The sequence below is a fragment of the Physeter macrocephalus genome, chromosome 7, assembly GCF_002837175.3.
Source record: "Physeter macrocephalus isolate SW-GA chromosome 7, ASM283717v5, whole genome shotgun sequence".
In the NCBI taxonomy this organism is placed as follows: Eukaryota; Metazoa; Chordata; class Mammalia; order Artiodactyla; family Physeteridae; genus Physeter; species Physeter macrocephalus.
The window spans coordinates 77,117,504-77,189,592 of NC_041220.1; the positions used below are offsets into that span (position 1 = coordinate 77,117,504).

General features: G+C 42.7%; 1 protein-coding gene across 1 annotated transcript; it reads left to right on the plus strand.

Moving 5' to 3' along the window:
• Positions 1 to 27,028: 27,028 nt before the first annotated feature.
• Positions 27,029 to 54,437, plus strand: BEND4 (BEN domain containing 4). Its single transcript, XM_007125178.1, has 5 exons — positions 27,029 to 27,512; positions 34,899 to 35,465; positions 45,768 to 45,859; positions 50,358 to 50,598; positions 54,220 to 54,437. The coding sequence occupies exons 1-5, from the start codon at positions 27,029 to 27,031 to the stop codon at positions 54,435 to 54,437; spliced, it is 1,602 nt and encodes a 533-aa protein (XP_007125240.1).
• The last annotated feature ends 17,652 nt before the right edge of the window (positions 54,438 to 72,089 follow it).

Below are 72,089 nucleotides of genomic sequence, written 5' to 3' on the forward strand. Positions count from 1 at the left end.
CATGGGTTCGAGCCCTGGTCCGGAAAGATCCCACATGCCGCGGACCAAGTAAGCCCGTGCGCCACAACTACTGATCCTGTGCTCTAGAGCCCACGTGCCACAACTACTGAAGCCCGCGCACCTAGAGCCCGTGCTCTGCAACAAGGGAAGCCAGCACAATGAGAAGCCCGTGCACCACAACGAAGAGTAGCCCCCGCTCGCCGCAACTAGAGAAAGCTGCGCGCAGCAGTGAAGACCCAATGCAGCCAAAAATTAAAAAAAATAAAGCAAAATAAATTTAAAAAAGCAAAGGCTACTGCTGAATGTTTCTTCTTGGCATCCACCAAGGTTGTGGTCCATGATTCATGAAAAACCCACCAGGTCCAAAGGCTCCACACAAAGTGGGATCTCTGGCTTCTTGCTTCTACGTCACCCTCTTCCAAAAAGGCCATGTCAGTTCCCAGAAACAGTTTATACCCGTGTACAGAGCATTAAATGTGCTTATCATCAAGCTGCATCACCATGGTCTGATATCCAAGGTCTCCATACTGAAATTCTTGCTGCATCTTCCTTATGCAACATCTTTTTTTTCTTCATTTGTGTGTCAGATCCAGAGATTCCCTTATATGTACATTTAGGGACTTTCCATGGGCTGATCCAGCCAACCAAAGCACAAAGCTGATGACCACTTTAAGAAACATACCACAAAATTCCATGGCTTAAGCAAAGGACTAGATTCTGGAAATGATTTTCTCTGGGGGGGTTGGGGAATGCGTGCAGCACAGCTTGTGGGATTTTAGTTCCCCGACCAGGGATTGAACTCGGGCCCTCGGCAGTGAGAGTCCTAACCACTGGACTGCCAGGGAATTCCCTGGAAATGATTTAAATAAACAAAACTAGACCAAAAAATTGCTCAACCAAAGAGTCCTGGAAATCTCATTAATATTTACTCAACACAGGTTTTGCCAGAGCAGGAAGCAGGTGCAAAGAAAATGTGTCCCGAGTCACTGGGAATAAGATGGGTTATTTTGGACATTACTACAACCCATGTTTAAATTGAAGTTAATATGCTGCAGTCAGCCACTTTGCTAGTGATGATTTAATGTTTTACATATTTTATAGATTCCTGAAAACTTGATCTTAAGAAATTTTTTGTTTGTTGTTTTTGTTTTTTTTTTTCTCAGCCTGGAAAATTGTTCTCCTCTTTACTCCTATGTAACTCTGACCCATGTTTCAGGTCTCGGATTCCCTCTCTGTCAGTCCTCGGGGGGCTGTCCCAGAACCCCTTTCCCACAACCCAGGAGGCTGTCCCACTAACCCCTCCCCATACAATCTCAGTTAACCTGGGCTTTTCCTTTAATGGTCTTAACTCATCTGCAATCAATGTGCACTGACCTGTGTACTATCGATCTGCCTCCCTTACTGGACCACAGGTGAGCCCCAGGTGGGCAGGAGCCATGTTTGTATCACTCACTGTTGTCTCCCCAACATCTAGCATGGAGTAAATGCTCAGTGGATCTGGTGAATAAAGGAATGAATGGAACACAATGTGAACTATGTGCTGACACTACCATGGATATTTGCAACAGTCAGCTTCATTGGGGTAACATGTTCTCCTACACAAGAAAAAAGTAGCAATCCTTAGAGCAAGATGGGCATCATTTTCTCAAGGCTCTCATTCCCAAAACCTCCCCAGTGGGATAATTCAAATCCTTGCAAGCACCTACAGCATCAAGAAGCTCGTGGAATCTTGGGCTTGAGTTCTGATTAAAAGTTGACCTTAAGATTTTTGAAACATTGGTAGGAATGGTAGAAGTCAAGTCAACCATCACTCCAAAGCTTCAAGCAGACAATAAACAAACAGCAACCTGGGCTTCCCTGGTGGTGCAGTGGTTGAGAATCTGCCTGCCAATGCAGGGGACACGGGTTCGAGCCCTGGTCTGAGAAGATCCCACATGCCGCGGAGCAACTAGGCCCGTGAGCCACAACTACTGAGCCTGCGCGTCCGGAGCCTGTGCTCCGCAACAAGAGAGGCCGCGAGAGTGAGAGGCCCGCGCACCGCGATGAAGAGTGGCCCCCCCTCGCCGCAACTGGAGAAAGCCCTCGCACAGAAACGAAGACCCAACACAGCCAATAAATTAATTAATAAACTCTTACCCCCAACATCTAAAAAAAAACAAAAAACAAAAAACAGCAACCAAAAAGAAAAACCCAAGCAGTGCTTTACAATGCCCAGAGGACCAAATGCAGCAATACCCTTGGCACCGGGTCATTCCTCCACTTCTCAGCGGTGAGAACTCTAGAGGATTGGGAGCATCAGGAAGCAGCAGCCCCCAGTGGACACCACCTGCACTGATGATGATGCTGAGAGTCCTCCAAGAGATGTCTTTGGCATTGCGTATCAACTAAGAAGAGCCAAAGCAAGAGAAAAAGGATATGGTGGACACCAAATGGTGTCTATAGCTGACATTCAAGTTGTGGGGCTCACCTTTGAGGACTCCAAGAAATATCGGTTAGGTGAGGTGGTCTCTGCAGTGCAAATGAAGGTAAGCACAGGGAATCTAAACGGATGCTATTGTTCATTTGTAACTGTAAGATGGTATGCTTGATAACCTTGGACAATACCGTTATACATTAGGCTTTAGGAGAAGGAAACAAAAGGAAAGCTCAGAACATTGCATGACATGGAGTGAGGAGAGCCTAGCATTAAAAAAAGAAAACCCTCCTTGGAGAGAGAGAGGCAGCATTAATTAGAATTGCCACTATGGGCTGCAAGTGGAAGGAACGGATTGGTGAATGCCAAGGCAGCAAGTAAACACGGCATGACAATGATACCCAGAATGTCATAGGCTTGGAAGCTTTCCTAATCCTTGTTTAATCTCCAGGGAGATTTTTTTTTTCATAGAAATGCATCTTTAATTTCATAACGAAAATCAAGAGGCAAACAGATTTGATTTTATAGCCAACTTACAAAAAGATATCTATTCCATTAATGAGTGGACATCTGTATTTATTTTTTAAAGTGGGGGAAGGGTTTCTAGGTGATGATCATTTAGCCTCTGAGGAAACTGCCTTCAATTCATTCATTCAAACAAATATTTATCGAGCCAGGCAGTGTTCTAGGTGCTGGAGATAGCTCAATGAACAACACTCTCTGCCTCCATAGAGTTTCCTTTCTAGTGAGGGCAGGTACACCACAAACGAAGGTAGCTAGCAGAAAAAAGTAGTTATAAAGTCTGCAGAGGAAGCAGGCAGAAGGTCAGTGAGTGTGCAGACAGGCTGGGGATGGTCTCTGTGAGAAGTGAGGTTTTGCTCTCACTCAGGGCCCGCTTACTCACATGGAGAATTTGTTCAAAGACTTTAAAAAGCTGAAGAAGCAAGCCGTGTGGATGTGAGGGGAAGGGAATTCTAGCAGAGGGAACAGGCAGCACTGCATTGGGGCAGCTCCTCAAGTGCCCCAGAAACAGCAAGGCTGGTGTGGATGGAGTGCGGTGAGCACAGGAGGGTGGGGACAGAGAGGGGGAACAAGAGGGGCAGATAATAAGGGTCTTGGCAGGCATGGTGTGGGCTTTGGCCTGAGTGAGAGGAGAAACCGCTCTGGATCTGAGCAGAGTGGTGACATGACCCGACTTCCCTTTAAAAAACATTCCTCCAGGGCTTCCCTGGTGGCGCAGTGGTTGAGAATCCGCCTGCCGATGCAGGGGACACAGGTTCGTGACCCGGTCCGGGAAGATCCCACATGCTGCGGAGCGGCTGGGCCCGTGAGCCATGGCCACTGAGCCTGCGCGTCCGGAGCCTGTGCTCCACAACGGGAGAGGCCACAACAGTGAGAGGCCCGCGTAACACAAAAAAAAAAAAAAAAAAAAAAATTCCTCTGGCGGCAGCAGTACAGGCACTGGGTATATTTGACCTGAAGTTCCCAAAAAAGATGAAGATAAACTTCCAGAGTTCCGACCTGTCCACCAATTCAACTTCAATATTCCCACTGAGATGTTCGAAACTGGGTTGAGAGGTCATTTTGCAAAGATGCAGAAAACAGCCATTCTGTCTTTTTAAACATACTACAGAGAAGCACAGGGTAGAACGGGGAGGAGTATGGAGCTGCCTCTCCACAGGAAGTCAAGGTTCCACATGTGTCTGAGTCTACAGCCTCTGGCCCATACTCAGAACTCAGTTTTGGTCCAGGCAAGTGTTTGGGGGTACAGTGACCAAGGGGAACCTGAGGGGAGAAGAAAGGAAAAAACAAAAAGACTGCACCTGACCCAAATCCTAAACTTCAGTCTTGATGAAAGAACCAGGGATTACTGAAGTATGCCCTATCTACCAGGACCTAAGCACTTACTCTGATGTTTCAGCGTAAGTTACCTTTGGTTCTAGAAATTCCAGGACAGTCATGGTTCCACATATTGTATCCCACTGGCTCCACAAATCATTAAAATGTTCCTGAAGAGCTTCCCACAAAGCTGCAAGCAGAAAGCATCAAGGGTCTCTGTCACAGAGAGAAGAAAGAGAAGGGAAGGCTGGAGGAAGAGAGCTTCTTCCAAGGGGAACTAACTCTTAGGAGTGATGAGGAAGGGGAGAGAGGGAGGTCCAGGGCACAGTGGTTGAGCCCTGGGCTGGGACCACTATTCATTCCTATGTTCCTGGGTTAACAGTCCTGATTAAATGAGATAATGTGCATATACCCAGGCTTACAAAAACCAATCCTCTTCCCTCCTCTCCTGAGCCATCCTCTCACCTTTTAGCAAAGCAGGAGGAGAAAGGCAGGCTTTAGACAAGTTGTCCGACATGATTCCATTTTTGCTAAACATACACACAAACACAATGCACATACTAACAAAGACCATCCGGAAGAATGTAAGTCAAGTGTTTACAGTCGCTCTCTGGATAGCGGTATTACAGGTGATATTTCTGTTGTTCATCTGTATTTTTTCCTCTTTCACAATGAATACAGATTGCTCGTATTTTTCTAAGAGGCAGAGAGAAGTATGTTTTATGTTGTAGAAAGGTTCCAATACAAATGGTTCACATGAAAAAGAAAGTACCTGAAAAGCTAATGTTTTGTCATCTAAATCTTGAATCACAGGCCAGGAAACGCGGTTTGGGTTTTGGAATATAGGACCGGCCCATCACCCAACCCATAAACAGACCGGTTTCAGGATGGCATATGGATGTTGGGGATCAGAGTATGTTTTCGGCATCTCCCTAAGCTAATGTACCATGCCCATCCTATTGTTTGACTATAAGCTTGCCAGTAAAACCACTTCAATTCAAGTGACTGGATCTTTGGAGAGGCTTCGCTGCTAGGGAAAGGACTGCTTGCTATCCTTGTCAATCTAGCAGGATATGGAAAAAGGCTAAGGACCAGTGATTGCTGCATTTTGCTTTCCATTTTCCCCTTTTTTCTAACCAGGAGTTTTAACTGCATTTATCTTCTTTTACCTCCATTGTTATCTGCTAGATATTTGGAGACGGTTAGTCACAGGCTGCCAGACCATAAAGAGCCACGCTTGAACTTGACCTAGAGGAAAAGGCATTGCCCAGAAATGCTACCCTTGGAGGTAGATGTAATCACTGGATGTGACAATAGATTGTTTCTCTCAGGGGAGTCTGTGAGTGTGCTTTGGTTGAACATGGGTACAGTTATGATAAATGAATACATTCTCGTGACTGTAAGATATGCACGTCAGACAGCCAAGGGATGGACTGTCCTGGACTCCAACAACAACTACTGCATCTCTCTTCTCCTGGGAACTCACTCTCTGCCCTGGCTACAATAGTATGCGTCAGACCCGGGTCAACCAATCATAATAACCATCCACAGAGATTGGCTGGTCTAGGGGTGGGCCTATGTCCCAAAGTAGACGGAATCTGCTTCCTTGCCTGGGATTTACATACAAGCACTGGATGAAAGGACCTCCCTTTGCCTGGGTACTAAGCTGAGGCTGAGGGTGGCTGTGTGCTCTGATATGTGGACAGGATAGATCTTCAATAGGAGAGAGTAAGGGCGACTCACAAAAAAGCCAAGACAAGCAGGGGTGAGGAGTGGATGAGGAGGGAGGAGTTCTGCCAGCACCGACACTCTGGTGCCAGTGACTACAGCCTTGACTGCTGCATTGAATCTGTTACCCCCGTAACCTTACCAGCTATGTCAGTTGATACAGCCCTTCGCTCCTTCAGCTGGCCTGAGTTGAATTTACTGATGACACTTCAACCCAAGGACTCAGCTACAGTAACTATTATCAAAGAGGCACTGGATCCAAACCCACGTTTCTTTGTCATGAAAGAAACCTAACTAGTTTATTTTTCATTCAAATCCATGCTGGTGTTCCATAGTTTCCTGTTCTTAGGCTACCTTCAATTGGTATTAAAAGGCCTCAGGATTACAATGAGATATCAAATAAAGAACATACACATTTTGTCTTCCAGACACCCATTTCAACATTTCTCACAGCAACAATGTGGTTAAGATAGACTTATGTTTCCTCTTTGGAATTCCCTGGCAACTGAGCATAAATAAAGAAATCAGCCACGGGAAGGGGGCCCTGGATCACGGGGTAACCAGGGTGGGGAAGGATAGAATTCAAGGCTCAGATAAGAACAGTGTTTCCTGCACTACCTCAAAGACCCATCACCTTGCAGCAGTGCAACCTTGACAAACATACAGAGAGTAGTCTCTCACCATAGGAATTACCAAAGAAGCTAAAAACAGAAACATGCACTGCATAATCTCTAACCTCAGGGTACAACAAAAACAGAGAATTGCCGTGTCAATCTCATTTCCTTGTTAGGCATATTATCATAAGTGTGGGCCTTTCGTTCTGAACGCCACACTTCACTAACATTTACCCGGCTCCGGCTTCTGAAATATTGAATTCCATAGTAATTTTATTTTTTGCTTTTGATCTTTACTGTTTTGCTCATTTATCCATAAACATGAGCTACTGAACTGAGTTGAAATTAAATAGCTGAGGTTAAAACCTGAGGCCATCCAGATAGGACCAAACGAGTAGCCCAAGAAGGACCTCACCGTTGAAGTGAATAATGATAATAAATTTAAAGTGTCTATCTTTGGATACCTCCACTGAGATTACTTGATGATGATCCATGTCTTGATTTCTCGTGATGCTCTGGTTAGGGAAGGGAAGAGATTTCTACGACACGAAGTTTCCCGGGTGTGGATGGTAAGAGGCGTGCTCATAAAGTGAATTTTGTAAATCCTCGCCTTTTGTCAAAACACTCTCTTATCGGATGGTTCTGTGAAGGGAAATTGCTAGAACCACTCTGCAAAGCAATACTTCGTATCACTTGACTAATTTTAAAAGTAGCTAATTCAACCAGTTTTGGCAACTGAACTATTTTCTGAAATCCGGAATAGCAAAATCTTGAGAGCAAGACAGAGACAAAACGGGAGACTGTTAAAAACAAGTCACAGTGCATTGTAGGTGCCTTCCGTTTCCTGAAACATTACCAGTGGGGAGAAGAGGAGAGAACGGAGTGCATCTGAGCCGCTGGCCACTCACCACTGCTGACCTCAGGCCTGGGGCAGCTGGCAAACACCATGTCCCTGACCTGTCCACCCAGCAGAGCAGTGAGTGTAGTGTGACCATCCTGGTTTCACCACCCAGGACAATGGGACTCACAGGCATGCCAAATCTGCCTGCAGTCACACAACTTGCCCATGTCTCAGAGCCAGTAAGTGATGGAGCCTAAATTTGGGTTCGGGGCTGCTGGTTCCAAGGTCTGTGCTCTTCACGGGGCTTGGGGAGAGGCCAGCAGAGGAGCGTAAGCTTCACAGCTCCCTCTCCGGGGCAGTTGTCCCTTTGGGATTAAGATACACCCAAAAGACTTCACTTGACTATATCCAGTGATGATACAGACAATAAGAGCTAATCTTTACCGAATGTTTTCTGTGTGCCAAGCTCTGTTTATGTGCCACGCATTAATTCCTTTCATCCTCAGAACAATGCTGCCAAGCGGGCACTATTATTATCCCCATTTTATAGATGGACAAACCAAGGCACTGAGGGTTAAGTAACTGGTGCAAGAACTCACAGCTGGTAAGTGGAAGAACCAAGATAAAACCCAAGGCACTGGCTCCAGAGCTCATCATACCCCTAACTTCTATTCTATGCTCTCTACTTCTCAGACACACAGATAATAGATGGTTAGCACAGCCCACAACTTTGAAATTCTGCATTGTACCACCCAGACTTTTACTCAGAACAACACTCATGCTACCCTTCGACTAGCAAAAATGAGACACCTGGGGCATGGAGAGGCATACAGGTTTCTAGAAAAAAAATAGCATCTTTTTCAATTTTACTCCATAGAAAAACAAATCTATATACTTGAAACCATATCGGTGTTCTTGGAAATCTGAAACACCTATGATAGTTTCAACAGGCTGAAAACACATGCCCCCCAGGTTCAAGATGGAGGTGGAGGTCACACCCATGGGTCTGTTTCTTATCTTCCAAATTCATGGATGACCTTTCTTGGGAAGCCTGGAGTCCCACTGGGAGAGAAAAGCAAAACAAAACCACTAGGCTCTTTCTTTAAAGAGAAAGTAACCTAAGTAACAGCTGTTGTCATGCATGTTACAGAAAAGCATTACCTGCTTTACAGAGCAGAGTGTGCCGACAGCAAGTCAAGTCATTGTTTGCACAGGTGTATCTGTCCGTGAACAAACAAGTCCAGATCAATCCTCCTAAATTTCACTAACTAGAAAAGAGAAACAGCTAGGCATAAAACCATTTGACTCTCACTTTTGACATTGATGATTGTCTTCCCTTGTCATTTCATTTTTTTCCTTGAATTTCCAAAGAAGGCTTTTTCCTTGATTTAGGGAGCATTCTTATCCCACAGAAATGGCTTTTATGAAAGGTTGAAAGAGGAGCTATTGATTCACTCTCAAAGATGCAGTACAGAGCAGTTGCTTTTGTCTACCTGCATCCCTTCCTCAGGGAACCACTTCCCCATGTGCAGTACCCAGGCCTAGGCCATACTGGAACCCTCTCTCCCAATGAAGACTGGTCCAAGGATGGCATGTGCCAGCTGTCTTTCTGTTGTGGATTTTAAGCTGAGAAGATGCCATTTTGTGTCTGCTGGAGGCCACCTATCATGCAACATGGAGAGATAAGAGTTAGATGGAGAGAGAGAAAATTCGAGAATCAGTGAGCCCCTTTTTCTGATCTCAAAGACTCTAATTCCTGCAGTCCTTTCACCTTTCCTGTAAGATATTTTAGCGTGCTTCTGAGTTGAATGAGCCAGCAAACTTCCCTTTGTGCTTAATCTGGTTTGAGTTGGATTTCTGTCTCTTGCAACCAAAAGAGTCATAATATAAAAGACTAAAAGTTTAAATCGCTGCCTTGACCTCTCACGGAAGGTGCCTGTCTGAGCTGAATGTATTTTCCCCTCTTACAAAGGACTGAGTTTCTTTCATACCCAATAAACCTGTTGTCTTGCTAGTCTCAATCCTCTTCTGCATTCAATCCATTTCTTCCCTTTTTTTTTTTTTATAATTTATTTTATTTACTTTTGGCTGCATTGGGTCCCCGCCGATGCGTGGGCCCTCTCCAGTTGCAGCGAGCGGGGGCCACCCTTCGCCGCAGTGCGCAGGCCTCTCACCGCGGTGGCCTCCCCCGCTGCGGAGCACGGGCTCCAGGCGCGCAGGCCCCAGCAGCTGTGGCACATGGGCTCGGCAGTTGTGGCTCGCGGGCTCTAGAGCGCAGGCTCAGTGGTTGTGGCACACGGGCTCAGCCGCTTGGCGGCACGTGGGATCCTCCCAGACCAGGGCTCAAACCCGTGTCCCCTGCACTGGCAGGCGGACTCCCAACCACCAAGCCACCAGGGAAGCCCTCTTCCCTTTTTTAATCCCTGCTTAGCCCGAACTCCAGGCCAATGTGATTGCTCTCTAACTGTAGCCAATTATCTATGCTGGGAGAGACAGGGAGATACCCCGTTTTCTCATTAACAGCAAAATGCTCAAGCCTCCCAATGTATACTGGTCTTCCATATGGCTACTTTGATACAATGATGTGTTTATTCTCGGGACACTCCATTTCTTCAGTCAGTGGGTCTCAAGATAGCCGTATATTCAAATCATCCAAAGAGATTCTTAAACCACCAAGGCCAAGGTCCCACACCAGAGATTCTGTTTTATTTGGTCTGGGGAAGGATCTGGGCAACAGTATCTCTGAAAATTCTCCCAGCAAAGTTAAGACAGCCAACATTAACACTGGCTGACTAAAAATATATTTATACATGCTTTTAATAATTTTTATGTTTAATTAAACTTGTTTTCTGACCATGCTTTTGGGGGTTGGGTTGGAGAGGGCATGGAGGCATTAGCCCTGTGTAACTCTCCTTCAGCATTTCCGGGGATGTGCTTGAATTCATTAAATTCAAAGAGCATGATAGGAATGATCAAAGGTCCCTGCTCTTAACGTCACTTACACATTGGCCCTGTGATCTGTAACCTCATGGGAAGCCACTGTTTGTGCCCAAGTGTGCATATCTATTGTGTGCAAATAAGTCTTCTACCAATGTATATTAAATCATACAAGTTCTGGTAGACTTGTTTTAAAAAAATCAAACATTTAACCTTTCTGCCATAATTCATTTTTGTTACTAGAGACTATCATATAATCTACCTATATGGTATATGTATTAGTTTGCTAGGGCTGAGGTAAGAAAGTACCACAAACAGAAATTTGAACACAGAGACAGGCATACAGGGAGAATGCCATGGGAAGATGAAGGCAGAGATGGAGGTGATGTTTCTACAAGCCAAGGAACACCAGAGATTGCCAGCAAGCCAACCACCAGAAGTTAGGTGAGAGTATGGACCAGATTCTTCCTCACTGCCCTCAGAAGGAAACCAATCTGGCTTGATCTCAGACTTCCAACCTCCAAAATTGTGAGACAATGAATTTCTGTGGTTAAAGCCACTTAATTTGTGCTACTTTGTTACGAAAGCCCTAGGAAACTAATATAGTCCCTTCCAGAAAAGCAAAGTCTATGATTCTATAATCATTCACCTTTGAAGCTGTTGGGGAGAGGGGGGACCTAGAAGTCTGACTAACCTGAAAACAATAAGTTAAAGGGTTATTGCTGATCTTCATACAACACATAATGTTTATTACCAGCTGCTTTTTGAAGACAAAAGAAGAGGGGGGGAAAAATAAAACTTTTTTGTTTCCTAGCCTAGAAAACAGATACAAAAAGCCCAGGTGCCTGCACATTACAGAAGTCAGCTAGAAAATTATCACAATTTCTGCAGCAAAAACATATTTCTACTGGTTTTCAAAAATGAGTGCTTAAATAAGCATTGCTAAGGGCTTAATTTCCAAAATATACAAACAGCTCATACAACTCAATAAGAGAAAAAAACAAACAACTCAATCAAAAAATGGGCAGAAGACCTAAGTACGCATTTCTCCAAAGAAGACATACAGATGACAAATAGGCACATGAAAAGATGCTCAACATTGCTAATTATTAGAGAAATGCAAATCAAAACTACAATGAGGTACCACCTCACAATGGTCAGATGGCCATCATCAAAAAGTCTACAAATAACAAATGCTGGAGAGGGTGTGGAGAAAAGGGAACCTTCCTACACTGTTGGTAGGAATGTGAATTGGTGCAGCCACTATGAAAAACAGTATGGAGGTTCCTCAGAAAAACTAAAAATAGAATTACCATGTGATCCAGCAGTCCCACTCCTGGGCATATATCCACACAAAACTCTAATTTAAAAAAGATACATGCACCCCTATGTTCATAGCAGCACTATTTACAATAGCCAAGACATGGAAGTAACCTAAATTGTCCGTCAACACATGAATGGATAAAGAAGATGTGGTACATATATACAATGGAGTACTACTCAGCCATAAAAAAGAATGAAATAATGCCACTTGCAGCAACATGGATGGACCTAGAGATTATCATATTAAGTGAAGTAAGTCAGAAAGAGAAAGACAAATACCCTATGATATCACTTATGTGTGGAATCTAAAATATGATGCAAATGAACTTATCGACAAAACAGAAACAGACTCACAGACATAGAGAACAGACCTGTGGTTGCCAAGGGGGAGGAGGGTGAGGGAGGGATGGATTAGGAGTTTGGGATTAGCAAATGCAAACTCTTATATATACGTACGACCGAATCATTTTGCTGTACACCAGAAACTAACACAACTTTGTACATCAGCTGTACTTCAATAAAATTTTAAAAATAAATAAAGAAGCTCTGTTAGCAAACCATGAAATACTCCAAGCAACCAGGACAACAGACAAATCCAGTCACTCTCTTGGTTGGGGACATATGGTATGGATTAATTTGTAAAAATTCCAGTAAAGCATATAATGTGTGATGTTACAAAACCTCAACATTTAACTGACAGTTCTTAAGATTGTATTTCACTGGCTCATTTCAGAACCTTCTCCGTGGAAGTTGGTCCTCCTGTGGTACTATGGAATAAAATTCTGGTTTAAATACTAATTAACATTAGGAACTGATTGTGTCCTGTTGCAATACAATACTTATATAAAGAAATTAAGAGAGGGTAGAAAGGAAATTGATGTTGCTGGTGGAGACTGCAAACTCTTTTTAGAGACTGAATCACCCACAGTTCAACTTGCTGTTACTACATCTCCTCAACTTTCTCTTAATGACTTGCTCCTCCTTTTTCCCTCCCAGCTTTAATATCCAGCTTGATTCTCCTATATTTCTCAAGCTCATACTTCTGTTCAGGGTGATTTTAGCTCTTTGGGAGGAATGTTCTTTCAGAAATTGGAGGGAAGTGAGGAATAGAGAATAAAAGATTAAATTTACTAAGCTTGACAAGTTATATGCGCTACTTTGATTAAACAGAAGAATCTTGACTTAAGTTAAATTCTTCAGTGACTTGCTTTGTGACTTTGGGGAGATTCCTTCAATTCCTTGTTCTCTAGTTCTCTTCACCTTAAGAGAAATAGCCTCAACATCACAATATTGGAAGGGTCAACAAACAAACAAACTAATCCATTATCAAGGCACAATTAGACAATGATAGTTAATTCTGGTATTTTCCTGGTGCTGATGGGAAAGAGGTGGTCTCTTTTCACACAAGTGACAACTGCTGGTGGCCAGATGAACACCACAAAGGAAGAACCTGCCAGAAAATGGATTAACAGAAGGAAAACTGCTGGTGAGAAATGGAGGGAGGTAGATTCCTAATAATACCATATGAGCATCCATGCCTGCTCTACACTAGCCCTACCTCTAGTCTTCAGGGATATGTCAGCTATAAGCTCTTTATGCTTAATCCATTTGTGTTGGGTTTCTGTCACTCACTACTGAAAGAGTCCTAATGAACACAGAATCTTATTAGTGAGGAAAACAGTAATTAGCGCAAAGAGGACTGTCCTATTCTGCTGTTTAAAAGGATGGAGCCATTTCAAAAAGGTCCTAGAAACCGTCATAGGAAGGAAAGAAAAAATGTTGTAGATTTCACTCTAAAGCCAGGTTAAGGAGAGGATTAACGTCTTCCAAATAGCCCCAAGGGCCAACAGTTGGAAGAAGCAAATTTGGGCTTGACATAAGGATAAACTTTCTGCTGTTCAAAGCTGTATAAAATGGAGCAGACTGCCTCTTGAATTTGCCTCTCTGCATTTATCTATTTTCTTCCATTGGAACTACCACTGCACTGGTCCAAGCAGTCTTAGCTCTGATTTAGACTACTGCCAGAGCCTCCTAAAGTCACCCATTCATCCACCAAATGTTTCCTGAGCCTCTACTCTGTGCTAGGTGCTATTCTAGAAGCTGCAGACTCAAGGAACAGAACAGACAAAAAAATCCCTGCCCTCAAGGAGTTTGCATTCTACTCCCCAGAAGCAAACAGTAAATAAGTGAGTCATTTCTCAGTATTGGTTCCAGGACGCCCTGCAGAGACCAAGCTCCTCAGATGCTCAAGTCCCTTATGTAAAATGGTTGCTCAAGTCCCTACATAAAATGGCTGCTCAAGTCCCTATATAAAATGGCTGCTCAAGTCCCTACACAAAATGGCTGCTCAAGTCCTCACATAAAATGGCTGCTAAAGACCCTATGTAAAATGGCTGCTCAAGTCCCTACACAAAATGGCTGCTCAAGTCCCCTACACAAAATGGCTTCTCAAGACCCTATATAAAATGGCTGCTCAGGTCCCTACACAAAATGGCTGCTCAAGTCCCCTACACAAAATGGCTTCTCAAGACCCTATATAAAATGGCTGCTCAGGTCCCTACACAAAATGGCTGCTCAAGTCCCCTACACAAAATGGCTTCTCAAGACCCTATATAAAATGGCTGCTCAGGTCCCTACACAAAATGGCTGCTCAAGTCCCCTACACAAAATGGCTTCTCAAGACCCTATATAAAATGGCTGCTCAGGTCCCTACACAAAATGGCTGCTCAAGTCCCCTACACAAAATGGCTTCTCAAGACCCTATATAAAATGGCTGCTCAGGTCCCTACACAAAATGGCTGCTCAAGTCCCCTACACAAAATGGCTTCTCAAGACCCTATATAAAATGGCTGCTCAGGTCCCTACACAAAATGGCTGCTCAAGTCCCCTACACAAAATGGCTTCTCAAGACCCTATATAAAATGGCTGCTCAGGTCCCTACACAAAATGGCTGCTCAAGTCCCCTACACAAAATGGCTTCTCAAGACCCTATATAAAATGGCTGCTCAGGTCCCTACACAAAATGGCTGCTCAAGTCCCCTACACAAAATGGCTTCTCAAGACCCTATATAAAATGGCTGCTCAGGTCCCTACACAAAATGGCTGCTCAAGTCCCCTACACAAAATGGCTTCTCAAGACCCTATATAAAATGGCTGCTCAGGTCCCTACACAAAATGGCTGCTCAAGTCCCCTACACAAAATGGCTTCTCAAGACCCTATATAAAATGGCTGCTCAGGTCCCTACACAAAATGGCTGCTCAAGTCCCCTACACAAAATGGCTTCTCAAGACCCTATATAAAATGGCTGCTCAGGTCCCTACACAAAATGGCTGCTCAAGTCCCCTACACAAAATGGCTTCTCAAGACCCTATATAAAATGGCTGCTCAGGTCCCTACACAAAATGGCTGCTCAAGTCCCCTACACAAAATGGCTTCTCAAGACCCTATATAAAATGGCTGCTCAGGTCCCTACACAAAATGGCTGCTCAAGTCCCCTACACAAAATGGCTTCTCAAGACCCTATATAAAATGGCTGCTCAGGTCCCTACACAAAATGGCTGCTCAAGTCCCCTACACAAAATGGCTTCTCAAGACCCTATATAAAATGGCTGCTCAGGTCCCTACACAAAATGGCTGCTCAAGTCCCCTACACAAAATGGCTTCTCAAGACCCTATATAAAATGGCTGCTCAGGTCCCTACACAAAATGGCTGCTCAAGTCCCCTACACAAAATGGCTTCTCAAGACCCTATATAAAATGGCTGCTCAGGTCCCTACACAAAATGGCTGCTCAAGTCCCCTACACAAAATGGCTTCTCAAGACCCTATATAAAATGGCTGCTCAGGTCCCTACACAAAATGGCTGCTCAAGTCCCCTACACAAAATGGCTTCTCAAGACCCTATATAAAATGGCTGCTCAGGTCCCTACACAAAATGGCTGCTCAAGTCCCCTACACAAAATGGCTTCTCAAGACCCTATATAAAATGGCTGCTCAGGTCCCTACACAAAATGGCTGCTCAAGTCCCCTACACAAAATGGCTTCTCAAGACCCTATATAAAATGGCTGCTCAGGTCCCTACACAAAATGGCTGCTCAAGTCCCCTACACAAAATGGCTTCTCAAGACCCTATATAAAATGGCTGCTCAGGTCCCTACACAAAATGGCTGCTCAAGTCCCCTACACAAAATGGCTTCTCAAGACCCTATATAAAATGGCTGCTCAGGTCCCTACACAAAATGGCTGCTCAAGTCCCCTACACAAAATGGCTTCTCAAGACCCTATATAAAATGGCTGCTCAGGTCCCTACACAAAATGGCTGCTCAAGTCCCCTACACAAAATGGCTTCTCAAGACCCTATATAAAATGGCTGCTCAGGTCCCTACACAAAATGGCTGCTCAAGTCCCCTACACAAAATGGCTTCTCAAGACCCTATATAAAATGGCTGCTCAGGTCCCTACACAAAATGGCTGCTCAAGTCCCCTACACAAAATGGCTTCTCAAGACCCTATATAAAATGGCTGCTCAGGTCCCTACACAAAATGGCTGCTCAAGTCCCCTACACAAAATGGCTTCTCAAGACCCTATATAAAATGGCTGCTCAGGTCCCTACACAAAATGGCTGCTCAAGTCCCCTACACAAAATGGCTTCTCAAGACCCTATATAAAATGGCTGCTCAGGTCCCTACACAAAATGGCTGCTCAAGTCCCCTACACAAAATGGCTTCTCAAGACCCTATATAAAATGGCTGCTCAGGTCCCTACACAAAATGGCTGCTCAGCCCGTGCTCCGCAGCGGGGGAGGCCTCTCACCGCTGTGGCCTCCCCCGCTGCGGAGCACGGGCTCCAGGCGCGCAGGCCCCAGCAGCTGTGGCACATGGGCTCGGCAGTTGTGGCTCGCGGGCTCTAGAGCGCAGGCTCAGTGGTTGTGGCACACGGGCTCAGCCGCTTGGCGGCACGTGGGATCCTCCCAGACCAGGGCTCAAACCCGTGTCCCCTGCACTGGCAGGCGGACTCCCAACCACCAAGCCACCAGGGAAGCCCTCTTCCCTTTTTTAATCCCTGCTTAGCCCGAACTCCAGGCCAATGTGATTGCTCTCTAACTGTAGCCAATTATCTATGCTGGGAGAGACAGGGAGATACCCCGTTTTCTCATTAACAGCAAAATGCTCAAGCCTCCCAATGTATACTGGTCTTCCATATGGCTACTTTGATACAATGATGTGTTTATTCTCGGGACACTCCATTTCTTCAGTCAGTGGGTCTCAAGATAGCCGTATATTCAAATCATCCAAAGAGATTCTTAAACCACCAAGGCCAAGGTCCCACACCAGAGATTCTGTTTTATTTGGTCTGGGGAAGGATCTGGGCAACAGTATCTCTGAAAATTCTCCCAGCAAAGTTAAGACAGCCAACATTAACACTGGCTGACTAAAAATATATTTATACATGCTTTTAATAATTTTTATGTTTAATTAAACTTGTTTTCTGACCATGCTTTTGGGGGTTGGGTTGGAGAGGGCATGGAGGCATTAGCCCTGTGTAACTCTCCTTCAGCATTTCCGGGGATGTGCTTGAATTCATTAAATTCAAAGAGCATGATAGGAATGATCAAAGGTCCCTGCTCTTAACGTCACTTACACATTGGCCCTGTGATCTGTAACCTCATGGGAAGCCACTGTTTGTGCCCAAGTGTGCATATCTATTGTGTGCAAATAAGTCTTCTACCAATGTATATTAAATCATACAAGTTCTGGTAGACTTGTTTTAAAAAAATCAAACATTTAACCTTTCTGCCATAATTCATTTTTGTTACTAGAGACTATCATATAATCTACCTATATGGTATATGTATTAGTTTGCTAGGGCTGAGGTAAGAAAGTACCACAAACAGAAATTTGAACACAGAGACAGGCATACAGGGAGAATGCCATGGGAAGATGAAGGCAGAGATGGAGGTGATGTTTCTACAAGCCAAGGAACACCAGAGATTGCCAGCAAGCCAACCACCAGAAGTTAGGTGAGAGTATGGACCAGATTCTTCCTCACTGCCCTCAGAAGGAAACCAATCTGGCTTGATCTCAGACTTCCAACCTCCAAAATTGTGAGACAATGAATTTCTGTGGTTAAAGCCACTTAATTTGTGCTACTTTGTTACGAAAGCCCTAGGAAACTAATATAGTCCCTTCCAGAAAAGCAAAGTCTATGATTCTATAATCATTCACCTTTGAAGCTGTTGGGGAGAGGGGGGACCTAGAAGTCTGACTAACCTGAAAACAATAAGTTAAAGGGTTATTGCTGATCTTCATACAACACATAATGTTTATTACCAGCTGCTTTTTGAAGACAAAAGAAGAGGGGGGGAAAAATAAAACTTTTTTGTTTCCTAGCCTAGAAAACAGATACAAAAAGCCCAGGTGCCTGCACATTACAGAAGTCAGCTAGAAAATTATCACAATTTCTGCAGCAAAAACATATTTCTACTGGTTTTCAAAAATGAGTGCTTAAATAAGCATTGCTAAGGGCTTAATTTCCAAAATATACAAACAGCTCATACAACTCAATAAGAGAAAAAAACAAACAACTCAATCAAAAAATGGGCAGAAGACCTAAGTACGCATTTCTCCAAAGAAGACATACAGATGACAAATAGGCACATGAAAAGATGCTCAACATTGCTAATTATTAGAGAAATGCAAATCAAAACTACAATGAGGTACCACCTCACAATGGTCAGATGGCCATCATCAAAAAGTCTACAAATAACAAATGCTGGAGAGGGTGTGGAGAAAAGGGAACCTTCCTACACTGTTGGTAGGAATGTGAATTGGTGCAGCCACTATGAAAAACAGTATGGAGGTTCCTCAGAAAAACTAAAAATAGAATTACCATGTGATCCAGCAGTCCCACTCCTGGGCATATATCCACACAAAACTCTAATTTAAAAAAGATACATGCACCCCTATGTTCATAGCAGCACTATTTACAATAGCCAAGACATGGAAGTAACCTAAATTGTCCGTCAACACATGAATGGATAAAGAAGATGTGGTACATATATACAATGGAGTACTACTCAGCCATAAAAAAGAATGAAATAATGCCACTTGCAGCAACATGGATGGACCTAGAGATTATCATATTAAGTGAAGTAAGTCAGAAAGAGAAAGACAAATACCCTATGATATCACTTATGTGTGGAATCTAAAATATGATGCAAATGAACTTATCGACAAAACAGAAACAGACTCACAGACATAGAGAACAGACCTGTGGTTGCCAAGGGGGAGGAGGGTGAGGGAGGGATGGATTAGGAGTTTGGGATTAGCAAATGCAAACTCTTATATATACGTACGACCGAATCATTTTGCTGTACACCAGAAACTAACACAACTTTGTACATCAGCTGTACTTCAATAAAATTTTAAAAATAAATAAAGAAGCTCTGTTAGCAAACCATGAAATACTCCAAGCAACCAGGACAACAGACAAATCCAGTCACTCTCTTGGTTGGGGACATATGGTATGGATTAATTTGTAAAAATTCCAGTAAAGCATATAATGTGTGATGTTACAAAACCTCAACATTTAACTGACAGTTCTTAAGATTGTATTTCACTGGCTCATTTCAGAACCTTCTCCGTGGAAGTTGGTCCTCCTGTGGTACTATGGAATAAAATTCTGGTTTAAATACTAATTAACATTAGGAACTGATTGTGTCCTGTTGCAATACAATACTTATATAAAGAAATTAAGAGAGGGTAGAAAGGAAATTGATGTTGCTGGTGGAGACTGCAAACTCTTTTTAGAGACTGAATCACCCACAGTTCAACTTGCTGTTACTACATCTCCTCAACTTTCTCTTAATGACTTGCTCCTCCTTTTTCCCTCCCAGCTTTAATATCCAGCTTGATTCTCCTATATTTCTCAAGCTCATACTTCTGTTCAGGGTGATTTTAGCTCTTTGGGAGGAATGTTCTTTCAGAAATTGGAGGGAAGTGAGGAATAGAGAATAAAAGATTAAATTTACTAAGCTTGACAAGTTATATGCGCTACTTTGATTAAACAGAAGAATCTTGACTTAAGTTAAATTCTTCAGTGACTTGCTTTGTGACTTTGGGGAGATTCCTTCAATTCCTTGTTCTCTAGTTCTCTTCACCTTAAGAGAAATAGCCTCAACATCACAATATTGGAAGGGTCAACAAACAAACAAACTAATCCATTATCAAGGCACAATTAGACAATGATAGTTAATTCTGGTATTTTCCTGGTGCTAATGGGAAAGAGGTGGTCTCTTTTCACACAAGTGACAACTGCTGGTGGCCAGATGAACACCACAAAGGAAGAACCTGCCAGAAAATGGATTAACAGAAGGAAAACTGCTGGTGAGAAATGGAGGGAGGTAGATTCCTAATAATACCATATGAGCATCCATGCCTGCTCTACACTAGCCCTACCTCTAGTCTTCAGGGATATGTCAGCTATAAGCTCTTTATGCTTAATCCATTTGTGTTGGGTTTCTGTCACTCACTACTGAAAGAGTCCTAATGAACACAGAATCTTATTAGTGAGGAAAACAGTAATTAGCGCAAAGAGGACTGTCCTATTCTGCTGTTTAAAAGGATGGAGCCATTTCAAAAAGGTCCTAGAAACCGTCATAGGAAGGAAAGAAAAAATGTTGTAGATTTCACTCTAAAGCCAGGTTAAGGAGAGGATTAACGTCTTCCAAATAGCCCCAAGGGCCAACAGTTGGAAGAAGCAAATTTGGGCTTGACATAAGGATAAACTTTCTGCTGTTCAAAGCTGTATAAAATGGAGCAGACTGCCTCTTGAATTTGCCTCTCTGCATTTATCTATTTTCTTCCATTGGAACTACCACTGCACTGGTCCAAGCAGTCTTAGCTCTGATTTAGACTACTGCCAGAGCCTCCTAAAGTCACCCATTCATCCACCAAATGTTTCCTGAGCCTCTACTCTGTGCTAGGTGCTATTCTAGAAGCTGCAGACTCAAGGAACAGAACAGACAAAAAAATCCCTGCCCTCAAGGAGTTTGCATTCTACTCCCCAGAAGCAAACAGTAAATAAGTGAGTCATTTCTCAGTATTGGTTCCAGGACGCCCTGCAGAGACCAAGCTCCTCAGATGCTCAAGTCCCTTATGTAAAATGGTTGCTCAAGTCCCTACATAAAATGGCTGCTCAAGTCCCTATATAAAATGGCTGCTCAAGTCCCTACACAAAATGGCTGCTCAAGTCCCCTACACAAAATGGCTTCTCAAGACCCTATATAAAATGGCTGCTCAGGTCCCTACACAAAATGGCTGCTCAAGTCCCTACACAAAATGGCTGCTCAAGTCCTCACATAAAATGGCTGCTAAAGACCCTATGTAAAATGGCTGCTCAAGTCCCTACACAAAATGGCTGCTCAAGTCCCCTACATAAAATGGCAGTGGTACAGTCAGCCCTAGGTATCAGCAGATCGAATTTTGAAATTCAATCCATGGTTGGTTGAAACCACAGATGCACAACCCAAGGATATGCAGGGCTGACTGTACAATGTACATGACATTGTATAGCATGTAGTCTGTATAGCATGACAGACGGTGATAGGTGCTGGATAGGGAGATGGGGAGTATGGGGGAGGGGAAGCTGGGTTGCAATTGTGAATACAGTGATTAGTGAAGGGCTCACTGAGAAAGACACTAGAGCAAAGACTGGAAGGAGATAAGGTAGGAAGTTACGCAGACATCTGGGGAAAGAACATTTTAAGCAGAAGGAACATTAAGAGTAGGAATCCTGACACAGGACATTTGGAGCCTGTTCAAGACCTTCGAGGCTAGAATGGAGTGAGTGAGGGAGGCGACTGAAGGAATGGGGCCGGAGAGGCAAGGGATAGTTGTAGATCCTGAGGGGCCTTAAGTAGGCAATTGGATGTCTTTGGATTTTACTCTACAGAGGAGGAAGATAATGGAGGGCGGTGGACAAACATGATTATATTTTGAAAAGTTTACTCAGTCACTGTTTAGAAAATAAATAGTTACCCGGCTGCCAGTCTGATCCTCTACAGTCCATTGTCCACAAAGCAGAATGAACCTTTTAAAATATTGTAGAAAGACCAGCAATCCACTCCTGGACATTTACTCCCAGAGAAATAAAACTTACATCCACACAAAAACCTGTACCTGACTACTCAGAGCAGCTTTATTTGCAATAGTCCCAAACTGAAAGCAACCAAAATATCCTACAACAGGTGAATGGTTAAACAAAGTGTGGGATATCCACTGTAGAATACCACTCAGCAATGAAAAGGATCAAGCTATTGATAAAACGTGGATGGATCTCAAGGGCACTAAAGTAGGTGGAAACTCTCAAAAGATCGTGCATTGCATGATTCCACTTACATAACTAAAGGTACATAAAATGTACCCATTGAGGAAATGGATGAAGGGTACCTGGTACCTCTCTGCACTATCTTTGCAACTTCCTGTGAGTCTGTAATTATTTCAAAATAATAAGTTTAGAATCTGTAATTATGTCAAAATTAAAAGGTTTTATTTTTTAAAGCTCTGTAGTAAAGAAATTGTGTTTCAGTTGTAACAGTTGTAACAGAATCAGTTACCTGATTCTACTCTTTCACTGTCTTTGAACTATTTTTACAACTTTGAAAGTTCAGATAACTGAGAGATGTGCAAACCGTCCTGCCTGGTAGAGGTTCCCTTGCAGCCCTCACCCACATTCCTCACGGGAAAACCAGCTTACACACGAAAAACCCATTTACACATTCAATTCAACCTTCCTTTATTCCACATCAAATTGTCCTTTGAATACTATGAGGGCATTGAGCAAGTTAAATAAAATCTTTAACATCTGTTCATGTTTAAGTATAGGAGTCATGATTTTACCTTTTCTGAAAAGTATCTCTCAAGAACATAAATCTGGTCACGTCACTCCCCAGCTTAACTGCTTCCTAGCTTCCCACTGCTTTTAAAATGAATCCCAAACGTGTCCCCAGATGGACAAGGCCCTGCCCAGCCAGGACCCAGCCTGCCTCTCAGGCCTCATCTCCACACTCTGCCCCTTGCCAGGACACTCCGACTACTGGCCCTTCTTTCAGCTCCCTGAGAACATCAAGTCTGTTCCCACCTTATGGCTCGTACACCCGTTGTCCCTCGGCCTGGACTGCTCTTCTCATGGATGGCTCTTTTTAAGAGTAAACTGTCAGCTCAGTTGTTCCACCCTCAGAGAGATCTTCTCAAGCACTCTCTCAAAAGTAACATCCCCATCCTATTTTTTTTATCATAATTATTTCTATCTGATATAATAATAACACTGTTATTATGTATTATATATTATTTAACATATTTTAAATATTATAACATATATAAGCATAATATATTTATTATATATTTATAATTTTTTTATTTTTAATGTTCATGGGAGTATAGTTCATTTACAATGTTGTGTTAGTTTCAGGTGTACAGTAAAGTGAACAGTTATACCTATACATATATCCACTCTTTTTTTAGATTCTTTTCCCATATAGGCCATTACAGAGTATTGAGTAGAATTCCCTGTGCTATACAGTAGGTCCTTATTAGTTACCTATTTTATACATAGTAGTGTGTATATGTCAATCCCAATCTCCCAATATATTTATTATATAAATATATTAATACTGTTCAGTTAGCTACCAGTTTATTTATCTGCCCACCCCAATTCTATAATAGTAGGATCTTGAAATTTGGCTCTGCTATATCCTCAGTGCTTAGAAAGGTCCCTAGCAAACACAGTAGGCACTCAATATATATTTGTTGAAGAAATCCCTGGGTGAATGATGCTCGCAGAAGTAGTGAAGTTCCCACCACTGGCGGTATTTAAGCATGGTTTGTACAACCACTTGACAGGGTCATAGAAAAGCCATGGGCATGTGCTCATTCACAAGAATAAAAGACCATTTTGGTCCTTTCTAGGACTATTAGCTTATGATTCCGTGGCCACCATGCCCTTTCTGCTATGCACATGGAAAAAGCAAAGGAGCATTCCTCAGTCATTTTCCACCGAATGATAGTATGCACACCCCTGTTCCTGCTGCAATATCATCTCAGCATTAAAATGTTGAAGCTAATCAGACATTTAATTTCAAAGTGGAAGGTCATTATCTTGTCACAAAATTTTATTCCAATTACTTTTTTTTTTCTATTATACGAAATGAATTAAAAGTAGCACAAAACATTGGGAGATCAAACAGTCAATCAGAAGCTCATTAAATATCATTGAAATTGGCGCAATAAAAAGCATTTCCCATGGCTGACTTATTATTTAAAAGCTATATTCTGGATGGCTTCAAGGAATTGACATGCTGCCAATCAAAAAATCACCCTGTCCATAAATAGCCACTTGGCTTTTAAAAGTTCACTATCTTTTCTTTTTTTTTTTGAAATAAGAGTAAGTACCTAAAAAGATTTAAAGCATGGGTGTAATTACGATTCTGTCAGCCCCTATGAGACCCTAAAGAGGAGATATCATCTGATAATTTGGAGTATAATTTACGCAAGATGCTTACAAAGTGCTGCCAATGATTTTATAAACACTTCAATACATTACATTTATGTACAATACTCAACTAAGTACAACCCCAGCCAGGGTATAGTGGTCAGTTACAATTTAAAAATTGAGTTCAATTCCACACTTGGAGTAAATGCCCATTTTATTTTCTAAAGAGTGAATATTAAGCACTTCATTTTGCTATGGACCCAGACATAGGTGACTGCTAGCATGAGGATCTAAAAGCTTGTCATTTTAAAAATTCTAATATTTTTCCTCTAGGACCTCTTTTTATTTTTTTAGCCAAATCACTAATTTTACCATTCTGTTTTATAGAAACATCCATTTTTGACATATAGTATGGCCAGGTCCTTTTCATTGGTAAAATATAACAACAGAAGTACTGTTCCCAGTCTCTTAAGGTGCTTAAGTGGTGAGGATGATACAAATTAAAAATACATAAGCAGAAGAGAAAGCTCCCAGGTATAGGAAATTACTTCTTCAGTAGAAGGACTGAAGAATTTCTCCCCTCTAACCCCTTGCCTCTCACCACACACACACTGCCACCACCCAAATTCTCTTCAAAAGCCAGGACTTATTGACAAATTATCTGGGAGTAAAGTGGGAGGGAAACATTTCAATGCAAAATTCAGAACTGCTTTATAGAAAGAAAAGTGTGGGGAGGTTTGTTATCATTTATTTCCTCCAGTATATCATTCAATTTCAGCTGTCTCACGTCTCAGAAGAAGCTTCCCCATTTCTCACTCATGTGCCTAAGAAACATCTCCCTGGCATCTCATTCTCTCTCCCTGTCTCTCACCAGCATTTCATTATTTCTTAACTGTCCCTCTCATGCTTGTCTCCCTTTTTCTTAGTGATCCACGTGTCCTCATTTAGCAGTTTTCAGAAGCCAGGGAGATAATGTTGCAAATAATGTTAAATATGATTAATATCTTGAATTCCTTGAAATATGACATGCATGAGTTACAATGAAACCTCTTTTATTTCCCTATGAAATGTTTTTGCATAATGAGAAAGAAAATGTCCTCTATGCCCTAATCAGCCCTGACAGTTCCTGGACTCCCAAATACTTTTATTTATGGCATTATTTATTTCATCTCTAATAAATGGAGGCGGGGGAAACCACAGCATGGTCTGAGGAGGCTGCAGAGAGGGAGACTATCCAGGGTGGAGAAACACAGAAGCTGATCCTGCAAAGAGAGAGAAGGCTTCCAAAGGAAGGGAGATCTGGCAAATGAGAGGCCAAGGTCCTGAACCCTCAGAAGAAGAAAATAGGTCACCTTCCCAAGTCTAAAAGGAAAGCTCTGAAAAGGAACCTAACTTCAGAGTGGAGAGATGACGGTCACACATCCAGGAGGAGAAGTACCCAGAATTCTAACCTGGAGAGTGAAGATTGAAGGCTGAAAAGCAAACCAGGGAAGGGAGTATGCTGGTATTGGAGCTGACCTAGGGGAGGGGTGATTTGCTCCCAAAAGCGCCTGGGAGAAGACACGACAGTCCTCTAGATCTGAAGACATCTCTAGCTCAGGGGATCGTCCTCCAAACCACAGAGGCTATTCCCTCATTCAAACAACTGCTGAAATTGTGTGTCCCCCCAAAACCCTGGCCGTGTGACCCCAGGTGCAGTGAGGAGCTGCCTGGGCAACGCAGGGAGCAAGAGCTTTCGGCCCATCTTGGTGCTACAAGCACTTGCAAATATATATATACCAAATGACATTGTTGAGAGTACCTAATCACCGTCCCAAAAGGAGGTAACAGGTAATATTTTTTTCCCTCAATTGCAGAGTCTACGTGCTACGAGAAGCGTGAATTTGAGTATCTGAGTACATCTGTGCAACTCAGCCACACTCTCTTGAGTGTCTGACTTTGGGTAATTTCCTCCAAGAGCCTCTGTTTTCTCATCTGTGGAATGGGGACACCGATTCTGTTACGCCCTCTCAGGGGCCCTGTAGGGAACTAACTGAAATAACGTGAAAGCCCGATGCTTTGTGTGCTCTTAGGACAGCATAAGCTCGAAGGCCAGGAGCTGGGTATAGGCAGAAACCCCCGGGCGCGCAAACAACTCGCAGCGACCTAGGTCAAGACCTTCTGAAGATGTTCCTTTCAGAAGGTTGGGGGAGCAATTCCCCATCGGCAGAAGAACGGGTTGTAATATCTTCCCAAGGCGCGCACGCACTCTAGCTACCGCCCCGCCCCTACTACCACCAGCCCCTCAGGGCAATCCCGAGAGTTCGGGGTCAAGCAGGCGGCGCCAAGAGCTCTTTCCTAAAACTGAATCCCGCCCACAGCAGCAGGAGCCTCAAGTGCAAGTCTGGGGCTCCGAAGTCTCGTCCCGGCCGGAACCTCGCGCTGTTACCAGGGGACCCTGCGGGTCCCGGCTCATTCCTCCCCTTCCCCCGTCGGAGGCGCACACCCGGCTGGGCGACCACGCGGGCGGCAGCGGCAGCGCCAGGCCCCGCCCCCGCCCCCATTATCATTAGCAGATATAACCCTAAACACTTGCTCTTTACCTCCTTTCTCCCTCCAGGCATTGGTGAGGCAGCCTGTCAATCAGCGCTCGGGCGGCAGCCCCCCGCGCAGGGGCTCGGCGATGCCAGCCTTCGCGACAGGCGGCAGTGGCGGCGGCGGCGACGGCGGTCACGGCACAGACAGCCACCCTTCCACACGCGCGCACTCGGGCAGAGCCGGCGGGCGGGCGGCAGAGGCACCCTCGGAGCCCGGCGCCGGGCGCGGAGGGGGTGTGCGAGCCGGGACCTGCCCAGAGGCGCAGAATGGAGGAGGAGATGCAGCCGGCGGAAGAGGGGCCCAGCGTCCCCAAAATCTACAAGCAGCGCGGGCCCTACAGCGTCCTCAAGACATTCCCCAGCAAGAGACCGGCGCTGGCCAAGCGCTACGAGCGACCCACCCTGGTAGAGCTGCCGCACGTGCGGCCGCCCCCGCCGGCCTTCGCGCCGCAAGCCGCGGTCTCCATCAGCAGCAGCGAGCCGCCGCCGCCACCGCAGCAGTTCCAGGCGCAGAGCTCTTACCCACCCGGGCCCGGCCGGGCCGCCGCCGCCGCCTCGTCGTCGTCTCCGTCCTGCACGCCCGCCGTGTCCCAGGGCCACCTGAGGACCCCAGCGCCGCCGCTCGCGGCCCCCGCCGCGTCGTCGTCCTCATCTTTCGCCGCCGTCGTCAGGTACGGCTCGGGCCCGGCGGCAGCCGCCGCGGGCAGCAGCAGCGCGGGCGGCAACGGCGCCAGCCTGGAGCTCAGCGCAGGTACCAACTCTCGGGAGCAACTTTCCGTCCCGCCACGGGCGGGGGGGAGGGGTGGGACCCGGGAAGGAGAAACCGGGGACCGAAGACAGCCTCCCGCGCGCCGAGCCCGGCGGGGGCGGGGTGGGTGGGAGGGGAGAGCGGGAGGCGCCCAGAGCCGGCTGAGGGAGCATCGGGGCGTCCGAGCGCACCCCGAGGCCTCTACGCGCCGGCAGCAACTTCTGGAGGTTCACCGCCGCCGCGTCCGGGGCTTCCGATGGCGTGCGCGCCTCTTAACAGGTGGCTCCGCCGCTCGCGTCCCGCTCGGCGCCCGGGGAGCGCGGCACGGGCGTTCGGCGGGGCGGGGGCGGCGTGGGGGCGGGACACCGTGGGGTGACAGCGGCGGCGGCGCGGGGAGAAGCGGGCGCTACTCTGGCGGTTCTCGGGGACGCCCTCCCTTTCCCCTCCGCTGCTTCACTTTCTCCTTCTGCTTCTTCCCTTTATCTGCTTCTCTCCTCCATTTGTTCTTCCTTCTCTTTTTCTCTTCTCATTTGCCCTCTGGTCCTCTTTTTCTCGCTCACTCTGTCGCGGTCACGCGGCTGGCCGTAGGGCTGCTTTCCTGCTTTTTCCGGGCGAGCGCGCGCTGTCTCTGCCTCTCCCTGCCCCCCTTTCCCCGGCCACCCCAGAGTCCCCGCCGGTGTGTGCAGGACGCGGGGCTCCTCTGCAGCAGCCACGCGGGTGGAACTGGCGCTCGCCCCGGCGGCCGCGACTTCAGGAACGGAGACCTCCCGCCCCTCCCCCCAGCCCCGGGAACCCCGGGCGCTCTGGGCCCCGCCGGGTGGGCGCTGCTGCACCGCGGGATCCCGGGCCCCGCAGAAATGACTGCCTTTCGGGGAGCACCCACCCCAGGGTACGCGACTCCTGAGAAAAGCCGGCTTTCCAGCCCGGCGGCGGGGAGGGCGACGGGCTGGTGGAGAGGGCACAGCCTGGGGCCTGCGCCCAAGTGTGCTCTCTGCTATCCGAGGACGCGCAGCCCCGTGTATCCCGCCGCTCAGAAAGAAAAGTTCCTGCTCAGGCCTTTTACGGCACTTTGGAGCCCCCCAAATCCTGCATATCAGTGAATCCACGGCTTTCTTTTTTCCTAATGAAAATAGGAGCATTGTCTTGAAATGCGTTATAGATGCCTAAGCTCATGTTCTGTTGTTTGTCAATATTTTGACACAAGAAGGATTGGTTTTGAGAAAGAAAATCTGATTACAGGTTATAGTGAAGACTTGCTCTGTCACATCCCTCACTGGCTGGGAGATGTTGGCGAGGTTTTTTTGGGATGTCCTTATTGTTCGTGAGGTGTGTTTTTTTTTCCTGTATTTTAATTCCGCTGTGCTTTTAGGTTCATTGTGAGGCTAGCCTACTTTCACTTTCCTCATTTTTCTTGTGTTTTCCCCCCTTCTTAGTGAGGTTTGTGTGCTTTCTGGGCTTGGGGTCTGGTTTTCTTATATACTACTTCTTGTTCACTCCTTGTTTATTTCCCGGCTCTGCTTTATCTTCCTTTATCTTTACATTGTTCAGAAGTTTGGGTCCTTTTTCCACATTCTATATTTTGCTTACTTCTTTGCACAGCCTCAGTGCCACCATGTTCATTGGGGTTTTCCCCCTCTATCTGCCCAGTTCAGTCTTTAATCTCATCCTGCTTTCTCCTTTCAGTCTTTGCTGTCTTTCTTTCTGTCTTTTACTTTTTAAAATACAGTATAAATCTGCCCCCTTTCATTTCCATTTTCATCCATAGTTTTAACCTTGCTTTTTCCTGCTATTTTTCCTGTATTTCTTTTTTCTGCACCAGTCACTTGCTATCCTTTCCATGGTGCCTTCTACTCTGGCAGTTTCCCCACTCTTTTATCCATAAGGAGTTTTTGTTGTTGTTGTTTCCTTCTTACCTTGTTCTGAATGTCCTCTTTCAGTGTTTCTTCTAACGTCCTGTTTAGTTTGTCTTTGTCCCCAGGTGGAAATCATATCACTGAATCGAAAGGAGTGGAAAGGGGCTTTTTGATGTCCCTCCAACTCCCTATGTTTTTTATTTTCAGTGCTGCTGCTGCTTTTTTTTTTTTTTTTTAAGAGAGGTCATAGAGAGGTAGGCTAGATAGCCCCAAGAACAGGATGCCATGTGCTTGTTTGAAAGATGGGAATTGAATGGTAGGTTTCTGCCATGTAGTGAGGAGAATGGTCAGGGGCAAAAAAAAAAAAAAGACCATAGTACTAGACATCATGAATTGTGGTCATACAATTAATCATTGGGGGACAAAGCCATCTCTTAACAGGCACAGTGATGTGAGTGGCCATCAGAGGGACAGTCACCTGAAGAGCTGATTGGCTCTTTGAGGAACTAGTGGTTCCACTTTGAACCAATAAGCATGTGTGTACAGACAGCCATCCTAGCACACTGGGTGGGGTAGGGGTAGGGGTAGTGATTTGCTTGTTGCACCCTCACAACAGTGGTATTGCAGGGTCTCAGGCCACCTCGTAAACTGAAAATAGTCAAAATGTCGATGAGATGAAATGAGTCAAGGATGGAAGAGAGATAACTGAGTGTCCAGAGAAAATGCAGTGAAAAGATGAAAGGGTTGAAGTGAACCTTATTTGCCATTAAGGGCCATAGACCATTGAGAGGAGAAATACATGATTAAAATAGATTTTTCAACATTCTTATAAAATCTCCTGAAGAGTATAATTTTCCTTAAAAGCGGTAATATGCCATGGTTCTAAAAGCATATTTTTCCTCTGTGGGAGGCTTAGAGTTAAAACCCACGTAGATCTTGATATGCAGCCTAAATTTGGCATCAGGAAATGGGAAATTGCATCTTTAAGCAGAGTACAATCAAAAATGAATTACAATAAATCCTATATAATTGCATAGGTCATTCTCTTTAATGAGATTTTATTAACCTGACTGTCAAGCTTTTGAGTCAGGCAGATATTTTATCTTCTTCAACTGATAAAAGTGTCAGCTATAAACCACCATATAAATATTCATAAATCTACACATCTGTGGCAGCCTATCAGCATCATTCTTTTGGACATTAAAAGCATTCTAATTACTTTCTGTCTAGCAGAGCTGAAATGCTGCCTGTTATAGTATGTGCTTGGCAGGCATGATTGCTTTTGTTTGCCATCACAAATAGCAGCATCCTATTTTATATACCGATGGTCCAGAAAATATTCAGGGATTGACTGAGCAGGATGAATATTAGGAAGCACCATCTGGTTTTGATAGCACCGAGTATATTAACTCATCTGTTAATTTTTGACACATCATTGATTTATTTATTTAGAAAAATTGCATCCTGTTTTGCTGTGTTGATATTTGCCATTAGGGAAAAAAAATTGGATGGCATTTTTTTGAAAGACATACAGTAGTTCATTGATTTAAGACAGGGGTGATGCTTCCAAAGATGCTTTCATTTTCTAACTTCTATTTTCTAATGCCACGAAGTCCTCTCCTAAACAGAAGTTATATTAATGTTTTAAGGAAATTATCTATTTTGAACTAGTTGCAAATCCTTTGATAGATGTAATATATGGATACATGGTAGTATAGGTCACAGAAATTTTTTTTCTGCTTCTGCATTTTTAATATTAATATATTTCACCCTTTGTGGGCTAAAATCAAAAGATTACCACTAATCTTGACTACTGTGATCTCCTTCATAGAAACAGAATACTCCTGGGGATCTGCTGTGATGGGCAAATTCCATTCAAGGCTTTACTTACAAAGAAGGATGTTAAAGTAGGGAGCCTGTGTTTCATTGCTGGGTTCCCATCCCTCTTCTTCACTTATCAGATTTAGGATGGATTAAACCACTTAAATTCTGAGGAATTTCTAGAAATGAATTTTTTAATTACAAAAATAACATGGGTTCGGATTCTGGAATCAGACTAGGCACAATTTGCAACATGATATTAGATCCCGACAGATTGCACAATAAAGCAAAATAAATTAGAGAGATGTGGTCATTTTAGAGTGCTTTGTGATTGTGATTTATTAACATTTTATGGTGTTTAATTTTAAAGAAGTTAGGGATAAACTAGGTTGTTTTAAAGCCTCTCTATAAACTGTTGACTTTGTACTTCCTTGCCATCACTTGACTGGAACATTCTGTGCCTGGGGGCGGGGGGGGGGGGAGAGTTTAAAAATTTCAAAATACGTGTCCACACTTTGCTCAGTTAAGAATCGTGGGGCTTCCCTGGTGGCGCAGTGGTTGAGGGCCCGCCTGCCGATGCAGGGGACACAGGTTCGTGCCCCAGTCCGGGAAGATCCCACATGCCGCGGAGCGGCTGAGCCCGTGAGCCATGGCCGCTGAGCCTGCGCGTCCGGAGTCTGTGCTCCGCAACGGGAGAGGCCACAACAGTGAGAGGGCCGCGTACCACAAAAAAACGTACCACAAAAAAAAAAAAAAGAATCGTGGATCAGTGGCCATTCAATCCTGTTCATTTGAAAACAGAACTTTTCTCCATTTCTTATCAATAATGGGCATCGCACAGTACTTGTGTTCTAATTATATGCTGTATGGAAAGCTGAAGCATTGCTGGCTGCAATATGTGTCAAGTGTAAAGATTTGCCATTTTCCACCAAGTATAATAGTAATATTTTTCATCATACTCTTCAATGTATTGACATAAAATACTATTCAAATATAAGGTAGTGAAAAGAAGAGAATTCAGCTTTAGGGATACAGTTGGCATTTTTACATATATCAGTTCTGAGAACAAATTCAGAATGAAGCATTTGAAAAAACTGCAGGCAAGAACAGTTTTATGATTGTAACTATTCTCTGATATTCTGAGTGCACTTTAATACATTATCTTCATAATGTAGTATATTACATAATGATTTTTTTCTCAGCATATTACGAGTTTATCCTTCAGTTAAGAAAACAAATCATGCTTGTCTCTACATCAGATTTTTTTTCCCTTAAAATCTATACCCTAACGTGATTTATCAATATGATTAAAACAACTGAGCTCCTTAGGACATTGGACAAATACATTCGAGCAGTTCTTTCTAGGCAATTCTGTTTTAGCCTTTCCTTTCATATTTTGTTCCTTTCATCAAGGTTATGTTATAGGTGTATAGGCTGTAAATCAATTGGGACTATTCTGATTAAAATGCAAACAGTAAATACAACTTTAGATCTAGAATGGGATTATAGGATTAAATGAATGAAAACTGCTAGTGTGCTAGAATTGAGAATCCCCAATCAATATCATCCTTTGATTTTACTAATAAAAGAACAAAAAGCCAGGAGTAAAGAAATGAGAATGCAGCATCTTAAACCCCCCCACTTGTATGGTTCAACTGTTTACTTTGTTTATTCGGTTTGGGTCATTGTAAGATAGAATACCCAACTATTTGAAGTCTTTCTCCATTAAGTTTTGGTTCAAATCATGAGCTCAGTTCTTCCTTTCCACCTGGTTGGGGGCAGAGTCATCATCACTTCCAGTGTTCGGTGTGCGAAATACCCTTCCCATATCCATATCCCTATTTTTCCAAGGCAGTAAGCCGACTTTATCTTGGCTGCTACTTCAGCCAAGTTCCCAGCCCATCAATCAGTTCTAGCCTAAAACTATACCTGGCATCTAGCTCTTTCTTTAGTACTCAAAATAATTGTGTAAAAAATAGGCCTATGCGTAATATTTGTGGGATTCAGGGTAAGGGTACAAATGCTGTAAACTAAGATACTCTATTTGTTTGTAAGAGTCCCCACATGTATTCAGTAAATATTTCTTGAGATTCTGTGCTGGCCCTCAAACCCCAGTCCACTCATGGAATATACAGTCTATAAATCTCTCCTGAACCGAAAAGAACTGGCCTCTGTGTTCTGACTTGTCATTTTTCCTGAGAGATTTAAGAATGGGAGCATTTTGTAGATTTGGGAGATATGAGAGATGCTTCCTATATGCTCTGGGCTTGATGTATATTCTTATTAAATAAGTGAAATAGGAGACTTGTACCCCCTTCCCCTGATATCTTAGTTACTTCAAGAATAGTAAGAAAAAACAAAGTAGAGGATGAAGTACCACCTGGAGGCTTCTGAAGGTTGGTTTCGTCGGTCACCATCCTGGGTTTTCTAGAGAAATCAATTTCTTAATCACAACTATTCTAGTTTGTTGTCCCCATAGAAGCCCTCAAGCATCTCACCACTTTTCACTTTTCAAGGTTTTTTTGTCCCTCAGAAAAAAATACAGCTAGTCAACATTTCCAGAGACAGCACGTGACTAGTTACATTTCTATCATAAACAATGGATATCGGCATCTAGAATCTACAATATTTTGTTTGCTGCCATTATTCCGCGTAGGGTGTGAGAGGAAATGAAAGGTACCCTGATAGCTCTATGTAAGCCCTAAAAAAGTTCTCTGTCTCTCTCTGTGGGTATTTATTGATATAAATAGCGCGTTCTGGGTGGTGGTCCAGAAAGAAGACAATGTTCTTGTGACGTTTACATTTAGGGTGAATTTTCAAGCCCCTTAGATTGACAACATTAAATCACATTTTCATGACATTGGGTTTTTTCTTTCTTTCTTTTTGTTTTCTGTTTGCCTTTTGCTTTCCACTGTTTGACAGTTAATACGTTTTAGAATACATTTGTGGAAACTAACTGGCACTCTCGGCACATACCATTTAAGAGATTTGGTGGGAGAAGCCCTGAGAAGAGGCACTATTGCTTTTCAGATGATGCTGCTATAGATCAAGCTAAACATTGGCCTTGACAAGAAATCTAAGTTAGCAGATAAAGTAAAAGAATGGTGAACACAGATGTCGGATGACACAGTCTTGCTTCGGGGCTCCTCATCATTTGCCTTGTAGGCCCACTCTTTGTTTTACCTTAGACGTTTAGTGAGCTCTTCAAAAAGACTTATCGTTCTTCTCCATTTTGCATCTGGGAGCAACGTACTCTCAGCAGGGATTGTATCAGCTGATTAATAACAAGGGCATGAGGGCACTCCAGAAATAGACGTAATGATTGCTGTAAGCCCTCCTGTCAATGAGGAGTTGAGTCTGCAGGGCTGGCTCGATTCATTAGAGTGAGGATATTAATGAAGCCAAAGGTGTTAGTTCAGACCTGTGCAGGCCAGTTAATGCTGCGGAGAGGGAGTCTCTATCCGGTGCCCCAGTCTCGCAGTCCAGCCATGTCCCAGAGTCAAGTTAGGGGTAGCTCATCAGGCACCCCAGCAGTCACAGAGCAGCAGGAAGCTATGCATCCTATTAGAAGTGGATTCACCATGTCACCTGTGTGTGTAGCAGAGAGTAGAAGTCCATGTTTTTGACATTTTTTAATGTTAAACTCTAGATCAAGGACCTTACTTGTCCCTTGTCTTGGCTGTCAGTCTCTGATGTGTCTTCTTTTGTATTTCAGAGAGTCGTATGATCTTGGACGCCTTTGCTCAACAATGCAGCCGAGTCCTTAGCCTCTTAAATTGTGGAGGAAAGCTTCTGGACTCCAGCCATTCTCAATCCATGATTTCTTGCGTAAAGCAGGAAGGCTCAAGTTACACTGAAAGACAGGAGCAGTGCCCTGTTGGCAAAGGGGTCCACAGTCAGACCTCAGACAATGTAGACATAGAGATGCAATATATGCAAAGGAAACAACAGACTTCTGCCTTCTTGAGGGTTTTCACTGACTCCCTACAAAATTACCTGCTCTCCGGGAGCTTTCCGACTGCAAACACCTCCTCAGTCAGTGAGTATGGCCACCTGGCGGATGTGGATCCTCTAGCAACGTCCCCCGTGCACACATTAGGTGGCTGGGCCTCCCCAGCGACATCCGAATCCCACGGTCACCCATCCTCTTCTACGCTGCCTGAGGAAGAAGAAGAGGAGGAAGAGGAGGGCTACTGTCCTCGATGCCAAGAGCTGGAGCAGGAGGTGATTTCACTGCAACAAGAAAATGAAGAGCTCAGAAGAAAGTTAGAGAGCATCCCAGGTACCCTGCCCTGTTACTTGCAAGCCACCTGCAACTCATTCCTTTCCACTGTCCCATCTGCATGTATGTATGCGTGCGTGCATGTATGTGTGGCTTTTTGTTATTGTTTGGGCCGGCGATGTAGAAAAGTTAGAAAAACAGGCATGCGCAGTTTTAGCCTGCCAGTGCCAAACGGAAATTTCAAGATGAGCCACTAGCCTTGTCCTGTGTTTAAGCCACAGTCTTCTGGGGTATAGGCCCGAAAACTACGGTCCAATTAAAAGATGTCTCCACTGATACAAAAGTGATTCCTAGATGTAGTGCAGTGAGATTGAAATAGGCCAGGTGCTGTGAGCTTGAATATTCTTCAAAAAGTGACCCTGTTCCTTTAAAATGGCTTTTGTATTTTTAAAGACTTTGATATCTGTGTTTTATTAGTCCATGATAGAAATTTAAATGAAATGATATCTACAGAGGCAGGGCTCAGAGAACAAATGGTCTCTTCTATTCCAGTAATTTCTCCCCTTTCTTGTTAAGTTTCAACAGGCATGGTCTCTTTTTAGCATGCAAACTCCCCCTTAAAGTTAATGTGCAACTGTAAGCTAAAAGGAATAGCTCAAAGACAGACCAGTTATTAAGCTGGTCGCAAACTAGTTGTGCTCCTGGCTAAACATGAGGCATTTTACCGCCTCACAGAGACTCTAGATCTTCAGAGTAGTAAAGTCATCTTTATGGCAAGATCTTCTCTGGGTTGCAAAGCCATTTATTTCCCTAATTGGAAAGCTCCTGATTTTGCCTATATCTTTGAGGTCATTCCTGCATGTCTGTGGCTTTTTTTTTTTTTTTTTTCTGTACGCGGGCCTCTCACTGCTGTGGCCTCTCCAGTTGCGGAGCACAGGCTCCGGACGCACAGCTCAGCGGCCATGGCTCACGGGCCCAGCCGCTCCGCGGCACGCGGGATCCTCCCGGATCGGGGCACGAACCCGTGTACCCTGCATCAACAGGCGGACTCTCAACCACTGCGCCACCAGGGAAGCCCAGAAATTATGTTCTTTTCCTAACCCAATTTGGCAGCTGATGTAAAAAGAAGGAAGTGTTGAAGAAAGTTACCCATTTGCTTATTAGAATTGCTAAATCAGAAATTTATTTTCCTTCTGTCCTTTCATTTAAGAGAATTGCCCAAATAGAGCTGAGGTTTGGCTCAGAATGTTTTGGAATTAGATTGACTGCAGTTATGGGAGAGAAGCAAGAGGTGAAGTAAATCCATTCTCTGTTGTTACATTTGAGCCCTGGGATTAGATGCAGAGTCTTGGCGTTTTCCCTGCCAGGCAGGATCTGACTTCAGCAGAGAGACTGGCAGGACCCAGAAGAATGCAGTGGAACCAGAGCGCTACTGGTTTCTCCAAGTCAAAGATATATGGGTGCAGCTAACACACTGGGATTTTACAACTTTCACAGTTTCATAAATTATGTTAACTATTGGTTTTACCCCCAAAAGGGTATGTTGCATCTTACTCCCCAATCCTCCTCTTTCATTAGGGGAGAACATAGTGTCCTGGAGATGAGCCAACTGCAGATCCTTACATCAGCCATTCAGAACTGTGGGGAAGAGTTTCAGAGTGCAAGGACAGGTGACACAAATGTCCAGAGTATTATTGCCTAATTCCTAATCGTAAATATTTGGTGAACCGTCTATCCTTGGTAAACTTACCAAGCAAATTTGGGGTTCACTCCACCTCTTGTTTCCTAAATCTGTACAGATGAAATGTCTGTGTCAGGGATAACTCATTGCTGGCCTGCCACTAATCATTGTCCTTCTCTGCTTCCCAGAAAGACGAAAATGCTGCAATTTCTTGAGTCCCTTGATGGTCAGACATTGAATGACAGTTGTTGAAATTAGGCTAATGATCACCACTGTTACTGTAAACATTCCACCACTGTTACTATAAAGAGTCCCCTCCATGAACTTGAACCAGTTCTACGTGGAGAGCTATGATTGCTTTAAATAATCCATACTGAAATTCAACTATATAGATGAAAATCAGTTTGTCAATTATGAATAGAAAAAAAATTGTGTGAAATGCAGGAAAGAGTAGCTATTTATGATTACTTAACTCTTGGATTCATTACCTAGGGATACCTTAGTATTGGGCGTCATGTTGAAAGTGCCCCTCGAGATGAAAGACTTGAATCAAAGAGAGACATAACTGCGCTCTTGCCCTCCTCACCTCCCAACCTCCATCTATGGCTAAACAACAAACCAGACTGTAGGTGATCACCCAAGAATCCACTTTGGCGTTCTACGAGCTATGCCTTTGGTGTGGGCAGGGCCGGGGGGAATCTGTTACTTTTATCCATATGAAGAAAAGTACAGCAATAATACTCTGGTTTCGCACATAAAAAGAATATTTTGCAAGCAGTAACTTTCCTGTGAGGTTTGGGATCGATTTTCCCTAAGCAGTATCCGTGCTTCCCAGTGATCCCAGTAGGCCTCTGTTATCCTAGAGGCCGTACATGTCCATGGAAGGACCTGGGGCTTTCTTCCTGTAGAATCTGCCCGTGTGTTGTAGGATCACTCTTCTTACAGCCAAGCAGGATGGATGAGTACAAAGGGGAGAGGAGCGTGCAGCAGTTAGCAGAGGAAATAAGGTGAACAGGGTGATGGGGGCATCTGCAGTGGGTCAGTTCGGGGGCAGTGTTCCTCAGGCGCTTCCCTCTCTCTCCAGAGTCAGGCTGTTGAGCAGCTCTGAGATTCCAGTTTCTTTCTTTTTTTTTTTTTTTCCCTGAAATAAAGCGTTTATACCTGGGAGCAGTTCTTGAACTGAGAGTTCAAAAGAAATGAGCCTATTAGTCTACAGGAAAAAATGCTTTCACTTGGGCAGCTGTAAAAGGGGGAAAGGAAAGTGATAGCCCTCACCGAAAGGAAAGAGACTGGGGAGGGATATTCTTTCTGGCACCACCCGAGAGGGCCTTTGTTTATTGTATTATTTGTGAAACATTCAACAAAGTCTTATTGATTATCAACTACATGCAGACAAGGGGCTTCTAGAAAGTGCTGTCTAACTTACTTTCCAGAGTTACCTGCAGATATAGGCAATTAAATATTTTATCCCAGGAAATAGCATTAGCACATTTTCTTTTGCATTAGATTACCACACTAGAAAATAGAAAGTCTGTTTAAAAGTTTAAATTTTTTAAAAGAAAGTGAAAATAGGTTAAAAGAAAAAAAAGTCACAAAAGGAAGACATTTGGATCAGGAATACAAAGAGCTGAGAGGTTATTAAAAGAAGAATGGTGATGGGCAAACTTCTCTATGGAGAAGATGTCAGGTTTAGAGTAGTCACATTTATTTAGAAAGCTTACAGTCAGCACTGGGTGAAGAGAACTCATAAGGGAGGGTGGATATAAAATACCATATTTCATCTAATTTAAGCCCCCATTGAATGTAAGACACACCAATACTTTATGTTCCACTAAGAAAGAAGAAAAAACACTGCAAATCGTAATTGCACATTATGATTATCTTTGAACACCAAGTTCAGAGATTTAAAAATATGATAAAATGTGGGTGTTAGAAATATAAAATACTGTATGGTAATTAAAAAATCACTTCCACACTACTATATATAAAATAGATAATCAGCGAGGACCTACTGTATAGCACAGGGAACTGTACTCAATATTTTGTAATAAGCTATAAGGGAAAAGAATCTGAAAAAGAATATATATATATATATATATATATATATAAACTGAATCACAGTGCTGTACACCTGAAACTAAGACAACATTGTAAATCAACTATACTTCAATAAAATTTAAAAAATAATAACTTCCAAAGTAAAATAATTATGACACATTAAAAATACCTTGGGGGCTTCCCTGGTGGCGCAGTGGTTGAGAGTCCGCCTGCCGATGCAGGGGAGCCGGGTTCGCGCCCCGGTCTGGGGGGAATCCCACGTGCCGCGGAGCGACTGGGCCCGTGAGCCATGGCCGCTGGGCCTGCGTGTCCGGAGCCTGTGCTCCGCAACGGGAGAGGCCACGGCAGGGGGAGGCCCGCATACCACAAAAACAAACAAACAAAAAAAAAAAACCTTGAAGTTTTCGAAGTGCCAAATATAGAGAAGATATACTTATTGTTGATATTAGTAAAGAACTTTCTACTTTCTAAAAAGTACGTTTATGATCATCTCAAGTTATCTTCATAACTCCAAACAAAAATTAATATTCCCATTTTACAGACAAAGAGATTGCAACCTGGACAGGTAAAGTCTGTGGCAGACCTCAGGTTTGAATTGAAGCCTCTTGACTCCAGAGCTAGTTTATTACCCTCTTCCACCTTCAAAGTGTAGTCGATTCTCGTTATTCGCAATCGTTCTATTCTGTAAAGTCAGTGTGAGCACTGAATCAGCAAGGCATTACTCTGAGGGGAAATACAGACCTCAGTTCCTGAGAGCCTCTGGTCGCAACATTTTCGTCAGCCAATCACAAAACCTCGTTTTAAGTATGTTTTTGTATAACGAGCCGTTATTTAATATATAGTATTAGTTGGTTAACATTGAATTCACAGCCAGCAACGCTGTGACTCACTCCTGAACAAAGCTTATCTAACACGCCTTTTCCCCTTGAAGCACATCACAGCCTTGCGCTCAGGAACACTTAGACACCACTTCAACTCTCCGTTTGGGGCTCCTTTTAAACAGTGAAATCACCAAGAAGAAAAAGCACAAAAACGCAAAAACCATGGCACTAAACAGAACATGAAAAGAACCCTCGTTATCGTACGAGGGCTGAAACGAGCAGGCCAAGTGTTACCTTGTTCAACCTCAGCTGGGGGTGTGTGATTCCAGAAATTCAGATTTCTCAGTGACCAGCCAAAGTCCGCAGTGACCGCAAGAGCACCCCAAATACAGATTTGACCATTACAAATACATTATAGCGAGTAGACAAATTTGCAGATCCAGAACCTGCAAATAATGAGGATCAACTGTACTAACTCAGGAGGCTACAAACGAGAGAATTAACCCTGGATTACATACAAAGTGCTGATCCTAAGTAAGGATATTCTATGTACAAAGATTTTAAAAAGATAAAGATTTTAAAAAGATAAATCATAAGTCAGAACACACAACATTTATCCACTGTTTGCCATCTTACATGGGCACACCGTGCCTTGTGCCTCAAAACAGTTAAAACAGTAACCTCAAAGATCACTGATCACAGATCACCGTAACAAATATAATAATAATGAAAAAGTCTGAGATACGCAAGAATTACCAAAATGACACAGAGACACAAAGTGAGTGAATGCTGTTGGAACAATGGTGCTGATAGACTTTCGGTGCAGGGTTGCCACAAACCCTCAATCTGTAAGAAACACAATATCTGGGCTTCCCTGGTGGTGCAGTGATTGAGGGGCCGCCTGCCGATGCAGGGGACGCAGGTTCGTGCCCCAGTCCGGGAAGATCCCACATGCCGCGGAGCGGCTGGGCCCGTGAGCCATGGCCGCTGAGCCTGCGCGTCCGGAGCCTGTGCTCCGCAACGGGAGAGGCCACAACAGTGAGAGGCCCGCGTACCGCAAAAAAAAAAGATAAATCAGTGTCCGTTTGCGGGTAACTAGTTTTGTAAGAACAAAAAGCCCTTGGAGCAAGTGCAGGGTCACAGTGCTAGTGCTCTCCCGTGCTCGTGCCACCCTCCCGCCCACGTGTCCAGAAGTGCCTCTGGGAGAAGGCTCAGGTCGACTCTGGTCCCGAGAAACACATTGCTCATACTTAATGTGCATGTCCTCAGGAGAATGAATGTTCTGAGTAAAAAACTAGAGCAAGTGATAGGAACAGAGAGCAATAAAGGATTGAGTTCTTTTACTCAGAATTTGGTAAAAGTCAGCACAACTGCTGGCGGTAGCTGTGAGACTGAGGGACACAGAACAGCGTGGGCTGAAGAAAATGGCCCTGGAGTCAAACCTGGGTTTGGATTTCTGCTCCTGTCACTTGCTATCTGTGGTTTTAGGCAACTTACTTAACCATTCTGAGCCTCGGTTTCCCCTTTCTGTAAGATGAGGTTAATAATACTGGAATGCTGGAAGTATCAAGTTCATTAAGTAGCAACCGAGTGCCTGCTAGGTGTTCCAGGAAGCACTCAACAAAGAGCAACCTTAAGAAACAGAGAGGGACATGGTCCTGTGCCTGATCATACAGAAATCGTAAGTGGTTTTCTCAGATTGTTGGTGGCAGTCTTACCTTGTCAAGAGGTCAGCATTCAGTTAGTTACCCAGGTTGGGAGCCTCAGTTCCATCCATAACCATCTCTCTCCCTCCTTGATGTCAGCCTCCTCTCCTCTGGATTCCACCTCGTACATACCCACCGGTGTGGGGTCCTCCTTCCTCTCCCCACGGCTTTCGTCCAGGCCCGGCTCACCATATGGACTCTTGTGATAGCCACTCAACTCCCCCAGATGCCAGGCTCTGCCAACTGAAAAGGCCCACGTCACCCACTGCTGAAAAGCCTCTGTTGGCCCATGGAGTAAATTCCAGCCCCCTCAGTGTGGCATGTGACATTCTTCACTGCCTGAGTCTTCCTGTTCATTTTTGGAGACTCGACCTTCAGTTCCCACCATACACTGAGTGTTCCAACCCCTCTGGACAATTTGTGATTCCTAGCCGCCGTGCACTTGCTTCTGGTCTTCCCTTAACTCCTGCTGTCCTTCCAACATACCCTCCTTTTCCCCACTCGAGAAACTCCTACTCATCCATCAGTACCCAGGTCAGGTGACACCCCTCCAGAACAAACCCCTCCCCCAGTTCCCAGGCAGAATTAACCACTTGCTGTAGTACATCATGCTTGCTTCTGTTGAAGTCTGTATCAGGGCCAGTTTTTGCTCTCTGTGTGTCTGTCTCCCGTGGGGTCTTGATACGAGGAGAGGCAGGCCGTGTAAGGTCCTTGAGGACAGAGACTAAGTCACAGTCATCCTCATAACCCCGATTCCCAGCCCAGTGTCAGGCACGTTCTGTTGTAGCAGCTACACATGTCAGTTAAATTAAACAGAGACAGGACATTGTGATAATCAAGAGAATTACCATGCGTCTGTAGGCTGAGTAACACTTAAAGCTCATTGTTTATTTCTAGACATTTACAATTGAGGAACTTATACTTTACGGAGATGATATGAATAGGACACTTGAAATAAGCACACAGACGGCATGGTCATCAGAGAACAGTAAATAATTTCAGTCTCCCTATAAAGTTGTATGTGGTATACTTTGAGGTAAATGTTTTGAGTCTTTAAAAAACAACTATATAGCAAAGCAGATTAAATAATGCTTGAGGAACAAGAAGAGAAACTGATCAAGATGTTAATGCAGAGCTTCCCTGGTGGCGCAGTGGTTGAGAGTCCGCCTGCTGATGCAGGGGACACGGGTTCGTGCCCCGGTCCGGGAGGATCCCATATGCCGCGGAGCGGCTGGGCCCGTGAGCCATGGCCGCTGAGCCTGCGCGTCCGGAGCCTGTGCTCCGCAACGGGAGAGGCCACAACAGTGAGAGGCCCGTGTACCGCAAAAAAAATAAATAAATAAAGATGTTAATGCAGTGATCTGCCAGGAAAATTAGGTACTCGAGACCCAAGCACCCTTAATATGGGCAAAAACAGAATCAGAGCAGTTCTCCTTGGAAGGCCCTTACTTAAGAGTCCCTCAGATAATACAGCCGCCAACTGTGCAGAGTCAGTTCAGTAGCTAAATGTGAGCCTTGTCTTCGGTCTTCCTCGCCTTCAGCCTGTGCCCAGATACCACCCACAGGACCCACTTGCCTTCAGGAGAGCCTTACAGCCAGTAAAGGCACATGAAATTCCACTTTCTTCCAGCGCGTGTGCATCAGCCGGCCTTGCTCAGGGCTTAGCACTGCTGCCTAAATACTGGGGGTGTAGAGATGGGAGAGTCGTCCTCCAAGCCCTTCCAGGGCTATACAGGCAACACTGAAGGTCATATATAGCAAAGGAAGGGGAGATAACAGTCATGTAGACATTCTTCAAACAACTTTTAAGTAGCTATAATCCATGCCCACTGTAGAAATTTTTTTAAACTGGTTTTTACAAGGATGATAAAGGATAAAGGTAATAATAACTGCCCTAATTCTGCTACCAAAATATAATCATTTTTAATTATTAACACTTTGGTTTATTTCTTTCCAATCTCTTCTCTGTGTACATAATTATTTTTAACATGGTTGAGGTCACACTGAATATTCAGTTTTGTAAGCGTTTTTGTGCTTCACTTAAACACTTTTTCCCTAAACATATGTAAAATATGGACAAAGTATCAGAAGTTTCATTCAAATCTTAGTCAGTCAGTGAGTATTTACAAATTTTACTAAAACTTCCAAACTAAATTCAGAGTAATACCTCTCACATGTCACTTGGAAAAGCAGTGACATATACACAGTTGGATTGCTGCTACCAAGATCCTTCTTTTCAGCAATGTGTAGAAGGGACTCATACACAGAAGTTAAATGGGGTCCCAAAGGCCACACAGTTAATGAAAAGCCAGAACTCAACAGCAAACTTGTTTCCTGTCTCCGTTAGCTTCTCAAGTCTTCTGCTTTTTTCCTGTAATCCCTGCCCATTGCCAGAAGATTCATTCTCACTCACTGTGGCATCAGCAAAGTGGGTTAGACTGTTTGTTTGTGGAACTCTAGTAATGTGGGAAATTATTGTTTGTCATTCAGTTAACTTGCTCAAACTTTTTGGTGAACATTGCATACCCTAGCAGAAATGGTGTGATTTAGAAAGTGAATTTTCTAGCTCTCAGTGACTCAAAGTCTCTACTCAGCCATACCCAGGGTGAAAGTGTCTGTCGGAACATAGAACTGTTGGCCAGTAAGTGCGCCCCTTAAAAGGAACTTGGGCAAGGTCTGGCAGAATTATAAATAAAACACAGGGTTTAGTTACATCAGGGTGGGCTGTAAAGTGGATTAGTCTTTTAATAGGATGATGAAATTAGAGGTACTTGACAGGTTTTATTAAACTTTGGTTTAATAAAAGTCCTACTTCAAACTGATACACACGTGCCTTCTTTTTGTTGAAGGCACAATCTTGTGGTTGTCCCGAAAATGCTTCTTTAATTTGAGGAATATATTCAAATGACTATACAAGAGTGACCTATGACACAGGTCTGTAAGACACAAATCTATAAGGATGTTATTTAAGAAAATATTTTTTGGCAAGAAGAAAAATTTCCTAACCTACTTCTACTTCTTATCATTCAAATTCTTCAAAAGGATGTTGATGTAGTTTTTGATTTATGTTGCAATGTGATGTCACCTGAAAAACCCAGAGCTATTAGCAGGGGATAAAGATAATTTCAGTTTGCTCTCTTAAAAAAAAAGTGCTGAGAAAAATGAAGCAGAGAAAGCTCAGTGGTGATACTTTAAAATTAGGGTTTAGGTTAAATATTTATTATTTTCTTCAATGTGACAAAAACATCTTAAGAAAACACACAGCCAAGACAGATAATGGCAATAATTCGTATCAGTTAGGTTATTTACTAAGTTACCGAGACCTTTAAAAGCAATCAGTTAATACTCTGGAAAGGGCTCTAATATAAATCTTAAAATATAAGAATTATTTATGCAATGGTATAAAAAAATGTCAGACTCTATGTTGGGTTAACATCTGTTCAGTTTTATTGTGATTATTCAGTGATTCTGTAAGACTGTGCCTCACAAAATATAGTGCAACAGTTAATGAAATACATAATAACCGAATCTGAATTGGACCAGATCAGGTGAGTTTCTGGAGAGGGGAGAAGTGAGACACTTACTGGAAAAAGTACGTGGTCAGGTGTGTCTGTGTCAGAAAGCAGGTCTAAAGTGCATGGCTTACTGCTTTACTGAAGAACTAGGAATGAATGACACTACAAATGAGCATTATATCATTGATCAAAAACCAGTGAAACATTAGTTTTCAGTACTTTAATTTTAAAAAGTACCATCGGGTGCTAATGTTACAACTTGAGTCAAAGAAGACATGTCTCTTCTGTGATTTGTTCAGTGTGATATCATTATTATTAACCCAAATTCATCTTAGAGTAGGTTTGACTTGAAAGTTTTCAGTGAGCTGTGCTGAACCTAAAAATTCTCCCCGAACCATAGCATCTGTTCTATATTTACAAACTGAAATAACTACAGATGTCAAATGAGAGAAGATTCTATTTCCTTTAGAAAATGAGTCTTTTTTTTTAGAAGTTTCATCAGAAATCTTTAAACCTTAAAGCTTTTTATCTTCCCAGCACAAAATAGCTAATGTGCAATTGTGGCAATTTCTTCTACCCAGTGCCCTGCCAGACCGTTTTAGACTACCTGAAGACGGTGCTTCAGCACTACAACCAGCTTGTGATCCCACAGCCAGCCGACCAGCCGGCCGAGGTAGGTCTCATTCCATTTGGAATTTCCTTAAGATGAAGCATCTTGGTAGTTTACCCATGTATGTATATATAGAAGAACAGATTGGCTAGCAAAATACATGTTTGACTCTGAGGTTTATGGGTGAGTATATATCCTGTGGAGAAAGATCATGCATCATGAAGATTCAACTCTGTACTCTGAGGGGGAGAAAAAGAAATAGTTTAAATCCTGTGGGAAAGTCTCCCCCCATTCTTTTGGCACAGAGAACCCACCTGTCGTTCCCTCAGGCAGAGCCAGTGTTTGTTCCAAGTCTTCCCACCCTGAAAATCAGCCCTCCTTTGATTCTCCCTCCGTCCCTCAATGATTATCTTTTCCTTCTCCTTCCATCACCTGAAGCATCCTATCGGCACCTTCATCCTACACCACGACACATCCCGCTCCTTGAAGGTTGGGCCCAGGTCTCGTCCCCATTGGCATCCCCAGTGCGTGTCATCGAAGGCATTTGCTGAATGGGGACCTCATTCTTCTCGGTGATCAAACACTCGAAAGACTGGTGTATATTCATTGCTCCACTCTCAGTTCTCATTTGCCCTCCCCTGCCTCCGTAATCCGGCTCCACCTCCACGACTCAGCGAATGGTCTGCAAGAGCCCCCCAGCCTGCTACTCTCCCAGCTGTCCAGTCCAGGGGCCCATTGTCCAGCCCTCGTCATCCGCAGGGCCTCACCCCTCCTCCAGGTGCTCCCTTTCTCTGGGCCTTTGTGTCAGGACTCTCTTGTGGTTCCCAGTCCCTTTCTTATTAAGTTTTAAGGAGTTTTCCAACCGCCGTTCTCTGGACTTTGATCTTTCATCTCTCCACTGCCTTTCTCTGCTCAGTTATGCTCTCTCTGAACATCAACCATGTGTGGGTTAACGAGTTCCAAATCTAGATCTAGACCCCAGTCCCCAGGACTCGACTCCAGACCATTGTGTCCTACTGCCTGACCAGTGGAACTCACGATGCCTCCTCTGAATACCCATCGTTACTCCTGTTTCCTCTTCAATAAAAGCAGCACCAACCCTGGGCAGAAACTTTCGAGGCGTCACAGACTTCCTCTTCCTCATTCCTGACAGTCATGTTGAATAGTCTCTTCTCTCTAGTTCATTCTCAGTCACATTTCACCTGGGCTGTTGCAGTAGATTCTTTCTTCTCCGTGCTCCACACTGGAAAGTTGTTTTTCTAAAATACAGATCCAAAATAAATGTCACATGCTTAAAATCCTTTGCTCCCTAAAATAGGGTCCACATTTTTTTTTTTTTTTTTTGTGGTACGCGGGCCTCTCACTGTTGTGGCCTCTCCCGTTGCGGAGCACAGGCTCTGGACGCGCAGGCTCAGTGACCATGGCTCACGGGCCCAGCCGCTCCGCGGCATGTGGGATCCTCCCGGACCGGGGCACGAACCCGTGTCCCCTGCATCGGCAGGCGGACTCTCAACCACTGCGCCACCAGGGAAGCCCCGGGTCCACATTTTTTTTTATTTTTTTTTAACCAACTCCTCTTTTAAACCCAAAGTCTTTCCAATCAGTTTCTTTTCTTTTCTTTTTTTAAAAATTTATTTATTTTATTTGGTTGCACCGGGTCTTAGCTGTGGCAGGTGGGCTCCTTAGTTGTAGCTTGTGGGTTCCTTAGTTGCAGCATGCATGTGGGATCTAGTTCCCTGACCAGGGATCGAACCCAGGCCCACTGCATTGGGAGCTTGGAGTCCTACCCCCTGCGCCACCAGGGAAGTCCCGGGTCCACATTTTTTAACTTGACGTTTCTATTATACAAAAAGCACATCTGAAAAGCCCACTTCTTCCAGAAGCTCTTCCTGATTCCCATACCCCTCTGTGCTCAGAGAGCACATTGTTCATGAGACTAAATCAGAACTTACTTAAAAGTTAATATATACCTCTGTCTTCCATCTGGATATGACTCTATGAAGACATTAAATAAGTGCTGTTCAAATTGGTTTGTTCGAAGGGACTTGACAATAGGTCAGAGTTGGTATAGGTCACCAATACCCTTTTGGTGGCTCATATGAAGAGAATTCTATAAAAATAAGGGAAATATCTACATTTCCTCCAGATAGGACTATTTAAACCTTTATTACCCATCATCATTATTATTACTATATTATTTTTATTGTCATTTCAGGCAAATGAGGATCTTCTCAGTAGTATTATTTAATCACATTTGATTTCTATTAGCTGTGATGAAACAGCATGGGTAACCTCATCCACAACACAGAACAGTCTGAGTTGTTTGGGGCTATAAATGACTTTCTCTCTTACTCCCTTCCTTCCTTCCTTCCTTCCTTCCTTCCTTCCTTCCTTCCTTCCTTCCTTCCTTCCTTCCTTCCTTCCTTCCTCCCTTCCTTCCTTCCTTCCTTCCTTCCTTCCTTCCTTCCTTCCTTCCTTCCTTCCTTCCTTCCTTCCTTCCTTCCTTCCTTCCTTCCTTCCTTCCTTCCTTCCTTCCTTCCTTCCTCCCTTCCTCCCTTCCTCCCTTCCTCCCTTCCTTCCTCCCTTCCTCCCTTCCTCCCTTCCTGCCTTCCTTCCTCTCTCCCTCCTTCCCTTTCTTTCTTTCTTGAAAATGACCTCCAAATGGTATTTCTACATTTTGGAAGAGCTGTTGAGCTCTTCTGTAGGAGTGGATGCTTTCAAGCTTGGAGAGGGCACCTTCCCTGGATTGCCAGCTCTCTCATCTCAAGTACATCCCATCCTGAAATAGCCTCAGCTCTTGTTTTAGGGGCAACTCTGAATTTGGGGACAGGGTTCCCAGCTGTGCCTTTTGACTTGTGAGACTTTGGGAGAGGATTTAACCTTCTTGGCCAAACAGCCACGGGCAGCCTGGCTTTGCCAGATGAGCTCACACACCCGAGGGAAAGCTGTTTTTAAAACGTACAGCGTTAGATAAATAAAAGGTTTGAAAACTAGCTGCACAGTCTCCTTTTGTAAGGCTGACAAGCGTACTTACAATGATCAAGAGGATAATTTCAAATTAAGGATGGTGGAAGGCCTCTGTCCTCAGTAGCCCTTTTTAATGGCGTCACTCCAGTTGTCCCTCCATCTCTCCCCTCCTGCCGTGAAACAGCAGCCTGGGCTAAAGGACCCTTCGGATATTCTGGGCTCCTGCCCATCTTTTGATCATACATAGCACGCAGAGCCAAGGGTTGGTTTATGCTCCCGAGTACTCGTATTTTAAACCCATGATAATTTCGTTCTTCCCATGTTATAGATGGGGAAGCTTTGGTCCAACAAGTGAAAGTAATTTGCTCAAGAAACAACAAATAAAACCCAGAACCAAGATTTAGTTCAAACCCAGGCTGACTCTAAATTCAAACCACAAACCACCTCCCTCAGCTGCTTCCCTTAAAAAGGACACAAAGTCACACTCCTGCTATTTCAAGGGAGTATGAACGCTGCGGTGATGAGTTTCCATGGGTGTAGTTCAGTCACAGTTTCACGGCCATACCTGCTGCCTCTTTCTTTCCTGTTGGCTCCTATACCATTTGCCCTTCTCAGAGCTTAACTGAACAGGGCACTTTTTTAAATTAAAACCTATCAGTTCCAAATAGTGCCAAATTTATAACCTGTAGTAAATTTGCAGAGTTGTAAAACTGAGTTTCCCTTCTTTATTTTGTACACCTTAATTACTGGGGAAGAAGTACATTAAAACTGAGATCATGGGTTAATTAATTTGTCCTGGACTGTAGAATTTTATGGACAACCAGAACTAAAATAATGGTTGTGTAGGGGCAATTGACTAAACATGGCTTATAAATGTTACAGAAATTCCTGTAATTAGTCCCACTGCAACTATTTAGCCTGGGAATTTTATAGCAGACATAAAATATGAAGGTGAAAAGTAAGAAAAATTTTGAGTTGACATAGTGGCATTTGCAGAAGCTGTAATTTGAGGAAACTTGTTTTGCATTATTATTAGTGATTATTTTTTTCTGTTTCCACAATTCCCCCTCTTTAAAATTCACTTTTTAATGTTTCCACTGAAATACAATGGCTATCAGATATTAGGTGCATGAAACACAAAAAAATACCTTATGGAAGTAGCCCACCAGCATCATTTCTAAAAGTACTTAACCGCCAACCAAAGGATGAAGAGACCTGTTTGATCACACTCTTCAAAGTCATTTTTGCATATTTTAATAGATTGAAAAGGAAAGTTACAGGTTATATTTAAATAGTGTTCCCTGTCATTGGATCTTGACACATTTTAACCTACCTGTTAAAATGCAAGTTATAAATAGCTCCTCTTTCAAAGGTGTTCATTATACCTCATTGGCTCTTGTTACAGAAAATGCAAATGTAATTTGAAAAGTGCCCGTTCTGAGTGTGAGCAATTACTTGTGCTCTTCAGTACCTGGTTCATTGTCAGTATAGCCACTTGGTTAAAAAGCATGTTTGCCTTTGAAATGGAGATCGCCTGGGCTGCTGGCTGGCTGGCCGGCTACGTAGGTAATGAGAAAATATTTCGCTTTTCCAGGGAAGCAAGCAGCTGTTGAACAACTATCCTGTCTACATAACGAGCAAACAGTGGGACGAGGCTGTAAATTCTTCAAAGAAAGACGGGAGGCGGCTCCTTCGATACCTCATCAGATTTGTTTTCACAACCGATGAGCTTAAGTACTCATGCGGCCTTGGGAAAAGGAAAAGGTCAGTGCAGTCAGGAGAGACAGGTCCTGAAAGACGCCCTCTGGATCCAGTTAAAGTAACATGCCTCCGAGGTACTGCATCCTTCCACTCAGTGTCCATCTGTGATCTCATTTCACCGCATTGGCTGTGGCTCCCCCGTGCAAGTGTTCAGCCTTTACTGTATTTTGGTTTTTTTCCGCTGAGACGTTATAGGCTTCATGTGGCCCATCTCCTTGGTATCAAGAAGTTCTTTAAAAATTCTTCGTTTGCTTTAGCACTTAATGGCACATAAGCACTGCATAGCACCTCATGTTTCACGCTTTAAGTTCAGATTTTCTTTGCTGCCCGGGAAGGCAACCTCCAGCAAAACTGGAGCACTGGGGAAAGCACAGAGGAAAAGAAGCCAAGGAACCTCAAAAATTTTCCCAATTTCATTTGCAGCCTATGACGCCCTCCCCCAATCTAGCTAGCTACCTTCTCAAGAATACTTGCCCCAACTCCTTAAATTTATTTAGAATTAATTTTCCTTAGGCCTAAAGTATTTCTCGCCCACTCAGATTTTATTCTGTTCGGGTTTTTTTAAAGTTTCTGTATTAAAAAATACTACTCAGATAATACCATTTCCTCAGCATTAACAGCTGATTACTTTGTAGCTGATCCGCACTATGGATAGGCCAGGCAGAGGGTAAGGGGGTGCGTACGGTTGATTCAGTGGGTGCAAATAAATAAACACAGACAAGTGGAAACATTATAGTGCCAACAAAAGCGCATTCACACCTGAAAAATCCACATCAAATAGCTCAACTATTAACCTATACAGTTCAAGAGTGATTTTATTGGTTGAAAAGACAGTAATGATTTACTCTGGACAGGGATTGAAATATTTCCTGGTGAAGAAATCACAGTGAAAAAACCTTATCACCGATCAGGCCGTAGTCGTCAGAAGGGACACTCACTCCTGCACCCTCTGGGCCTGCCCACAGTGACTGTCGGCGTGCCTAAGGGACCTGGGTAGTATTTGTCAGTAGCGGAGATTCCCCAGGCCCGCCCTGCACTTCTGATTCAGCGGGTCTGGCGTGAAGGCAGGGGAGGCACGCATTACTGCACCTCACGACCACCCCAGGTGATTGATGCTGGTGGCCTAGACTTGAGAAAACCACCTAGAATGAAAACACCAGTATTAACTCAGCGCAGGTGTGCTGAAGCACCCCCTGTTGGCCAGTCTGAAAACTCTACTTACTCAGAGTGACTGGGTGGTGGAAATTTCCAGGGGCTGTCTCAGCAAACTAGCCATAGTTTCCTTTATTCCCCAGCATTATCAGAGCAGACAGAGGCAGCAGAGGCAGTGGTGAGCTTGGGGGCTGTCCTGAGAGCCCGCCCCGCGAGTACTCTGGAAGGTGCCCTGAGGCTTACAAGGGAATCAGGATAAGGGGCCCCACTAAGGTATCCCTTTCCAGAAATCCTTGTTAAACAATTTATATATTAACAAGCAAGTCAGTGAAACTGAGGGATTAATATACATCTCAAAGCACTAGTGTCAATGCTGCGGGACCCGTGACACCGATGCAGCCCAGGCTGCCTGACCAGAATGTGCACTCTCCAGCAGGGAGAGCTGGGCAGGACCCACAGGCTTCCACCCGCCCATGGGTGGAGAATGCATAGGCAAGAACTGCTGATTGTGTCAGGGGCAGCTGGTTAGAGCATTTATGTCTGTCCCAAAGGCTGAAATCCTGGGGCCTTCCTGTGACCTAAATGGGATTCCCTTCCTGCAGGTTTATGCTTGCTGACTCCCAGGGGGGACATCCTTGTGGTCAGCAAGATTAGAATGGCCAAGGAAGCCTCAGACAGTTGGACACTTGAGGAATGGAAAGCAGGGTGCTTCGGGGAATGAAATCAAATTCTAGGCTGGCCTTTCCCCAGGGTGGTTTGACCCTGGAAGGAAGGGGCCTCAATGATGTGAGGATGCTTCATATCCGTGTAACAGAATGAGCTCTACTTTTAGCCTGTAGTAGTCTGGCACAACGTTAGGGAATGTCCTGTTGCAGCAGTGGGTACTGAGGAGGGGGAGGAGGTGGGAGGTGTCACAGAGCAGCACATTCTTAGAGTGGCAGGGCTGCAGCATCCTCAGCAATTAGCCTTGATTTCCTCTCATGGATACTTTGAGTCTTTCATTTCTTTGTGTTCATATGAGAGCGGGGAATCTGGATAGAGATAAACTACTTAAACAGTTATTGAATACTTACTGAACACTTGAGATAGGGAACTTGAGGAAGACAGAGAGGAATAGAAAACAGAATGCCTGAATTCTGGAGTTGACAGCCTGGCTGGAGATGATTTGAGGACATAATGAATAGATGTAAATGCAAGGAAAATAATAGGGAGAGGACTAGATAGTTGAGCACTAGTGGTCCCAGAATACCGCCTTTCTCTCTGCTCAGCATTATAATGACCATGACCTAGGTTTGAAAAGCATCCTTCGGTGTTTCCTAGGCCTGTACCCCAGCATAAGCCATCTGGTTCCTGACAGTTTTGCAGGGCGAGGAGCTGAATAAACACAGTTGTTTCCCCAAGGAAGGCCACTAGGTCTGGGACTTAGGCGAGGTGAACGAGTCTCTAACCTCAGGCATGGAGTTGAAGGGGATGCCCCTGCGTCTCTGCTAAGATGGGCACAGTTCAGTTCATGGGATTTTTCTGGTCCAAGTACTTAAAAGCATCAGCTTCCATGGGCAAATAGGGTCGGGATTTCACAAATAAATTTCAGACAAATCCAGTCCTGCAACCAGAACCATTGTCTTGTAGAGGGAGCAGTGCTGGCGAAGAAACGGTGTGTAAATGGCAGTCACCTTGAACTTTCAGTCAGCTGTGAAAAAAAACACAGTTTGACTTAGAACTTTTTCCAGAATGCTCATTTCAGTAGAACTTTTTCCAGAATGCTCATGTCACTTTACAGATGTCCATATTAAAATAGCTGTGTAGGAACTATACATGTCCCCTGACTCCCTGAGAAAATAGAGGAAGGGTTAATATGAGCTCAACCCAAGGGAGGCCGAGTTTGTTTCATTGGAGTCTGAGCTACTTTTTGTATATTCTTTCTTCCAGGCACGCTAATTGCTTTCTGGTGATATTAAATATTTAGAGGAAAAGTCATCTAAAAAATATTTGTCAGTACACTTATAGATATCACAATTAGAGAAATAAAGTATAGCCTATAGTAACATCTTAAGAATGTGAAACCTCTTCTGAACCAAAACTTAGGCAATTTCTTGCTCATTGAGATTTTATTTTTTTGCACTTAATCTACAAATCAGTAGCTGGTTAAAGAACACCATCTAATGATATTTGCTGTGCTTCTGGGGATAGTTAACATTCTAAAAATGTGAGCATGTTAACAACAGGGTTTTGAAATGTACTCTTAACTTTTTTTACCAAGCATGGTGCATACCACGCCTCGCAAATCAAATTTACCTTTCATAGCAATCGTGCCTTAGAGGGATCACTCGCACTCATGTAATTTTTACTTTTGCACCTGAGTAGGAAATGTGTATGGCGTAAGTTGGGTCTAATAAGTGACATCGTCATGGCATTACATTGGATGTCCCATAAAGCTTTTCTTATAGAGCTTCTGTTAAAGTTTAAGCAGCCTTCCTATCATTCGCTGCAAAAACCAGCTGTTTTTCTCTCTCTTTCTTTTACTGTTGTGTGTATTCCCACAGAATTCATTAGGATGCACTGTACCTCCAACCCCGACTGGTGGATGCCCTCGGAGGAGCAGATAAACAAAGTGTTCAGTGACGCTGTGGGTCACGCTCGGCAGGGGCGGGCAGTGGGGACTTTCCTGCACAACGGAGGCTCATTTTATGAAGGGATCGATCACCAGGCTTCCCAGGATGAAGTCTTCAGTAAAAATTCCCAGGATGGGTCTGGTGATTAGTGGACAAAATCTTTCCACACTAGCAGCCGGTCCTCTCAAGAGTTCCAGTTGTGAATGTTCTGTTACCATCACTTTAGAATCCAAAGCATGTCACTCTGTCATATCCTAACAGAGTTAAGGTTTACACACCCTAAACCTTAACTCTTGACCTACTGCCACAGTTCCTAGTACAGACCCATTTTAGGGTTGTTTGGGAAGTCTATGGAGCCTACAGAGACTTTCAAAATATTACATTATACAAAGAAAAAATGACGATTGATTTTAAATGATGACTAGTTAGACGGTGAGGGTGAAAAAGAGAGGTGAGCTCCTGGTCACCTGTCTGAAATCTTCAAGGAAGCTCTGTTTCCTGAGCAGAGCTGGTCCCCACAGAGACTGGGTTAGTGTTCCTGCCCATGGGAGAAGGTAGAGACGTGGCGTTATCCTAAGGGACAAGGAACAAGCATTCTCTTAATTTAATTCAAATAAGTTGTCTTTATGTTTTCCAAAGACTTGAATTTATACTTCTCAGCAAAGACATAGGATAGGTGACATTGCATGCTGTGTCTACATTGACAGAGCCTGTTATTAAAAAGAAACCAGAGATCAGAAGCCACCTGTAGACAATGATTAATTGGAAGTCAGCTGTTATTTTTACCACACGCAAAAATTTCTCCTGTGTTGATCAGGAAGGCACTGTATGATCTCTGAAGTTAACAAACAGTAATCGTTTTCACTGTTTCAGTCAAGAAACATCCAAAGAAAGATTCAAAACCATTTTCAAATGCTCGATTTTGTAAGTTCACAGATCCACAGTCTCCATAGCCTTAAATCGGGCTCTGTTGACACAATGCCAAAGTGATGGGTTGAACAATGAGAATTTCAGTCAGCTAGTTGTTTGGTGCACTGAGGACCAAACAAGTCATGTGACTGATGGTATTCACTGAATTGACCGGATGTTCTGGAATTGTATACACACAGCTTCAAGGCCATTCTGACAACTATGCAATGGGCTTGTCTGTAATTTCTCAGAAATTTGAGGGTCTTTTTGTGCTGAGTTGATCTTTAGAATTTGCATAAATCTTGTTTCTTGTTGTCACCGGTGGAAACGTTTCAGCCGAACTGTTGTGTGCCTCCTTCCCGCCAGCATTACGCTGAACTACTGGCTGTGGCTGGGTTAGCAGTGACCACTCCCACCCACTTTCCCTGCTTTAATTTGTTGAGCTTCATCTGTGAAGTTAGTAGTGATGTCTTTGGAACCATTTCTTATCCTCAGATGCTCTAGAGATGCTAGAATCTTTCTGAGTGCTTCAGGTTTGGGTGGGAGGGGAGGCTTCCTTTATCACCCGAATCCAGATGTCTGCATTCTTTGTAGAGTTGAGGGCTAAATGGGCAGCTGTTAGTGAAGGCTGCTAATGTCATCTAGAAACATGACTAAGGGTTTTGAAAATGGGTTGGAAATTCATTTAAAGTTTATGAGCATCCATGCATAAAGAGGGTTTTTTGCCACTTTTTGACAAAGTAAAATAATAAATTACCCTTTATCTTCTACAATTAGCATCAACTCTGTGCATGACCCTAGCAATAGGTCCTTCTTTAGCTTTTGTTATGATTATTAGTTTCGCCCACTGAAAAGTTTGTTTATAGAGATGGTCATTTGTCAGATCTGTTAAATGGTATGGGGAGAACTAATATTTCAATCCTATTTTGGAGCAACTTAGCTAAAATTTGCTAGTAAAGGAAAAGATAAGGGCAAATGCAGTGCTTCTGGGAACGATGAGACTAGTTATCTTTGGCTATCTGAGGAAGAAAGATACTCCCTGAGGAGTTTTCAAGGTCTAGAAGTCAATATCTTCTAAGAATCTTTGGTGACATGAATGAAATCTTGGCCAGGAGAAAAATACCACCATGATCTCACCTGTCTTTCCATCTTACTTTTCCTTTCTTTGCATTGGACTTTAGTTATCCTTACTGCTGAGTTCACTGTCCTTTTTTTTTTTCTATAGCAGCAATATTTGACCACTGCCTTAAAAAAAAACAAAAGAATTTCCAATTCTTATCATTTCCCTGAAAGCTTGCGAATTCCGCACATCTTCACATCTACACGTCATCATGGAGCCATGTGTTGTGCTGATCTTCACTGAAGGTGGTGATGGAGCATTTCTGCATTCACTCTCCATAGCCTTACAGGTTGGCATGCTTACGACAAGTGCTCGCTCCGCTCCTGTTGTCATCCCCTGAGAAGGCTCCTGGGGTCAGGAGGCTGTGCCCCTCAAGGCCCGTGGCTGCACCAGCCTTTGCTCGAAGGTACACCTGGTCTCTTCCTCCCACCCCTATTTTCAGGTGAATTATCTCTCTATCAGCTGTTTTCCAATACTTCACAAATTCTAAAATGTTAAGAGTTGCACAATGGTCATCTCTTATGCACATGAGCAGTCAACGCCCAGAAAGATGACTGACTTAGCATCACACGGCCAGTTCTAATGCCTCTCCTGGGTCTAGGACCTACGATCCCCTGTCCCCAGTCAGACGTTCCATTACACTCTTCACCGTTGATGTAGTTGCTGTGTTCCTTTAGCCGAACCCACCGCCTGACCCGGGCACTAATGGCCCTTGGGCTGTGACACAGTATCTGCTTGGCTGTTCTGCTTTGTCCTCTCCTTAGTCCATGTCACATGCTGCTATTTGCACTTCCCCTTTAAGGCTGGTATATTACCTGGCTCGTGGTGGTTGCCTGCATGGTCACCTGATTTTCAAATCAGGGTTTGCAAGGATCGTTCACTTGTTTTCGGTAAGGCCATTGCAGCCTCTGTAGCAAGGTTAAAAGCTCACCAGTGAGAAGATTGGATGCTGTCACTTCTCTGTCAGCCTTTCCGTTGATCTCTTTGGAGACCTGGAGACCTGTATATTTTCTTGATTTGATCTTCTACATCTTTGTCTGGCAGTTGGACAAATTGCTCTCTCGAGGAGACACTCATACTCATGTCAGCTTTTAGCAGCTTCCTTGAGTCATTTTAGCATTGGAATAACATAGATTGAATTAAAACAGCCCAGGATGCAGCTTTGCTCCACCTCATTGGTGAGAGAAAAGGTCATAGGTCTGGCCTGACACCACAGACCAAATTTGGTATTTTGTCAGTGACTGGGCATGGTTCATAATCCCATCTGTCAAGGGAACCGTACCTACTCTCAGTGACAGTGTCTTGATGTGTCCTGAGTTTTCCCAAATTAAAATCACATCACAAGGAGCATGCCTGCTTTCCCAGTGAATGGAACGCCAAGTGCAGTTCCGCTTGGCCCAGCAAAACCCTTCAGTGATCTGTTTGGAGGATGTAGGCCAGGAACCGGGAGATCGGGTTGGGGGGGGGTGCGTCATATTCTGCGAGCAGTGACTAAGCTCCCATTTCTCACAGTCTCTTTTGAAGGGCCACCATTCACAATCTCATGGAGAAAAACTGTCAATTGAAAATATTCAGCCCTGAACCCAGGCACCACTCTCTTGGCTGAGAATTTCCACCACAGCACTGAGGCTTCTGTCACCATTTATGTTTCATAAGGCTTCACTAGGAATGGAGAGGATAGTATTAGAGCATTTGCTGGAAATAGTCATCTTCTTTGGTAGGGGAATTGGGAGATATGTTATACATGTGGCTACTTCATAGCTGTAGGGCAAGTGGGTCATTTTATATTCTGGATCTTTCTTAGCCCTTCATCAGTCATAAACACATTGACCTGAGAGATTTGTTCACCAGGATTATAAGGCGATATAAATTATTCAATATCTTATTTGATCCAGCTCCTCCATGTGTCAGATATCGATAGAATGGTTAAGTCCAGTATATTCTTGTAATATCAGATGTTTTCCAAAAATCTAGACAATAATACAAACTTGGGAATCTACAAGTTCGTGATGTCTACATTTTCCTGCCACCTTTAATGGCTTGACCTCCTGTTGCTATCAGAAAATGGATGGAGCATCAAGTAGGATGAAGCATGCACTGTTTTCAGGAAAGCAAACGTACGTTGCCCTCATTTGAATTCTGTCATTCAGCGTGTACTCTAGAACCTAAACCTAATACCCACTGACTACCTCCTTAGTTCTTCTTAGATTTCTATCATTTTAAAAAGTCTCATTCTTGGATAACTTCGTTTTAAAAAAGATTTAAACTTTTCTCATTTCACAGTACAGATGTTTGTAATTTTTGACAGTTCTTATATACCAGTTTTTAGAAATGTAATAGAAAGTGATTTTGCACATATGGTGCAAGTCTTGCGTGTTAATGTGGTGACACTTGCCAAAACTGCTTGGCAAAACATGTCAAATAGGATGCTTGAGTCAGAACTCTAGTGTAAATGTGTCTAAACAGCAGTATGTATCATTATGATATATTTTTGTAAACATAGTGATGGCTTCTTTCAGTCGTGTAAGTACTGGATAAAAATAACCACTTCACTTGAATAATGTAGAAAAATGTCACCCAGTTGATGGCCCTCCGCAGTTACTTACATTATCAGCCAGTGGCATCAGTTCTTCTATTTGTGTTATTATTTAGAGGAGAGTGAAGAATTGATACCAGACAACATGGAGTGCAAAAATAATAACTCACCAATACTTGCCTCCTAATTAAAATTCAAAACTATAACGGATATGTTTACATGTTAGAGACCACTTTTACCCTCCACAATACATTCAATTGCAAGAAACATTGAGAGGTCTGGACTTCACTCATCTAATGACCAGCTCGGTAAGCTTGGCTCTTGAAAGCACTAAATTACCAAATCTTTGTGGTAAAAATAACCAGATTAAATTTCCTCATGGCCATCCATAGCTGGCTAATATACAGGCTAGGTTTTCACTGGATCACAATTCCCCAAATTACAGTGAAAATCCACCTGCTAAGATGACTTATTCAAAAGCCTGTTCATTCTCAGAATAATTGCCCCATTACAAGTAGTCTGATGGGTCTTGTGCACATTGGAAAACTGTTTGGGCCCATTCAAAACCACTAACGATAACAATAGCTACAGCTTATATACATTGAGCCCTTGTGCGCCAGGTACTTTGGTAATCACTTTAATGCATCCTCTCATTTTAATCCTCACAACCACTCTCTAGGGTTTTATTGTTACTACCCCATTTTATTGATAAGGACACTGCCGAAGGTACTCAGCTGATAAGAGGAAATCTTTGGGTTTAGTAAGCAGAATGACTAGTTCAGTTTTCCCTAGTAGTTAAGGTCCTCAAACCCCTTAAACACTCTGGAATGGATTTGTTGTATTGAAGTAGTGAATAAATTAAAATTTGTTCACATTTCTGTCATAGGTTCCCAGTACAAAAACGCAGGGATATAAAAGCAAAACTTTGAACTCAGTGAAGTGATGGTCTTTGGGAACGGCTAGATGGTAGAAATGGCACTGGACATCAGTTAGCCAATGTCCACTCACTTTTCACATTTGTTGTATTCATAGCCTTAGAATTGATGAGTCTGGTTTGGAAGAGAGGGTTTCAATCTATGATGTCACTGTGAGAACTGTCGTGAAGTTTTTGTAGGAAAATACAGTAATCTGTTCTTTCTTGTAGTTGTGGCTTTAACATCTCTGGCTGTGTTTAAGTTCAAGAGCTTGCCATGGCCATCAGGGCCTGGCTTTGTTTCTAAGGAATAGGGCATGCCAGTCCATGAGAGGGGTCCTGAAACCTTCAAGGTCACTGGTCTAGTCCGACCCTGCCCCATTTAAGCATTGCCTTTGTGTGTCTCTCCTCTCTGGAACTTCATGTAGCAGCCTAACACTGGGGCCAACTTGCCTTTACTCTATTTTCTATGATGAACACTTGTGGAGAAACTGTGACAAATCCATTGATCCTAATATTTTTATTGTTGAAGTCTTGTTGATTCTCTATGAATAATTTCTATTTGATTGTACTGTGTAGAGTTAAAACCCACCAGAGGTATGTTAATAAAACTATAAATGCATAGTGTAATATAGAATAGCAAGATTTTTTGTGAACAATTTATATAGAAGAGTAAGTTGTTTTTTAAGTGTTAGGCACTTTTCTTTTAGGAACTTAAAACGTTATAAGAGTTTTTTAAACATTCAATATTTTTAATTATAAGAAACATTTGTTACTAGAGCCAATTATTTCAGGTGTTCTAACTGGAGTATTGATTTTATTACCTCATATACCTCTAGAATGCCACATGTTCTGTTGGAGATAAAATTGCACAATAAATGTCAAGTCTCTGTTAAGTGTTTTGACTTGCTTTTTGAATCTTTCTCCAATTCAAGATGCTTTTCTGGTTGGTTGGTTTGTTGGTTTGTTTTTAAACAGAAAAGATGGTTATGTCAGGGAACCGACCAGAACTCATCCAGAAATTCACTTGATCTAGTGAATGAATGGGACAACCAGTGATGATCCAGGAGTGACATGCAATCCAAGATTTCTGTACAGTATTTTGTACGTTCACATTTTAAACATACATGCTTCTATAGTTCCATTCTATCAGGGAGAGGAGGAACCCTACAGCTGCTACTGTTGACCTTTAACAATAAACAGACGCTGCTTGTTTATGGTTTTTGAACAGTGACCTGACTACAAAAGCAAAGTAGCTATGGCTAAATAAGGTGGCGTAGTTATTACGTAAAATATAAATCTGATGTATCAACCATTACTGAACAGTGAAACTGAATAAGTGTCATTCATAAGTTAGACTAAGTAAAAACTAAGACAAAACACATTTTTCATTTTAGGGAAAAGAGATGTTTTATTTTTGCACTACAAGATGCAATGTTCTGAACAGTAGTTTTGGGTGAAAAAATAATAATTTAGTCCAAATAATTTGAGTTTGAATTGGGATATCAATTAAAATGAAATTTAAGTTATTTTATTATTCTAAAGCATTAAAAGAGGATTATTAACTAACTTCGGTTTTTTAATATTTTGTAGCAGGTCACACAGTGTAAAAGCTACAGATCAAAAAAGTATTAGGAACAAATTCAGCAAGGTTGCAGGATACAAGATCGATATACGAAAATCAACTGTATTTCTATACACTAACAATAAACACTCTGAAAATGAAATTTTAAAAAACAATTTTATTTTCAATAACATCAGAAAGAACAAAATACTTAGGAATAAATTTTAAGAAACAAATGCCAGACTTGTACACTGCAAACTACAACACATTATTGGAAGAAATTTTAAAAGATCTAAATAACGAGAAGACATCCCATGATAACGGAGTGGAAGAATCGATATTGTTAAGATGGCGATACTCCCCAAATTGATCTACTGGTCCATTGCAATTTCTATCCAAATCTCAGGTGACTTCTCTGCAGAAATTGACAAGCTTATCCTAAAGTTCTGATGGAAATGCAAGGAATCCAGATAGCCAACAAAAATCCTTACATTTGCGGTCAATTGATTTTTAACAAGGGTGCCAAGATAATTCAATGGGGAAGGAATAGTCATTTCAACAAATGATCCTGAGACAACAGGATATCCACATCCAAAAGAATGAAGTTGGACCCCTACTTTTATACCATGTGCAAAAAATAATTGAAAATAGGTCATAGACCTAAATGGAAGAGCTAAAATTATAAAACTCTTAGAAGAAAACACAGTCGTGCATCTTGGGTTAAGCCATGGTTTTTTCAGTATGACACCGGAAAGCATAAGTGATAAAAAAAAGAAAAGATAAATTGTACTTCAAAATGAAAAACTTTTGTGCTTCCAAGAACAACATGAAGAACAAAAAGATAGCCCACAGAATGGGAGAAAATATTTGCAAATTATATATCTGATAAGAAACTTGTAGCCAGAATATATAGATCTCTTACAATTCAACAATAAACACAAATAGCCTAATTAAAAGTGGGCAAGGGTTCTGACTATACATCCTCCAAGGAAGATACAAATGGCCAATAGGCACATTTGAAAAGATGCTCAACATCACCAGTTATTAGGGAAATGCAAATTAAACCACAGTGAAATACCAATGAAAAAGATACACAATAACAAATACTAGCTAGGATATGGACAGATTGAAATCTTCATACATTGCTGGTAGGAATGTAAAATGGTGCAGTCACTTTGAAAAACAGTTTGGCAATTCCTTAAAAAGTTAAATATAGGTTATCATTTGACCCAGCAATTCCACTCATGGGTATATACCCAAGAGAATTGGAAACATGTCTACACAAAAACTTGTACATGAATGTTCACAGGAGCCCTATGATACCAAAAAGTGGAATCAATCCAAATGTCCATTAATTGATGACTGGACAAACAAAATGTGGTATATCCACACAATGGAGTGTTGTGCAGTCATAAAAAAGGAATGAAATACTAATGCACACTACAACATGGATGAACCCTTTAAAGTTGATTATACATTCATGCAATATATTTACTGAGAGCCTCATGTGCTTGGCCCTGTATCAGGTACCGTGTGCCAAGAACCAAATAAATACAGCCAGCGGCTGAATAATTAGTTGGAGAAAAATGACCAAGACCTATTATGAATTATGAGAAAATCCCAAGTTCCATTAGGCAACTTGTTCCCGCAGTAAAGCTGTATTTACAAAGCTGAATCAGGCATAGAATGAGAGAAAATAAAGGTCACTGAGTGTGTCTCTATCATACCAAAATAGTTCAATTTGACCGTATCAGCCAAAGTACATGCCAATTCAGGGAAAGAATTATTCATATATAATTTGGTGTGCTCCCAAATCCTGGTTGAATCATTCTCTTTTTCTCTTTTCCTTTTTCCCCCCTCCCTTCAAAGCTGTTGCTCAGGCCTCACATAGACACCATCCTAGTGATGCATACCTGGTGTTTCAAACAGTCTGTCAGGAAACAGTTGGCACGGTTGATTTGAGAAGAGCTGGATAAAAACACTTAGTCCAAAGGTGTGAGCAGAGTAGCCTGAAACTACAGTGGGGAGTGTAGTGTCCAGACCTTGCACTGGCAGGGCACTGTCATCGGCCTGAAGAGGTGAGGTGAGCCGGTGGGTGTACTGGAACGAGGGCTCCCTGCTAGGAAATGTGATCTCCATGTGAGGAAACATGCTTAGACTCGGCAGAGCCTGCAGGGAGGGAGCCAGGAGAATCAGTACCCTTACTTCTCAACTCACTTCTGTCTCCTTACGATGCTCCCCTCTAGCTGAGAGCAACTGGAAACCAGAGGGCAGGAGAGCACCTTGATGTCCACACAGGTCAGCCCCCTGGGACCTAGAGCAAGGCGGAGACAGAGTAAAGGGAAGAAGTTAATCACAGTTGATCATGGGGATGAGTTAGATAGTTGAAAGATCTCTTTGGTTCCCCTCCACTGAAATCCTGAGTGTCGACATCTTTACATAAATGACCTTTTAATTTTTAATAATTTGAATAGTTAACATTTCTTAAGTCAGTAGTTGAATGCTTTACTATCATTATCGCGGTGAATCTTCTTACAGCCTCTACGAGGTAAACTCTAATATTATCCCCGCTCTACAGATGAGTAAACTGATGCTTAGAGACATGTGTCCAAGGTCACAGAGCTAGTGGTGGTGAAGCGCTAAAGGCCAGATGCTAATCCAGGCGGCCCACTCCAGATGAGAAGCCCGTGTTTCACTGACTCCAATAAAACTGATCTTTGAAGATTTGCAAGGCTGAGGAGACAAGTTGCAACAATGAGACCGATAAGACAGTAACTACTTCTTAAGTCTACCCAGCTTTGGCTGGTCCAACTATAATTCATTTCTCAATGTGGCCCGAGAAGACTGCTGCTCAAAATCCTGAAAAAATTCCCAGATGAATATTGGTGCAGTTTCTGGGTCCCAGGTGAGCCTTGGTTCTGATTCAGTCCTAAAGATCCATAGAGACACAGTCTCAATGCCTCTGTCAGTAGTCCTCTGTATTCATTGATCCTGATGTTTAAGAAATATGCTTGCTTCTATGAATGAATGGAGAGATAGATAGATAGATAGATAGATAGATAAGGTAGGATGAGTTACATCAAAATAGAATATCTTTTGGACCTTGTACTTATGCATTGTCAAATTTTAATAAATGAGGTTAAAACATGGATTTGAAATACAGCTTTAAGATGTTTATCTTTATTCTCATCTAACAAAAATGTTACAGACTACAGTGCTTAGAATTCCAGGCTTTCACTCTCGGGGGCCCTGGTTCAATCCCTGGTCGGGGAACTAAGATCCCACAAGTTGCACAGCCCAGCCGAAAAAAAAAAAATGTTATGGACCAGATTAATCCAGACTGTTTTTTTTTTTTTACCTTCTTTACTCCTGAAAAATAGAAATTCATCAAGGCACAAGAATATTTAAGAATACCACTAATGAAAATGAAATATAATGAACAGTAAGCTGTGTGGTTGGATAGAAGCAGAGAAATCAGAAAACATATAAATATAGGCAGTTTTTAAAAGCTAAGGTCCACTTCCCATCAATAAGTGAGATTTAAAACATTCTTCACTCTCTGCCAGATTCTAGGAAGAAATTCAGGCCCTGTCAAGATGTGAGGAACAGGGGTATGGAAATGTCTTCTAGTCTGTCTCTTTTTTGGTACCAACGACTATGATTCTTTCTCTTTTCTGGCAACATAGAAGCATTTTCAATTCAATTTTAAAAACATAATAACTGTGTTTGTAGCTTGTGTTGTGTTTTCTATTAATACTCTGTACTAAATAATTACCCTTTCATTTCTGGTGTATTTTTGAATATGCTGTTTTTTCTGTGACTGCAGAAGAATGTCAAAGTCAAAACTAGGCATGTGACATGTGAAATATATGTTAGCTTTAAAATTAGCAAAGATTAGGGAATTCTGTCACGTTTCTCTTTAAGGATACTAAAAGGGGAAAATCTTCATGAATCTACAGAGAACTATAAACACGTGTTTAATGAAGAAGTGTATAATCCTGATGAAAAGTATAAAGGAAGACATTTCTTTGAAGTGTCAATAACTGAGAAGTTACGGGTAAAGGAAATTTAGATATTATCTAATTCAGCAGGCAGTTACTGTCACTTATAGGAAAGTAAGGCCTAGAACACTCTAGTAACTTGTTCAAGTTCATGCAGCTATTTACTAGCAGTGCCTAAATGAATATCAAAACAATACAGTCCCCTAGAACCATAAGATTTTTACAGCTACTTGTCCAAATTTCTTGTTGGTGTTTCCCTTTTTTCTTTGGCTGCCAGGAAGCCCGATGTTCAGTTACATCTCAACTGCAGCTTCCCTTAGCTCAGCTTTTCTGTCTGCTTATTCTCTACCACCACCAACCATCTTTTTCTGTTCTTGATTTTGCATTTATCTTTGAAAATTTACTGTAACAGCGCTGTATTATGATGTGCTATTTTTACCTAGAAATGGATGAAATATGGATGATAAGTTTATTAGAGTGCTTCCTAGAACATAAGTTGTCATTTTGAAACGCTAAGCCCAGAAATAAGAAATCTCCTTCACACCTCCCTACCACCTACTCCACCCACCTCTCCCCACCACTGACAAAAACATTTCAAACTATTTGTTCCAACTTATCTATCTGGAATTTATTTTTTCCACCTGTGGTCACTTCCCTTCCAGGGTTCTATCCCTTCTTTGTCTGCAATGAGGATAAGAATCTGGCAGATGACAGTAAAAGACAAATATCATATGATATCGCTTGTATGTGAAATCTAAAAAAAAAATGGTACAGATAAACTTATTTACAAAACAGAAAGGAGTCACAGATGTAGAAAACAAACTTATGGTTACGGGGTGCGGGGGGAAGGGGGAGGGAGAGGGATAACTTGGGAGATAGGGATTGACATATACACACGACTATATATAAAATAGATAACGAATAAGGACCTACCATATAGCACAGGGAACTCTACTCAGTACTCTGTAATGACCTATATGGGAAAAGAATCTAAAAAAGAGTGGATATATGTATACGTATAACTGATTCACTTTGCTGTACAGCAGAAACTAACACAACTTTTTAAATCAACTATACTTCAATAAAAATTTAAATAAAGAAAACATCTGGTGGGTAAGAAAAAGTGAGGAACTTGTCCAGAGGTAAAGACATGTAATGTCCAGGGGACCTGATCCCTCTCTCTCTGGGGCCCTAGTTAGGAGCCTTTGAGCAGAATTAGCTTTGAACAAATATCTGTTGTCTGACCCGAGTTGGAGGGGAAGTAATTTTAGGTAGTGAGAAACCACTGTGGTTTTAAGCTACCAAGGTCTCAAGGTTATTTTGTTACTGCAGCATAACTTAGGCTACCTTGACTCACACTCACACTACAAGATTCTAACTCTTTTGGGTCAATACCACTCTGAAAATCTTATAAAAACACAGGACTCTCTCCCTAGATACACTCAGGATTTTCCAGGAAATTCCAAGGGATTCTTGAATCCCCTAAATTTTACCCATGGTCCCATGTTAAGAGCTCCTAATCTAGAACCTTCTCTCAGCTCAGAATCACTTTTTCCCTGAAAGCTTACCTTACAGGTTTTTTTTTGTTTGTTTCTTCTTATAGTACTTGTTGGCTATATAGAAAGGCTTTGGAGTCAAATATGTTGCTCTAAAATATTAAAATGAAATGCCCAAATTATTAGTCTAGAAAGAGGGTATCAGAAAGACATATGGATGAACCTGTTCCAAAAATGAAACACCGCTATTTAAAAAGGATTGTGCTACAATCATTATCGAAACAAACCAGCTTTGCTCCCCAAAATACCCTAAAAACTAATGCATGTACCTTCTCAAAATTATACCAAGCCTTAATCTGGTGGGTTCTTTAATACTAAAAGCTTTAAGGTATACTAATAAAAATATTCATAAGGAAACATTTTTTAAGGACAATTATTCTGTGCTAGAAACAATCCTTCCCATTTTGTTGAGCAGACAAGCCTCCCCATTTATACTGCAGGCAGGCACGCACTACAGACACAGACATCCACATCATTCCCTTCATGTTCCTGCCTCCCCTCCCTCCCCTTCGCTCTAATCAGAAGAGCAAATGCATTTACTCTGCAGTGATACCTGTTCAGCGAGCAGATGTTTCTATCACCTAGGTACTAAGTGTCTAACCAGGAAAATACTTGCAGAATGTTTAAAATCCGGTCACTTAAATTTGTTCCTAAAATAAAGCAACTTTTACAAGCAAGTCATCAGATAATGATCCAGTGTTTTTGTAAAGTACCTTTAAAATCATTGTTTCTTGTCTCTTCCTGCTCGATTCTTATCTAACAATTAACAAAAACTGATTTTATTTCCATCTCCCTTTTCAGCTATCTGTAATCAAACACCCAATTTTATTTTATATTTCTTCTCCTTTCTTTTTTTTTATTTAAGCATTTATTGAGTCTTTAGTGTGTGCTATAGGCACAAGGCAAGTGGTCGGTCCTGGGCCTGCCCTTGGGTCTTCAGTTCCCTGTCACCAGGAAAAGATGGGATGCAGAGGAAAGAGTATTGTGGTCTTTTCAGAATGACACATACCGGGTGCAGCTGGTCACTGGGCTCCAACCAGTGGGCTCTGCTTGGAGAGAATCAGAAATAGCCCCTGCAAGATCTGGTCTTGTTGAGACAGGGAAGCGGGCTCTTCCCAGAACCATGCCTGGCTCAGCTTCTCCCAGGACACAGCTCAGGATGAATGCAGAAGGATCTGGGTGAGCCCCTTACACGCTATAGGTTACATTGGTTACAACTTATTTTACTGCTCTTTTTAAATCACCCACAGCCATTTTTTAAGTGGACTGCTGGAAGTGAAGAGTTTTCTTCTCAAGTCCTATGATTAAAGCCTGTATTGTAATGAAAAATTCCTAGTTAAATCTTTACTCTTAAAAAGCCATCATTCTGGGGACTTCCCAGGTGGCACAGTGGTTGAGAATCTGCCTGCCAATGCAGGGGACACGGGTTCGAGACCCGGTCCGGGAAGATCCCACATGCCACAGAGCAACTGGGCCCGTGGGCCACAACTGCTGGGCCCGTGCTCTAGAGCCCATGAGCCACAACTACTGAGCCCACGTGTCACAACTGCTGAAGCCCGTGCACCTGGAGTCCAGTTCTCTGCAACAAGAGAGTCCACCGCAATGAGAGGCCTGCGCACCGCAACGAAGAGTAGTGCTGCAACTAGAGTAAGCCCACGCACAGCAACGAGGACCCAATGCAGCCAAAAATAAATAAATTAATTAATTTTTTAAAAAACAAACAAAAAAACATCATTCTGGGACTTCCCTCTTGGTCCAGTGGCTAAGACTCCACGTTCCCAATACAGGGGGCCCAGGTTCCATGGGTTCGAGACCCGGTCCGGGAAGATCCCACATGCCACAGAGCAACTGGGCCCGTGGGCCACAACTGCTGGGCCCGTGCTCTAGAGCCCATGAGCCACAACTACTGAGCCCACGTGTCACAACTGCTGAAGCCCGTGCACCTGGAGTCCAGTTCTCTGCAACAAGAGAGTCCACCGCAATGAGAGGCCTGCGCACCGCAACGAAGAGTAGTGCTGCAACTAGAGTAAGCCCACGCACAGCAACGAGGACCCAATGCAGCCAAAAATAAATAAATTAATTAATTTTTTAAAAAACAAACAAAAAAACATCATTCTGGGACTTCCCTCTTGGTCCAGTGGCTAAGACTCCACGTTCCCAATACAGGGGGCCCAGGTTCCATCCCTGGTGAGGGAATTAGATCCCACATGCTGCAACTAAGAGTTCACATGCCTCAACTAAGACCCAGCGCAGCCAAATAAATAAATAATATTTTTTAAAAAATCATTCTTTTCGCAAATTGGAAAGAAAAGGATGAATGACTTTCAAAATAATTGCCGGTGACAGCCCTTCATACTCAAGAGAGTGTTAGAAATATATCACGTGGCTCCAAGCATGCTAAAGTTGAAAGAATTGTTTTATTACTAACTTACCTTACTTATAGTCAACTTCTAGCTTTGTGGCTTTGTAATAGTTTCAAAGTCTTCAGTATGTTTGTATAAGAAGAGAATGACTGTAAAGCAATTATACACCAATAAAGATGTTTAAAAGAAAATGACTTTTTCCATTGAGGACCTGCAAATAGGACATCCTGTTAACTATCATGGTATCCTGCTGCTTTCATAACACTTATGACAGTATTATATATATTTGTATGATTCTTTGTATAAAGTTTGCATGCCTCATGAGACTTTTAACTCTATGATATCAGGGGACATAATTAATTCTTTCACCTTTTTATATCTTTTGCCTACCACAGAACCTGGCATATTGTATGGAGTGTCAAACTATTTTAACGTGTTAGTGTACTGTGCTCATGTATGTGTATATACATAGATAATGAACACAGCAAGAAGCTTTTAAAAGATTTGAAGAGGTTTGTGGGAAATGACTTAGGTTGTCCTCACTGTGGCAGCGCCGGCACCATTTCATCCCACTGCCTCAATTGCAGAGAATCTAGGCACATCCTGACTTGTGATGGAGAGTGAAGACACATGGGAAAACCCTCAAGAAATAATTCTATATAGCTTCACTGTAATTCGAAAAGCAAGAATTTATTTTAGTTATACAGGCAAGCGGAAATGTAAATGTCAATCATATTCAAAACTCTTAGAAGACATAGGGGTTTAGTTCTCCAAATTATTCTACACACAGGTAGCTAGAATGCACACACACACACACACACACACACACACACTACTACAGTACCTTGGCATTAGATAGAGTGCAGAGACCTTCGAAGACAGGGGACCTGAATTGAAATCACAGCCCCAATACATACTGGCTGTGTCACCTTAGGCAAATTACTTAAATCTCTCCAAGTCTCAGTTTCCTTATCTGTAAAACATCTACCTCTTTGAGTTAACATAAGAATTGAAGCTAACATCTTGCTATTTGTTTTCTATTTATCTCATCTTTGTTCCTTGTTTATTGACTTGTTTTGGATTTATTATTTATTATGTTTCCATTTTATCTCCACTGTTGGCTTATTAGCTATACCTCTTTGTGTGTGTGTGTGTGTGTGTGTGTGTGTGTGAGCGTGTGTGTGTGTGTGTGTGAGCGCGCACACGCGTGTTTTAGCAGTTGCTCCATGACTTACAATATACATCTTTAACATCGCGGTCTGCCTTGAAATAAAGACATACCACTTCATTAACGGTGTAAGAATCTTACAACAATGCACTTCCTTTGCGCTATTGCTGTCATATATTTTAATTCTACATTTTATGGGTTTTTAAACTCAATTCCATTTTGGTCAAAGAACATACTTTGTATGATTTAAATCCTTTTAACTTTATTGACACATGTTTTATGGCGAAGCACATGGTCTTTATTGGTAAATACTCCGAGTGACCTTCAAAAGAATGTTCATTTCTGTTTTGGGATGGAATGTACTGTAAGTATCAAATAGGTCAAGTTAGTTGATAGTGTCGTTCACATCTTCTGTATGCTTGCTGATTTTTCAGTCTACTTTTATTGATTATTGTGAGAGGGGCATTGTGTGGATTTATCTATTTCTCTTTCAGTTCTATCAGTTTTGCCTCACGTATTTTGAAACTCTGATAATGAGACTGATTTCTTTAACCAAGAAACCAGAATTTATATCTTCAGATAAGTATTATTCTTCAAATTAGTAATTGCCTTGAAAGGACATGAACTCATTAAAACAATATTCATGTTGTTTGTAGGGCTCCTCCTACAGAATGAAATGATAAGCTGCAAACACAAAATAGATTTCATTACTGTGTTCCTTATTTTTAACCCCAAATAATAATAACCAGCATACCAACCCACCATATTCATCAGTCTTGGATCCAGCTAGTTTTGACTGCTTCCCAAAACATTCCATTTATCCTCAAAAGATGAAAATATCCATCACTTCATCAGGCCTATTTTTACAAATGAGTTACACATACTATGGTTAACTCCTAAGCAGGTGTTCCAAACATATCCTAAAGATGGCAGCATTGTTAGACTAAGGCAAAAGCTTACACAAAGGATTATTTTTAAAGGAACGCTTAGTTGAGCTTTAATGTTTATTAAAAATACTGTTGACATTATTTTATGATCATACTTTGGATACAATTCAGGATTTACTCCCAATAATTAATTATGTAAGAATGCATTCTTTATGAGAATTCATAGTGATCTCTCTTTAAAAAGTGTTTCAATTTTACAACCACAGTAACTATCAAATGTCTTTAGAGATACATTTATTGTAAAAGATGAGATATTACTGTGCCAGCAGGCTTAATATACAACATCTGAAAATAATCTTAGCCTTTGATAGTCAAAGTGTGGTCCATGGGCCAGCAGCTTTAGCATTAATTACTTTAGAATTAATTGATACATACTGAATCAAAAAATCTGCATTTTAACAAGATTCCCAGGTGATTTGTATACAGGTTAAAATTTGAGAAACACAGCTCTAGCTGATCCTATGAAGAGACAACAAAATTTACAATGCCAATGAAAATAACGAATGAAGATAAGGAAACTCTTTTCTGATAGAATAGTCAGTGATGACTATCTTTATTAAGGAGAAAGTTAATTCTACAGTTAAGTTTTAGGAATGTAAATCTTCAAGAGGAATTCAGCTGAATTTAGTGGACCACAGACGAATTTCAAAAAATTAAGTAAGTAAACCATAAAACTCCTAGAAGAAAACCCAGGCAGTAAGCTCCTTGACTTCAGTCTTGGCAA

Coding starts and splice junctions, on each gene's coding strand:
- BEND4 (XM_007125178.1), top strand. CDS start 27,029: ATGGAGGAGGAGATGCAGCCGGCGGAAGAGGGGCCCAGCGTCCCCAAA. Junction 27,513..34,898: donor CAGCCTGGAGCTCAGCGCAG/GTACCAACTCTC, acceptor TTTGTATTTCAG/AGAGTCGTATGATCTTGGAC. Junction 35,466..45,767: donor AAAGTTAGAGAGCATCCCAG/GTACCCTGCCCT, acceptor TCTTCTACCCAG/TGCCCTGCCAGACCGTTTTA.